This window comes from Paramormyrops kingsleyae, chromosome 6 (genome assembly GCF_048594095.1).
Source record: "Paramormyrops kingsleyae isolate MSU_618 chromosome 6, PKINGS_0.4, whole genome shotgun sequence".
NCBI lineage: Eukaryota > Metazoa > Chordata > Actinopteri > Osteoglossiformes > Mormyridae > Paramormyrops > Paramormyrops kingsleyae.
The window spans coordinates 41,299,371-41,371,459 of record NC_132802.1 but is presented as its reverse complement, the minus strand read 5'-3'; the positions used below and the strand labels follow the sequence as shown (position 1 = coordinate 41,371,459).

The window sequence follows — 72,089 nt, the reverse complement described above, 5'->3', positions numbered from 1 at the left end:
AGAAATTATATTGTCACAACTATTGTAAAACTATGACATATTGTAATAGTATCACATAGAGTTGACTCCACCTGAGGGCACAGGTGTAAAACAATTTGATCACGTTGGGCACCAGACCTGGAAAAAGGCAGTCATGATACTACCAGCTTGTCAGACTGAAAGGCTTATATGCATATGGGTCAGAACAATGCATCAGAGTGATAAATATTACAGCATCAACTTTGTAAGGTGTATCAATCCCCACTAGGGTTGTAACGGTATACCGGTATGGCGGTTTATTGTGATATTGACATGTACGATTATCATATCATGCACATTTGCCTATCCGCGGTTTGGAAAAAAAAAAAAGAAACCAGATCTCACCTGCGCTGCTGTGTATATGCAACTTCTTTCCGCTTTACTGCTTAGACTCCACCCATAAATGCACAGCGGCGAAAATGTCCGATAGTGGCTGCAAATTCTAATCTCTATTTCCTGCCGAAAAAAAAATTAAAATCTGCAGTATGGGAATATTTTGGGTATCCGAAAAATGATCGTGGGGTGGATATCCAGTTTGCAAGAAATGTGGACGAACAGTGGCCGCAAAAGGAGGAAATACGTCGAACATGTTCTCCCATATTCGCGAACACCATCCCTCCGTGAAGATAAAGGTAAGTTCCATTTATAACTTAAAGCCGTATTATTTCTGTGATGCAGAGGGAATCCCGGAATCCAGTCATGTAATTGGAGTCAATTACAGTATAATTCAGATGCCACGTAAAATGTCCGATTTGATAGATAGATGGATGAATAAATCAAAATATAGCTGTGCAGCAAATTAAATCGCGATGTGCGTCTGTGAATATACAGCGCAAAAAGGCTGCCGCTTGCTCATTAACCAACTACCCCCCCCCCCCCCCCCCACACACACACACACACACACACACACACACACACACACACACACACAGCGGCACAGATGATTATTTTGTCCTCCAGGTTCGTGTGCCGCCCCCCATAGAATCCCTCCCGGCGCCCTCCCAACTTCATCCCTTATCGTCTCCGCTCGCCCATCCTCTAGAAAAACGCTTTATTTAGATTATTTTTGTTTTCCTCCAAGTTCGTGTGCCGCCCCCCACGTGACATGAAAAAGTGCCGCCCCGGGCGGCTGCCCCGTTCGCCCATGCCTAAAACCGCCACTGCATGATGGTCATGGTTTTTAAAGCGTCTGCTGTCTCATTCACTATGTGAAGACGTGAACACATGAACATATCCAGAGCTACTCTCAAGAGAACACTTAATGATCACTTTATAATTTTATTTAAAAGAATAATCATCAAATACACTAACTGAAAACTCATAGGTGTTTAGTACAAGTGGACACATTCTCTCACCTCAGCGGTCAAGATTGAGCCCTGAAAATCTCAACATGCTTACATTTCTTCATCATAATCTGACCTGAAAAAAAGCAAAGAAATGCATGCTGCTATGATAATCTCAGGAAAATATTAACAAACATGACCCTGCACATATTGCTCTCCCATATATGCTGTTAAAGAGGAAGGACAGTTTGATTTATTCTTGTCTAATATAAAGAGAAATAACTTATTCCTTATTTTGTTCAAATGGGAGATGCGCAGCTTTATTTTATTTATTTTTCCCCCAAAAGTTAGACTCATACTTCCATAAGTTTTTTTTATTTTCATTAAAAAAAAGTTTGTTACAATAAACCATGTTCATCCAAAAACCATATCTCTTTTTATTCATTTAAGGGTCATTGTAGCTGATGATTATACTAATAATAATGATAGTTTAATACCGTATACCACGAAACCGTGATATTTTCTGAGACGATTATCATACCGTGAAAATCTCATACCGTTACAACCCTAATCCCCACCTTCAGATCAGATCACTAAGACCAATTAATCTGACTCCATTAAATTATGCTGCTGTTTGTAATAGGGTCAGTGGTGGCCTAATGGATAGGGAAGTGCACTTGTAATCGAAAGGTGCCACTGAAGTACCCTGAGCAAGGTACCACCCCCAAGCACTGCTCTCCTCTGCAATGTCATGGTGTCATATAGGTTAAATGCAGAGTACACATTTTGTTGTTGTGCACTGTGTGCTGTGGTGTGTCAATGACAACTAATCACTTCACTTATATGCCATGCACTACGAGGCATCACAGAAAATATTTAAAAAGTATGACACAAAAGGAATTGTATTACTGATTAATGAATAGTTTGTTTCCAAGTTATAAATAATATAATAACCGATACATTAGATGTTAAAAGTTATAACACCCATAAACAATGACAACTGTATTACATGAAATGGTTGCCAATTGTTAAATGGTTTCCAAATTTGCGACTAAGAGAGCCCATGCGGCAATCAATCAAATGAGTCAATCAATATATAAACAAACAAACAAATACGGAGGAACAAAACATAAAACATGCACCTCTGAGTCTCTGATTTCCGATCGGGCACTTGTGTGCTCCAGATGTGGTAGTCCCCAGCAGTCATCACTGCACACTGGTAGATCTCCTGTCATACATATCAGACCATGCATGAAAATATTAACCAAATAAGTGTTTCACCACATTTCTGTGATACTGAGCCATCTTATGAAGCATATAACACTTTCTTAGGGTGGCTGAAGGTTGGTATACATTTAGCTGCAGATCAAGTACCCACTGCAAACATACATAAGTATACATATTCTAAAAAACATGGATGTGTTAAGGTTTTTATTAAGTTGTACAACCAGGCCCTCAAAAAATATATATTGTCTTCATACCAGGGGATGCTGCAGTTGTCATACCATGAGCTGGTGCTGCTGTTGTTGTTTGTGCTTGTTCGGCTGGTGCTTCAGCTGGTGCTGCAAAAAAGCACATTTTAAACCAAATGATTTAGAATGAGTTAAATCGGTTGTACTGCATGCATTTCTCATCAACGCTATGCTGTCTAGCATTTCTGACAGATTTGTAAGTTATAGCTTTATGATCTTTCAAATTGCAAAATAAACATGAGGAATCACCTACAATTAAAAGACAAATATAACTTCACGGCACCGGACAGCAAAATTACATAAACATGACATAAACATGACATTACCACTAATAATTTAGAATGAGGGTGGAATACATACCCAAAACTGTCTGACCATTGGAATTTAACTGTATGTCCACTCCTTTGCCCAATCTCTTCTTCATGCTTTCTATGGTTCTTGAATTTCTAGCATTGTTGTAGTGACACAAAATATTTCGCATCAAAAAGACATGCGATGAGGGAGTCATCATGTTGAGAAAATGATTGTTTTTCCTCATTCCAGCAAAGAGCTGTTCAGCACACGGGCTGTTGATCCAACCACGTAACTCTGGGACCAGTTCCACCTTTCGCAAGACATCCCTGGCATCTTTTGAGTTTGCCTCATGAAATCTATCATAAAGAGCATAATGCTCAGACGATCCAGTTATAGGGTGGCCATTTTCATCAGGAACTGGCTTCTTGGTGACTAGCCATGGCAAGCTCACTTTTATCTGTCCAGTAGTGGCACATCTGATGTTATCTTCAGTAGGCTCAAGTAACCTACCCCCATGAGGTTTGAAGGGTAATGATTCTGGATCTCTTAGGTTGGTATGTGTTGCCAACCCTCTCGCAAAATCATATAATACAATGTTTGGAAAATGTTTCATCGACAATAAAAGGTCAGCAAAGTCCCGGGGGCTCTCAGCCCTTATGTTGAACTTAACACCATACACCACAGCACAAGGACAGGTGACCACAGCCCATCCACCTGTTTAAGGAAACTGTAAATCAGAGTGCAACCATTCCAAGTAATGAAACTAAGAACTGTCTGTAAAAACGGTCTCTCAGTAATAGAACACAACTTACCAGAAGCTCCCCAGATCTGTGAAAACACCTTATCATAACTCGCTCTGTTCTTCATTTCTTGTTGAAGTCTCGTTACCAGGTCCATCCGTGAGCCTTTGGGGTCTATGCCACACTGTCGGCACAGAGCACGCACAGCTTCCATCTATAATGAACATTAGTATAGTTGGTCTGGCGTGGTTCAAAAACACACATCTTTGACAAAACTGACAAAAATTGACTTAAGTTCAGTACCTTGAGCTTAAGAAGTTCATCAGTCAGTCGGTCCTCTGTGAGGTTAAACTCAGATTCCTCCTTTGCACTACAAGCAGAATACACTTCTTTGTATTCAGTGTTGAGTACAACATCCCTATCTCTTGTGTGAGGACCAATCCACGGAGCCCAACTATGGTAACTGGGATGGACGACAAATGGGTTTGACTTGTTGCCTTTAAATGATGTTAGAAAATATTATTAACATAACAGTACATTATTCCACGATAAACAAAGTAAATGCTAGAATACTGTCATCCCACCTAGAACATTGTGCGGACTGTACTTACTTGGGACCAACCCACGGCTGATCATTTCAAGGGAAACCATCTCCCAGAAATTTTCAACACTTACCTTTCCATCAAAAGTCTGAGATGGTTCCTCAATGCTGCTCACTAAGGAAAGCAAGACTTAAGTAAGCATGTTCCAAACAGTCATAGCTGGATATGTGGTGCTTGAAACAATGTAAGACTAAGAAAATGAATAAATGTGTTCACTTACCAGGCATGCTAAAAACGCCCTTCTCATGAAGGTCCATCACAACAGATACTGGATGATAACCACACGATACACAAGCATATGTGTAACCGAGGTCTGACAGTGCTTCAAAGCTTAAATAAGCCTGCAGGACCCTTTCCCTGGATGGATAGGTTTTACCAGAGGTCTTCTCCAACACATCCATGGCACTCCCTACTGCCTGATGAGTCTGTGAAATTGATGTATGACATTTAAAGGCTTTACAATATATTATTTTGATAAAGTATTCGTAATTGTTTTAAATGATTAAAACAACAGAACATGGTTCCTACCTGAAGTGTATTGCGTAGAAAATGGCACATGTATATGGACAGAAGTGTGTGGTCATCGAAATTGTGGACACCATCAGTCCACTCCTGGTATCGATATGCCATACCACACCTGTAGCACCATTTTCTGTACACTGAAATTCCTAATGGACACAAGCACCAGTAAATGTTACACATTTATCTTTCACCATTTTACACTGTGACATGTCTCTATACTTTGCACAGTACTAAAAGCCAGTGTATGAAATTATCTCAGTAAGCATACAAGTGTGAATTGCTGGGAAGGAGGCTAAGCTGCTGATAGTGGAAGTCATGGCTACACTGACATTTACAGTACATGTAGTGAGTAATGAAATGTTAAAATATCGATAATAAATATTTAAATAAAGAGAGAACATACCTTCTATGACATCAGTGATTGTTAGGATTTTAGCCTTAGATGTAATCAGCACAGGTTCGCTTAGAGGAGTGGGCTCTAAACATTCTGAGCAAAAGGTTTCTGATGGTATGAAGTGCACAGGGAAATGAATGGTCTTGACCACGTCTGAGGGGAAAATCGCAGGCAGTTTCTTCTTATGAAAAATGTATTGAACCATCCGCGACAGATTTTTGCCTTCAGGTGAGTATGGAGCTCCTTCTTCTAGGTCAAAACTTTCCATGTCAATTGGAAAATGTTCTGTGATGTTCTCCTCCACACTTCTGGTTTTTCTGAAGAGTGCCTGGTCTGTTTCAAATAAATGCCACTTGGCAACATATTTAGGTATGCATGACTGCCTTGGGTTCGCGCAAGGACAATGCCATGAAATGATTTTAGAATTGTACCTTACCACCACTCTGCCAAGCCGGCTGTAATAGGAGATAGTTGACTCGTATACAGAAATGTGCTTTTTGTAGGGGGGTCCACACACAGTCACCAGACAGGACAACGGGACTCCTGCATCATTTGCTTCTCTCTGACGTACCAAACACCTTTCCTTTTTGTCTTCCCCAAACCACTTGTCATGTACCATCACCTGCAAAACATCCTCTGTAAGTGATGGAGTGTCCATTCTGGCTGGAGGGCAGTACACGAGGGACTGAATGTGGTGGCACTCAAATGGACGAAGGTTTGACCTCTCTGCAAACTCTGCATTAATTCTGCAGATATCCAGCTCACACATTGTTTTTTGTTCAGGACCCCATGTCCTTTTAATGACACGTACTGGTGTGCTGGGTGCTATAAAAGACTTTGCTACTGCAAACACTCCATTTGTGTAATCAACACACTGAGCACTGAGGTGGTTCTGTGCCGTAATGTCCATTTTGATGGGAGTGTGACGTCTTCGAAGATGTATCCGTAGGTTCCGTCTATTAAGGATTAGGCCACAGCTAGTACACTTCACTGTTTTCTGCTTTCTTTGGGTGAGAGGGTGGTAGTGCTGGTGCTGCTGAGGAGCCAGGATCAGAGGAACATGAAGAAAGTGAGGGGTGGAGGATGGGGACTGGGGGAGGGGGACATGCAGCTTCAGAAGCAGTAAAGGAGGGAGCAGGAGAGGCGGGAGGTGACTGATGCGCTTCCGTTGTGGTTGGCTTGGTTTCACTGATGCATTGGGATACATGATGTTTAAACTGGTCTTTGCGTATTATTGTTTGGCTGCAATAAAGACAATGAAAGTGTCCTGTGGGTCTGCAATAATTGTTGCATTTGCTGATGAAGAAACCTGCAAGACGGCAACATGAAGACCAAAGCTATCAACAGAAAAGAAAGGTATACACAGAACGGGACTGGGGGAGTGAGGTCAGGAGTAGCTGATCAGAAAGTTACAGTGTCAAACAAAACACAAACATAGGTAAATTAGCTTACCAATATTCACATGACTTCAGGGACTCCCACTAAGGAACTCCACATCATTTTGTCTATCTTGATTGTAAGAAGTGCATTCTACATTTAAGCATGTGTATGTTTTAAAACCACCAAAATCAATAGACCAATAAACATCATTAGGAATTACCTCTATGCTGTACTGCATGTCTCACGTGGCTCTGAATGTGTGTTGTAAATTTGAATTGTTGGTCAGTTGCATAAGTGCAGCATGGGCATCTGAACACACCGTCTAGGCAAAACCTTGTTGCATCAGGACTGGCCTGTAAATGCGTTGGATGCTTTAAAACATAAACAATAAAACATTGTGTAAACTTACTGTTACTCTGAGGTGCACGCTCATTCTAACAACATAACATGCATGCAGAAGTAATGCAGCTTGTAAGGTTATCAGGCTGTGATATCGATAAAATATCTTATAGAGCATTCATATCATCAGCATTAACTTGAGTATCCTGAGCATCATAATATAGCCTAAACATCTGCATAATTAACAATCATAATATACTATTTTTACATAAATACCATTGAGGTTGTTGGTGTAATTTAATAATATATCGGTCACATACTCCATAACTCTTAATAAAACAATTCGGTCATCATAATCAGAAAAACTCAAAAGCACCTGTCGTAGTCTGTTTTCTACATATGCATTTGTGATAAATATTTTGCAATATTGTCATATAATTTTTAGGACATAAGGCCCAGACCTGCGGTCCCTGAAACAAAAGAGAAACAACCTAGCAGCAAAACGTACCGTCTGCGTTTTCTAGTGTTACGCCCTAAAACAAAACATATATACATGATTTATTTATTCAAATTTCATTTTAGTCTATTCAATGTGTTACCCTTCTCATGTTCTGAATCTAAGGGCATTTCAAGTCCGGAAATTTTAACTAGAGACACAATATTTAAGTAGAGGCATACCCAAGCGAAACAAGAGAAAGTGTGAAACAAGCACAACTACTTTAGCCCAAGTTTTTAAAAATGAGAAAAAGCCGTAATCAGTTTAACAGTTTTATTTCAATGTCAAAGAGAAAAAAAAACACTTCACCAAAGGCGAAGATCCATCCATAGCGGCTCTGGGTCCCGTCAGTGTAGCACAAAGCTAGCGTGATCTAGGCTGCCATTATCCAAGGAGCAGGGCCAGGCGCGTGCCACCCGTTTGAACAATGCGGGCGAAATAACTGCCTTATGGGATGCGAAGCTTGCGCATGCGCAGTGACGCAGACGCGCCTTTCAAAATGGCGGCGGCAGCAACACACGCGAAAGATCGATCTCCTGTATTTTCTTAGTTTTATTCTAAACAAGATGCCCCGATTTCATTTAAATACATTTAATAGCTGTAGGAACTAGTGAGCGGTATTTAGCAACATGCTATGTTAGAATAATGCCATCAAACGTGTCTGTTAAGCATATCACAGCGGACATACACGGAGGAAACATGGGGTAGAATCAAACAGGCCACAGGCTTTGAGATAGGCTGGCTCCCCAAGCTATTGCCCCCATTTAGCCCGAATGTCATAGACCTCCCCCCCCCCCACATCCTGACAAAGATGTATTTAGTTGTATTTTGTTATCAGGGTGATCGTCCGTTCGCAGGCCACTTTGGCCATGTGGTGTAGTCATAAACCGTCGCGGATGTTTACCCGAAACCGGGGCATCAAACAAAGAATAAGGATTCCTTAGACAACCCATTTCAAAATATGGCAGCAACAAACGGAGTGCCCAGTTATTTCAAATAAACCATGACCTTTTTTTTAAAGTATTGAAGCACTTTTCTACCAATGTGAATAATAAACATTTTAGACAAAAAAATCAACGAATAACGCTGGTAATTCGTTGTCAAAATGAGCGTACGGCATTAGCCCAGAAGAGGGGTGGCAATTTGCATATGTGAAAGCCTATGTGAATGAGACACAGGTCCAAAACTTTTAACTAGAGACACAATATTTAAGTAGAGGCATACCCAAGCGAAACAAGAGAAAGTGTGAAACAAGCACAACTAATTTAGCCCCAGTTTTTAAAAATGAGAAAAAGCCGTAATCAGTTTAACAGTTTTATTTCAATGTCAAAGAGAAAAAAAAACACTTCACCAAAGGCGAAGATCCATCCATAGCGGCTCTGGGTCCCGTCAGCGTAGCACAAAGCTAGCGTGATCTAGGCTGCCATTATCCAAGGAGCAGGGCCAGGCGCGTGCCACCCGTTTGAACAATGCGGGCGAAATAACTGCCTTATGGGATGCGAAGCTTGCGCATGCGCAGTGACGCAGACGCGCCTTTCAAAATGGCGGCGGCAGCAACACACGCGAAAGATCGATCTCCTGTATTTTCTTAGTTTTATTCTAAACAAGATGCCCCGATTTCATTTAAATACATTTAATAGCTGTAGGAACTAGTGAGCGGTATTTAGCAACATGCTATGTTAGAATAATGCCATCAAACGTGTCTGTTAAGCATATCACAGCGGACATACACGGAGGAAACATGGGGTAGAATCAAACAGGCCACAGGCTTTGAGATAGGCTGGCTCCCCAAGCTATTGCCCCCATTTAGCCCGAATGTCATAGACCTCTCCCCCCCCCCCACATCCTGACAAAGATGTATTTAGTTGTATTTTGTTATCAGGGTGATCGTCCGTTCGCAGGCCACTTTGGCCATGTGGTGTAGTCATAAACCGTCGCGGATGTTTACCCGAAACCGGGCCATCAAACAAAGAATAAGGATTCCTTAGACAACCCATTTCAAAATATGGCAGCAACAAACGGAGTGCCCAGTTATTTCAAATAAACCATGACCTTTTTTTTAAAGTATTGAAGCACTTTTCTACCAATGTGAATAATAAACATTTTAGACAAAAAAAATCAACGAATAACGCTGGTAATTCGTTGTCAAAATGAGCGTACGGCATTAGCCCAGAAGAGGGGTGGCAATTTGCATATGTGAAAGCCTATGTGAATGAGACACAGGTCCAAAACTTTTAACTAGAGACACAACATTTAAGTAGAGGCATACCCAAGCGAAACAAGAGAAAGTGTGAAACAAGCACAACTACTTTAGCCCAAGTTTTTAAAAATGAGAAAAAGCCGTAATCAGTTTAACAGTTTTATTTCAATGTCAAAGAGAAAAAAAAACACTTCACCAAAGGCGAAGATCCATCCATAGCGGCTCTGGGTCCCGTCAGCGTAGCACAAAGCTAGCGTGATCTAGGCTGCCATTATCCAAGGAGCAGGGCCAGGCGCGTGCCACCCGTTTGAACAATGCGGGCGAAATAACTGCCTTATGGGATGCGAAGCTTGCGCATGCGCAGTGACGCAGACGCGCCTTTCAAAATGGCGGCGGCAGCAACACACGCGAAAGATCGATCTCCTGTATTTTCTTAGTTTTATTCTAAACAAGATGCCCCGATTTCATTTAAATACATTTAATAGCTGTAGGAACTAGTGAGCGGTATTTAGCAACATGCTATGTTAGAATAATGCCATCAAACGTGTCTGTTAAGCATATCACAGCGGACATACACGGAGGAAACATGGGGTAGAATCAAACAGGCCACAGGCTTTGAGATAGGCTGGCTCCCCAAGCTATTGCCCCCATTTAGCCCGAATGTCATAGACCTCTCCCCCCCCCCCCCCACATCCTGACAAAGATGTATTTAGTTGTATTTTGTTATCAGGGTGATCGTCCGTTCGCAGGCCACTTTGGCCATGTGGTGTAGTCATAAACCGTCGCGGATGTTTACCCGAAACCGGGGCATCAAACAAAGAATAAGGATTCCTTAGACAACCCATTTCAAAATATGGCAGCAACAAACGGAGTGCCCAGTTATTTCAAATAAACCATGACCTTTTTTTAAAAGTATTGAAGCACTTTTCTACCAATGTGAATAATAAACATTTTAGACAAAAAAAATCAACGAATAACGCTGGTAATTCGTTGTCAAAATGAGCGTACGGCATTAGCCCAGAAGAGGGGTGGCAATTTGCATATGTGAAAGCCTATGTGAATGAGACACAGGTCCAAAACTTTTAACTAGAGACACAATATTTAAGTAGAGGCATACCCAAGCGAAACAAGAGAAAGTGTGAAACAAGCACAACTACTTTAGCCCAAGTTTTTAAAAATGAGAAAAAGCCGTAATCAGTTTAACAGTTTTATTTCAATGTCAAAGAGAAAAAAAAACACTTCACCAAAGGCGAAGATCCATCCATAGCGGCTCTGGGTCCCGTCAGCGTAGCACAAAGCTAGCGTGATCTAGGCTGCCATTATCCAAGGAGCAGGGCCAGGCGCGTGCCACCCGTTTGAACAATGCGGGCGAAATAACTGCCTTATGGGATGCGAAGCTTGCGCATGCGCAGTGACGCAGACGCGCCTTTCAAAATGGCGGCGGCAGCAACACACGCGAAAGATCGATCTCCTGTATTTTCTTAGTTTTATTCTAAACAAGATGCCCCGATTTCATTTAAATACATTTAATAGCTGTAGGAACTAGTGAGCGGTATTTAGCAACATGCTATGTTAGAATAATGCCATCAAACGTGTCTGTTAAGCATATCACAGCGGACATACACGGAGGAAACATGGGGTAGAATCAAACAGGCCACAGGCTTTGAGATAGGCTGGCTCCCCAAGCTATTGCCCCCATTTAGCCCGAATGTCATAGACCTCTCCCCCCCCCCACATCCTGACAAAGATGTATTTAGTTGTATTTTGTTATCAGGGTGATCGTCCGTTCGCAGGCCACTTTGGCCATGTGGTGTAGTCATAAACCGTCGCGGATGTTTACCCGAAACCGGGGCATCAAACAAAGAATAAGGATTCCTTAGACAACCCATTTCAAAATATGGCAGCAACAAACGGAGTGCCCAGTTATTTCAAATAAACCATGACCTTTTTTTTAAAGTATTGAAGCACTTTTCTACCAATGTGAATAATAAACATTTTAGACAAAAAAAATCAACGAATAACGCTGGTAATTCGTTGTCAAAATGAGCGTACGGCATTAGCCCAGAAGAGGGGTGGCAATTTGCATATGTGAAAGCCTATGTGAATGAGACACAGGTCCAAAACTTTTAACTAGAGACACAATATTTAAGTAGAGGCATACCCAAGCGAAACAAGAGAAAGTGTGAAACAAGCACAACTACTTTAGCCCAAGTTTTTAAAAATGAGAAAAAGCCGTAATCAGTTTAACAGTTTTATTTCAATGTCAAAGAGAAAAAAAAACACTTCACCAAAGGCGAAGATCCATCCATAGCGGCTCTGGGTCCAGTCAGCGTAGCACAAAGCTAGCGTGATCTAGGCTGCCATTATCCAAGGAGCAGGGCCAGGCGCGAGCCACCCGTTTGAACAATGCGGGCGAAATAACTGCCTTATGGGATGCGAAGCTTGCGCATGCGCAGTGACGCAGACGCGCCTTTCAAAATGGCGGCGGCAGCAACACACGCGAAAGATCGATCTCCTGTATTTTCTTAGTTTTATTCTAAACAAGATGCCCCGATTTCATTTAAATACATTTAATAGCTGTAGGAACTAGTGAGCGGTATTTAGCAACATGCTATGTTAGAATAATGCCATCAAACGTGTCTGTTAAGCATATCACAGCGGACATACACGGAGGAAACATGGGGTAGAATCAAACAGGCCACAGGCTTTGAGATAGGCTGGCTCCCCAAGCTATTGCCCCCATTTAGCCCGAATGTCATAGACCTCCCCCCCCCCCCACATCCTGACAAAGATGTATTTAGTTGTATTTTGTTATCAGGGTGATCGTCCGTTCGCAGGCCACTTTGGCCATGTGGTGTAGTCATAAACCGTCGCGGATGTTTACCCGAAACCGGGGCATCAAACAAAGAATAAGGATTCCTTAGACAACCCATTTCAAAATATGGCAGCAACAAACGGAGTGCCCAGTTATTTCAAATAAACCATGACCTTTTTTTAAAGTATTGAAGCACTTTTCTACCAATGTGAATAATAAACATTTTAGACAAAAAAAATCAACGAATAACGCTGGTAATTCGTTGTCAAAATGAGCGTACGGCATTAGCCCAGAAGAGGGGTGGCAATTTGCATATGTGAAAGCCTATGTGAATGAGACACAGGTCCAAAACTTTTAACTAGAGACACAATATTTAAGTAGAGGCATACCCAAGCGAAACAAGAGAAAGTGTGAAACAAGCACAACTACTTTAGCCCAAGTTTTTAAAAATGAGAAAAAGCCGTAATCAGTTTAACAGTTTTATTTCAATGTCAAAGAGAAAAAAAAACACTTCACCAAAGGCGAAGATCCATCCATAGCGGCTCTGGGTCCCGTCAGTGTAGCACAAAGCTAGCGTGATCTAGGCTGCCATTATCCAAGGAGCAGGGCCAGGCGCGTGCCACCCGTTTGAACAATGCGGGCGAAATAACTGCCTTATGGGATGCGAAGCTTGCGCATGCGCAGTGACGCAGACGCGCCGTTCAAAATGGCGGCGGCAGCAACACACGCGAAAGATCGATCTCCTGTATTTTCTTAGTTTTATTCTAAACAAGATGCCCCGATTTCATTTAAATACATTTAATAGCTGTAGGAACTAGTGAGCGGTATTTAGCAACATGCTATGTTAGAATAATGCCATCAAACGTGTCTGTTAAGCATATCACAGCGGACATACACGGAGGAAACATGGGGTAGAATCAAACAGGCCACAGGCTTTGAGATAGGCTGGCTCCCCAAGCTATTGCCCCCATTTAGCCCGAATGTCATAGACCTCTCCCCCCCCCCCCACATCCTGACAAAGATGTATTTAGTTGTATTTTGTTATCAGGGTGATCGTCCGTTCGCAGGCCACTTTGGCCATGTGGTGTAGTCATAAACCGTCGCGGATGTTTACCCGAAACCGGGGCATCAAACAAAGAATAAGGATTCCTTAGACAACCCATTTCAAAATATGGCAGCAACAAACGGAGTGCCCAGTTATTTCAAATAAACCATGACCTTTTTTTTAAAGTATTGAAGCACTTTTCTACCAATGTGAATAATAAACATTTTAGACAAAAAAAATCAACGAATAACGCTGGTAATTCGTTGTCAAAATGAGCGTACGGCATTAGCCCAGAAGAGGGGTGGCAATTTGCATATGTGAAAGCCTATGTGAATGAGACACAGGTCCAAAACTTTTAACTAGAGACACAATATTTAAGTAGAGGCATACCCAAGCGAAACAAGAGAAAGTGTGAAACAAGCACAACTACTTTAGCCCAAGTTTTTAAAAATGAGAAAAAGCCGTAATCAGTTTAACAGTTTTATTTCAATGTCAAAGAGAAAAAAAAACACTTCACCAAAGGCGAAGATCCATCCATAGCGGCTCTGGGTCCCGTCAGCGTAGCACAAAGCTAGCGTGATCTAGGCTGCCATTATCCAAGGAGCAGGGCCAGGCGCGTGCCACCCGTTTGAACAATGCGGGCGAAATAACTGCCTTATGGGATGCGAAGCTTGCGCATGCGCAGTGACGCAGACGCGCCTTTCAAAATGGCGGCGGCAGCAACACACGCGAAAGATCGATCTCCTGTATTTTCTTAGTTTTATTCTAAACAAGATGCCCCGATTTCATTTAAATACATTTAATAGCTGTAGGAACTAGTGAGCGGTATTTAGCAACATGCTATGTTAGAATAATGCCATCAAACGTGTCTGTTAAGCATATCACAGCGGACATACACGGAGGAAACATGGGGTAGAATCAAACAGGCCACAGGCTTTGAGATAGGCTGGCTCCCCAAGCTATTGCCCCCATTTAGCCCGAATGTCATAGACCTCTCCCCCCCCCCACATCCTGACAAAGATGTATTTAGTTGTATTTTGTTATCAGGGTGATCGTCCGTTCGCAGGCCACTTTGGCCATGTGGTGTAGTCATAAACCGTCGCGGATGTTTACCCGAAACCGGGGCATCAAACAAAGAATAAGGATTCCTTAGACAACCCATTTCAAAATATGGCAGCAACAAACGGAGTGCCCAGTTATTTCAAATAAACCATGACCTTTTTTTAAAGTATTGAAGCACTTTTCTACCAATGTGAATAATAAACATTTTAGACAAAAAAAATCAACGAATAACGCTGGCAATTCGTTGTCAAAATGAGCGTACGGCATTAGCCCAGAAGAGGGGTGGCAATTTGCATATGTGAAAGCCTATGTGAATGAGACACAGGTCCCAAACTTTTAACTAGAGACACAATATTTAAGTAGAGGCATACCCAAGCGAAACAAGAGAAAGTGTGAAACAAGCACAACTATTTTAGCGGTGAGGGTAAAATGCGGACCGTTTACAAACAGCGGATTCCATGTTTAATAGTGTTGAGGCAATGTTTTCTAGCCATTTAAGAAAGGCAGCAAAGGTTTTTTTTTTATACCTTTAAACATTAACAAAAACCGCTAATGTCTTTTCTTTAAAATTTTCAAGTCTATTTCTGTCTGGTTTTTCGCGATAAGTTGCGTGAACGCCTGAGTTAGTGTGTTTTTGGGGCTTGGATACACATCGAGGTCCTGACAGAAATAATTATGTCTGCTTTCACAAACCTAAAGTTAAACTTTAAAGCCCATCGGCGTGTGTGTGTGTGTGTGTGTGTGTGCTTGTGCACATGAGCACAAGCACATGGTTCAATGTAACTGTAGCAGCTTATTCCATTCATTCATTGTGCACATACACACATACACTCACCTAAAGGATTATTAGGAACACCATACTAATATGGTGTTTGACCCCCTTTCGCCTTCAGAACTGCCTTAATTCTACGTGGCATTGATTCAACAAGGTGCTGAAAGCATTCTTTAGAAATGTTGGCCCATATTGATAGGATAGCATCTTGCAGTTGATGGAGATTTGTGGGATGCACATCCAGGGCACGAAGCTCCCGTTCCAACACATCCCGAAGATGCTCTATTGGGTTGAGATCTGGTGACTGTTGGGGCCATTGTAGTACAGTGAACTCACTGTCATGTTCAAGAAATCAATTTGAAATGATTCGAGCTTTGTGACATGGTGCATTATCCTGCTGGAAGTAGCCATCAGAGGATGGGTACATGGTGGTCATAAAGGGATGGACATGGTCAGAAACAATGCTCAGGTAGGCCGTGGCATTTAAACGATGCCCAATTGGCACTAAGGGGCCTAAAGTGTGCCAAGAAAACATCCCCCACACCATTACACCACCACCAGCAGCCTGCACAGTGGTAACAAGGCATGATGGATCCATGTTCTCATTCTGTTTACGCCAAATTCTGACTCTACCATTTGAATGTCTCAACAGAAATCGAGACTCATCAGACCAGGCAACATTTTTCCAGTCTTCAACTGTCCAATTTTGGTGAGCTCGTGCAAATTGTAGCCTCTTTTTCCTATTTGTAGTGGAGATGAGTGGTACCCGGTGGGGTCTTCTGCTGTTGTAGCCCATCCGCCTCAAGGTTGTGCGTGTTGTGGCTTCACAAATGCTTTGCTGCATACCTCGGTTGTAACGAGTGGTTATTTCAGCCAACCACTCAGTTGGTTTTTGGACTTTCAGTTGCTCTTCTATCAGCTTGAATCAGTCGGACCATTCTCCTCTGACCTCTAGCATCAACAAGGCATTTTCGCCCAACGGGACTGCCGCATACTGGATGTTTTTCCCTTTGCACACCATTCTTTGTAAACCCTAGAAATGGTTGTGCGTGAAAATCCCAGTAACTGAGCAGATTGTGAAATACTCAGACCGGCCCGTCTGGCACCAACAACTATGCCACGCTCAAAATTGCTTAAATCACCTTTCTTTCCCATTCTGACATTCAGTTTGGAGTTCAGGAGATTGTCTTGACCAGGACCACACCCCTAAATGCATTGAAGCAACTGCCATGTGATTGGTTGATTAGATAATTGCATTAATGAGAAATTGAACAGGTGTTCCTAATAATCCTTTAGGTGAGCATATATGCTATGTCTAGATCTCCTGGGGAAATCAAGAGTGTTGCCCACAAACATTGTTCAGCTTTTGGCCTAACATGGTCCTTGCGTGTTTTAAAGTTGCGTGAAGTGGAGTGAGGAGCATTCTGAACATCAAACTATTTTAAGATAAATTGTCTGTAACAGGAAATTTAGTTTCTCAATTTATTTCTTATATATTATTTTGTTAATTATTGAGTTCAAAGTTTTGTAGTAAATGGTGATATTGTCATCAATTTGGTGATAATGCGAGCCAAACATTTCTCGAAAATGACATTTGCATACAGTAAGTAAAACATTCTGAAATCATATTTCTATTTTATTCTGCTGCTGCTTACATGTTTACATCTCTGTCTCTCTCGCTCTCTCTCTCCAGGACAGTGAAAGTAGGACTATTTACCCTTGTTTATGTAGCTGTAGGATGGCCATAATATAGTTTCAATCCGATATCGATGTAATGCTTGTCTGTGATGATTGGTTAACATATTGATTGGTGTATTAATATAGCCGGAAAGTAATAAAACCCATTGCAATCAAGTATACAGTGCCTTATAAAAGTATTCGGTTATCATAATTTTACTCAATTACAAAGGATAGTTAAACGTTTTCCAAATGAGCATTTTATTGCATTTCCAAAGGCACTGTAACTTATTTCTGTGCCAACATTAAAATTAAATAAACTTATGATTTAATGTCGATATGAGATGACAAATTATTCACAAATGATACAGAGGTGCCACTCATTTCCACATACAGTAACTCATCACAATTGGGTGCCACTGTGCTTTTTAATGAAAAGCTGATAAAACTTAAAATGTGGTTCGGTCATGTGTGTAGTCTGTGTGTAGACAAGGAAACAGAGGCATAGTAGCTGTTATTTTTTTATTCCAAAGTCATCCAATTTGCTATTTTCCTTACATACCCACCCATTCACTCACTCACTCACTGACCCACCCACCCATTCACACACCCAAGTCTTCCGTAAGGTGTTTGCAGAACTCGCTGCAGAACCCAGGCTGTGTGAAGTTCCCCTCGTCTTCCACGCCCAATGTAGCCTATGGGACAATAAATAATAAGCAAGCATACTTAGTATCAAAACAGAGCAACAATGTTTTTCATTGCATACTTTCAAGAAAATATTCAGGACCTGACACACAATAAATTGTTCTGGTGACTTTCTTTTTGCAACCACTGACTTCAGCAACAATTGTCAACATTCTTACACAGTATGCATACCTGGTAAGCTGTTCTTATAAGTCTCTAGACAGTGCTGGCAGCATTCCAGGCGATACAATCGTCGGAATTGTGCTTGATAGGCCGCACTGTACAGTTTCCATGGGACTACACCTGTAGGTTTCAAATTTAAGAATGATTCATTAGAGTAAAATCCCTTGTTAATGGGAATACAAACATCCTAACTCAAAGGGTATTCAAATATCATAATATGTTTTATACCTACTGTCAAGCCACTGAAAATGCGCTCGGGCACGGAATGTTTCCCTTCCGACTAAGTCCCAAAAAAAGGTGACAAACAAGTGACAGCTTTAAAAAAGCTTTGTCACCCTCGAACAGGACTACTTCTAAAAGGATATCCTCCAGGACGTCGAGGGGGATCTGTGAAAGAAATCATACAAGCATGCAAATATTATTTTACAATAGTTCTGTAATATAACAAAAACAGACAAAAATAGCATGACTTCTACATTCCAACTCCAACTGCTTAAAATGAAGCTCATTGTTTTCACATTTTTGTAGGGTACAGCACAGTAAGCACAGAGAAAAAAAGAGAAAAACAGCAGGTTCAGCTGTAAGATCAGCTACATAAATACCTGTTCAATGGAGATGGAACCCATTCCTCCTCCTCTACCATCTGTGCTTTCAACACATTGAATTTTCCTAAAAGAAATTATATTGTCACAACTATTGTAAAACTATGACATATTGTAATGGTATCACATAGAGTTGACTCCACCTGAGGGCACAGGTGTAAAACAATTTGATCACGTTGGGCACCAGACCTGGAAAAAGGCAGTCATGATACTACCAGCTTGTCAGACTGAAAGGCTTATATGCATATGGGTCAGAACAATGCATCAGTGTGATAAATATTACAGCATCAACTTTGTAAGGTGTATCAATCCCCACTAGGGTTGTAACGGTATACCGGTATGGTGGTTTATTGTGATATTGACATGTACGATTATCATATCATGCACATTTGCCTATCCGCGGTTTGGAAAAAAAAAAAAGAAACCAGATCTCACCTGCGCTGCTGTGTATATGCAACTTCTTTCCGCTTTACTGCTTAGACTCCACCCATAAATGCACAGCGGCGAAAATGTCCGATAGTGGCTGCAAATTCTAATCTCTATTTCCTGCCGAAAAAAAAATTAAAATCTGCAGTATGGGAATATTTTGGGTATCCGAAAAATGATCGTGGGGTGGATATCCAGTTTGCAAGAAATGTGGACGAACAGTGGCCGCAAAAGGAGGAAATACGTCGAACATGTTCTCCCATATTCGCGAACACCATCCCTCCGTGAAGATAAAGGTAAGTTCCATTTATAACTTAAAGCCGTATTATTTCTGTGATGCAGAGGGAATCCCGGAATCCAGTCATGTAATTGGAGTCAATTACAGTATAATTCAGATGCCACGTAAAATGTCCGATTTGATAGATAGATGGATGAATAAATCAAAATATAGCTGTGCAGCAAATTAAATCGCGATGTGCGTCTGTGAATATACAGCGCAAAAAGGCTGCCGCTTGCTCATTAACCAACTACACACACACACACACACACACACACACACAGCGGCACAGATGATTATTTTGTCCTCCAGGTTCGTGTGCCGCCCCCCATAGAATCCCTCCCGGCGCCCTCCCAACTTCATCCCTTATCGTCTCCGCTCGCCCATCCTCTAGAAAAACGCTTTATTTAGATTATTTTTGTTTTCCTCCAAGTTCGTGTGCCGCCCCCCACGTGACATGAAAAAGTGCCGCCCCAGGCGGCTGCCCCGTTCGCCCATGCCTAAAACCGCCACTGCATGATGGTCATGGTTTTTAAAGCGTCTGCTGTCTCATTCACTATGTGAAGACGTGAACACATGAACATATCCAGAGCTACTCTCAAGAGAACACTTAATGATCATTTTATAATTTTATTTAAAAGAATAATCATCAAATACACTAACTGAAAACTCATAGGTGTTTAGTACAAGTGGACACATTCTCTCACCTCAGCGGTCAAGATTGAGCCCTGAAAATCTCAACATGCTTACATTTCTTCATCATAATCTGACCTGAAAAAAAGCAAAGAAATGCATGCTGCTATGATAATCTCAGGAAAATATTAACAAACATGACCCTGCACATATTGCTCTCCCATATATGCTGTTAAAGAGGAAGGACAGTTTGATTTATTCTTGTCTAATATAAAGAGAAATAACTTATTCCTTATTTTGTTCAAATGGGAGATGCGCAGCTTTATTTTATTTATTTTTCCCCCAAAAGTTAGACTCATACTTCCATAAGTTTTTTTTATTTTCATTAAAAAAAAGTTTGTTACAATAAACCATGTTCATCCAAAAACCATATCTCTTTTTATTCATTTAAGGGTCATTGTAGCTGATGATTATACTAATAATAATGATAGTTTAATACCGTATACCACGAAACCGTGATATTTTCTGAGACGATTATCATACCGTGAAAATCTCATACCGTTACAACCCTAATCCCCACCTTCAGATCAGATCACTAAGACCAATTAATCTGACTCCATTAAATTATGCTGCTGTTTGTAATAGGGTCAGTGGTGGCCTAATGGATAGGGAAGTGCACTTGTAATCGAAAGGTGCCACTGAAGTACCCTGAGCAAGGTACCACCCCCAAGCACTGCTCTCCTCTGCAATGTCATGGTGTCATATAGGTTAAATGCAGAGTACACATTTTGTTGTTGTGCACTGTGTGCTGTGGTGTGTCAATGACAACTAATCACTTCACTTATATGCCATGCACTACGAGGCATCACAGAAAATATTTAAAAAGTATGACACAAAAGGAATTGTATTACTGATTAATGAATAGTTTGTTTCCAAGTTATAAATAATATAATAACCGATACATTAGATGTTAAAAGTTATAACACCCATAAACAATGACAACTGTATTACATGAAATGGTTGCCAATTGTTAAATGGTTTCCAAATTTGCGACTAAGAGAGCCCATGCGGCAATCAATCAAATGAGTCAATCAATATATAAACAAACAAACAAATACGGAGGAACAAAACATAAAACATGCACCTCTGAGTCTCTGATTTCCGATCGGGCACTTGTGTGCTCCAGATGTGGTAGTCCCCAGCAGTCATCACTGCACACTGGTAGATCTCCTGTCATACATATCAGACCATGCATGAAAATATTAACCAAATAAGTGTTTCACCACATTTCTGTGATACTGAGCCATCTTATGAAGCATATAACACTTTCTTAGGGTGGCTGAAGGTTGGTATACATTTAGCTGCAGATCAAGTACCCACTGCAAACATACATAAGTATACATATTCTAAAAAACATGGATGTGTTAAGGTTTTTATTAAGTTGTACAACCAGGCCCTCAAAAAATATATATTGTCTTCATACCAGGGGATGCTGCAGTTGTCATACCATGAGCTGGTGCTGCTGTTGTTGTTTGTGCTTGTTCGGCTGGTGCTTCAGCTGGTGCTGCAAAAAAGCACATTTTAAACCAAATGATTTAGAATGAATTAAATCGGTTGTACTGCATGCATTTCTCATCAACGCTATGCTGTCTAGCATTTCTGACAGATTTGTAAGTTATAGCTTTATGATCTTTCAAATTGCAAAATAAACATGAGGAATCACCTACAATTAAAAGACAAATATAACTTCACGGCACCGGACAGCAAAATTACATAAACATGACATAAACATGACATTACCACTAATAATTTAGAATGAGGGTGGAATACATACCCAAAACTGTCTGACCATTGGAATTTAACTGTATGTCCACTCCTTTGCCCAATCTCTTCTTCATGCTTTCTATGGTTCTTGAATTTCTAGCATTGTTGTAGTGACACAAAATATTTCGCATCAAAAAGACATGCGATGAGGGAGTCATCATGTTGAGAAAATGATTGTTTTTCCTCATTCCAGCAAAGAGCTGTTCAGCACACGGGCTGTTGATCCAACCACGTAACTCTGGGACCAGTTCCACCTTTCGCAAGACATCCCTGGCATCTTTTGAGTTTGCCTCATGAAATCTATCATAAAGAGCATAATGCTCAGACGATCCAGTTATAGGGTGGCCATTTTCATCAGGAACTGGCTTCTTGGTGACTAGCCATGGCAAGCTCACTTTTATCTGTCCAGTAGTGGCACATCTGATGTTATCTTCAGTAGGCTCAAGTAACCTACCCCCATGAGGTTTGAAGGGTAATGATTCTGGATCTCTTAGGTTGGTATGTGTTGCCAACCCTCTCGCAAAATCATATAATACAATGTTTGGAAAATGTTTCATCGACAATAAAAGGTCAGCAAAGTCCCGGGGGCTCTCAGCCCTTATGTTGAACTTAACACCATACACCACAGCACAAGGACAGGTGACCACAGCCCATCCACCTGTTTAAGGAAACTGTAAATCAGAGTGCAACCATTCCAAGTAATGAAACTAAGAACTGTCTGTAAAAACGGTCTCTCAGTAATAGAACACAACTTACCAGAAGCTCCCCAGATCTGTGAAAACACCTTATCATAACTCGCTCTGTTCTTCATTTCTTGTTGAAGTCTCGTTACCAGGTCCATCCGTGAGCCTTTGGGGTCTATGCCACACTGTCGGCACAGAGCACGCACAGCTTCCATCTATAATGAACATTAGTATAGTTGGTCTGGCGTGGTTCAAAAACACACATCTTTGACAAAACTGACAAAAATTGACTTAAGTTCAGTACCTTGAGCTTAAGAAGTTCATCAGTCAGTCGGTCCTCTGTGAGGTTAAACTCAGATTCCTCCTTTGCACTACAAGCAGAATACACTTCTTTGTATTCAGTGTTGAGTACAACATCCCTATCTCTTGTGTGAGGACCAATCCACGGAGCCCAACTATGGTAACTGGGATGGACGACAAATGGGTTTGACTTGTTGCCTTTAAATGATGTTAGAAAATATTATTAACATAACAGTACATTATTCCACGATAAACAAAGTAAATGCTAGAATACTGTCATCCCACCTAGAACATTGTGCGGACTGTACTTACTTGGGACCAACCCACGGCTGATCATTTCAAGGGAAACCATCTCCCAGAAATTTTCAACACTTACCTTTCCATCAAAAGTCTGAGATGGTTCCTCAATGCTGCTCACTAAGGAAAGCAAGACTTAAGTAAGCATGTTCCAAACAGTCATAGCTGGATATGTGGTGCTTGAAACAATGTAAGACTATGAAAATGAATAAATGTGTTCACTTACCAGGCATGCTAAAAACGCCCTTCTCATGAAGGTCCATCACAACAGATACTGGATGATAACCACACGATACACAAGCATATGTGTAACCGAGGTCTGACAGTGCTTCAAAGCTTAAATAAGCCTGCAGGACCCTTTCCCTGGATGGATAGGTTTTACCAGAGGTCTTCTCCAACACATCCATGGCACTCCCTACTGCCTGATGAGTCTGTGAAATTGATGTATGACATTTAAAGGCTTTACAATATATTATTTTGATAAAGTATTCGTAATTGTTTTAAATGATTAAAACAACAGAACATGGTTCCTACCTGAAGTGTATTGCGTAGAAAATGGCACATGTATATGGACAGAAGTGTGTGGTCATCGAAATTGTGGACACCATCAGTCCACTCCTGGTATCGATATGCCATACCACACCTGTAGCACCATTTTCTGTACACTGAAATTCCTAATGGACACAAGCACCAGTAAATGTTACACATTTATCTTTCACCATTTTACACTGTGACATGTCTCTATACTTTGCACAGTACTAAAAGCCAGTGTATGAAATTATCTCAGTAAGCATACAAGTGTGAATTGCTGGGAAGGAGGCTAAGCTGCTGATAGTGGAAGTCATGGCTACACTGACATTTACAGTACATGTAGTGAGTAATGAAATGTTAAAATATCGATAATAAATATTTAAATAAAGAGAGAACATACCTTCTATGACATCAGTGATTGTTAGGATTTTAGCCTTAGATGTAATCAGCACAGGTTCGCTTAGAGGAGTGGGCTCTAAACATTCTGAGCAAAAGGTTTCTGATGGTATGAAGTGCACAGGGAAATGAATGGTCTTGACCACGTCTGAGGGGAAAATCGCAGGCAGTTTCTTCTTATGAAAAATGTATTGAACCATCCGCGACAGATTTTTGCCTTCAGGTGAGTATGGAGCTCCTTCTTCTAGGTCAAAACTTTCCATGTCAATTGGAAAATGTTCTGTGATGTTCTCCTCCACACTTCTGGTTTTTCTGAAGAGTGCCTGGTCTGTTTCAAATAAATGCCACTTGGCAACATATTTAGGTATGCATGACTGCCTTGGGTTCGCGCAAGGACAATGCCATGAAATGATTTTAGAATTGTACCTTACCACCACTCTGCCAAGCCGGCTGTAATAGGAGATAGTTGACTCGTATACAGAAATGTGCTTTTTGTAGGGGGGTCCACACACAGTCACCAGACAGGACAACGGGACTCCTGCATCATTTGCTTCTCTCTGACGTACCAAACACCTTTCCTTTTTGTCTTCCCCAAACCACTTGTCATGTACCATCACCTGCAAAACATCCTCTGTAAGTGATGGAGTGTCCATTCTGGCTGGAGGGCAGTACACGAGGGACTGAATGTGGTGGCACTCAAATGGACGAAGGTTTGACCTCTCTGCAAACTCTGCATTAATTCTGCAGATATCCAGCTCACACATTGTTTTTTGTTCAGGACCCCATGTCCTTTTAATGACACGTACTGGTGTGCTGGGTGCTATAAAAGACTTTGCTACTGCAAACACTCCATTTGTGTAATCAACACACTGAGCACTGAGGTGGTTCTGTGCCGTAATGTCCATTTTGATGGGAGTGTGACGTCTTCGAAGATGTATCCGTAGGTTCCGTCTATTAAGGATTAGGCCACAGCTAGTACACTTCACTGTTTTCTGCTTTCTTTGGGTGAGAGGGTGGTAGTGCTGGTGCTGCTGAGGAGCCAGGATCAGAGGAACATGAAGAAAGTGAGGGGTGGAGGATGGGGACTGGGGGAGGGGGACATGCAGCTTCAGAAGCAGTAAAGGAGGGAGCAGGAGAGGCGGGAGGTGACTGATGCGCTTCCGTTGTGGTTGGCTTGGTTTCACTGATGCATTGGGATACATGATGTTTAAACTGGTCTTTGCGTATTATTGTTTGGCTGCAATAAAGACAATGAAAGTGTCCTGTGGGTCTGCAATAATTGTTGCATTTGCTGATGAAGAAACCTGCAAGACGGCAACATGAAGACCAAAGCTATCAACAGAAAAGAAAGGTATACACAGAACGGGACTGGGGGAGTGAGGTCAGGAGTAGCTGATCAGAAAGTTACAGTGTCAAACAAAACACAAACATAGGTAAATTAGCTTACCAATATTCACATGACTTCAGGGACTCCCACTAAGGAACTCCACATCATTTTGTCTATCTTGATTGTAAGAAGTGCATTCTACATTTAAGCATGTGTATGTTTTAAAACCACCAAAATCAATAGACCAATAAACATCATTAGGAATTACCTCTATGCTGTACTGCATGTCTCACGTGGCTCTGAATGTGTGTTGTAAATTTGAATTGTTGGTCAGTTGCATAAGTGCAGCATGGGCATCTGAACACCGTCTAGGCAAAACCTTGTTGCATCAGGACTGGCCTGTAAATGCGTTGGATGCTTTAAAACATAAACAATAAAACATTGTGTAAACTTACTGTTACTCTGAGGTGCACGCTCATTCTAACAACATAACATGCATGCAGAAGTAATGCAGCTTGTAAGGTTATCAGGCTGTGATATCGATAAAATATCTTATAGAGCATTCATATCATCAGCATTAACTTGAGTATCCTGAGCATCATAATATAGCCTAAACATCTGCATAATTAACAATCATAATATACTATTTTTACATAAATACCATTGAGGTTGTTGGTGTAATTTAATAATATATCGGTCACATACTCCATAACTCTTAATAAAACAATTCGGTCATCATAATCAGAAAAACTCAAAAGCACCTGTCGTAGTCTGTTTTCTACATATGCATTTGTGATAAATATTTTGCAATATTGTCATATAATTTTTAGGACATAAGGCCCAGACCTGCGGTCCCTGAAACAAAAGAGAAACAACCTAGCAGCAAAACGTACCGTCTGCGTTTTCTAGTGTTACGCCCTAAAACAAAACATATATACATGATTTATTTATTCAAATTTCATTTTAGTCTATTCAATGTATTACCCTTCTCATGATCTGAATCTAAGGGCATTTCAAGTCCGGAAATTTTAACTAGAGACACAATATTTAAGTAGAGGCATACCCAAGCGAAACAAGAGAAAGTGTGAAACAAGCACAACTACTTTAGCCCAAGTTTTTAAAAATGAGAAAAAGCCGTAATCAGTTTAACAGTTTTATTTCAATGTCAAAGAGGAAAAAAAACACTTCACCAAAGGCGAAGATCCATCCATAGCGGCTCTGGGTCCCGTAAGTGTAGCACAAAGCTAGCGTGATCTAGGCTGCCATTATCCAAGGAGCAGGGCCAGGCGCGTGCCACCCGTTTGAACAATGCGGGCGAAATAACTGCCTTATGGGATGCGAAGCTTGCGCATGCGCACTGACGCCGACGCGCATTTCAAAATGGCGGCGGCAGCAACACACGCGAAAGATCGATCTCCTGTATTTTCTTAGTTTTATTCTAAACAAGATGCCCCGATTTCATTTAAATACATTTAATAGCTGTAGGAACTAGTGAGCGGTATTTAGCAACATGCTATGTTAGAATAATGCCATCAAACGTGTCTGTTAAGCATATCACAGCGGACATACACGGAGGAAACATGGGATAGAATCAAACAGGCCACAGGCTTTGAGATAGGCTGGCTCCCCAAGCTATTGCCCCCATTTAGCCCGAATGTCATAGACCTGCCCCGCCCCACATCCTGACAAAGATGTATTTAGTTGTATTTTGTTATCAGGGTGATCGTCCGTTCGCAGGCCACTTTGGCCATGTGGTGTAGTCATAAACCGTCGCGGATGTTTACCCGAAACCGGGGCATCAAACAAAGAATAAGGATTCCTTAGACAACCCATTTCAAAATATGGCAGCAACAAACGGAGTGCCCAGTTATTTCAAATAAACCATGACCTTTTTTTAAAGTATTAAAGCACTTTTCTACCAATGTGAATAATAAACATTTTAGACAAAAAAAATCAACAAATAACGCTGGTAATTCGTTGTCAAAATGAGCGTACGGCATTAGCCCAGAAGAGGGGTGGCAATTTGCATACAGGTATGTGAAAGCCTATGTGAATGAGACACAGGTCCGAAACTTTTAACTAGAGACACAATATTTAAGTAGAGGCATACCCAAGCGAAACAAGAGAAAGTGTGAAACAAGCACAACTACTTTAGCCCAAGTTTTTAAAAATGAGAAAAAGCCGTAATCAGTTTAACAGTTTTATTTCAATGTCAAAGAGAAAAAAAACACTTCACCAAAGGCGAAGATCCATCGATAGCGGCTCTGGGTCCCGTCAGTGTAGCACAAAGCTAGCGTGATCTAGGCTGCCATTATCCAAGGAGCAGGGCCAGGCGCGCGCCACCGGTTTGAACAATGCGGGCCAAATAACTGCCTTATGGGATGCGAAGCTTCCGCATGCGCACTGACGCAGACGCGCATTTCAAAATGGCGGCGGCAGCAACAAACGCGAAAGATCTATCTACCTGTATTTTCTTAGTTTTATTCTAAACAAGATGCCCCGATTTCATTTAAATACATTTAATAGCTGTAGGAACTAGTGAGCGGTATTTAGCAACATGCTATGTTAGAATAATGCCATCAAACGTGTCTGTTAAGCATATCACAGCGGACATACACGGAGGAAACATGGGATAGACTCAAACAGGCCACAGGCTTTGAGATAGGCTGGCTTCCCAAGCTATTGCCTCCACTTAGCCCGAATGTCATAGACCCCCCCACATCCTGACAGAAAGATGTATTTAGTTGTATTTTGTTATCAGGGTGATCGTCCGTTCGCAGGCCACTTTGGCCATATGGTGTAGTCAAACCGTCGCGGATGTTTACCCGAAACCGGGGCATCAAACAAAGAATAAGGATTCCTTGGACAACCCATTTCAAAATATGGCAGCAACAAACGGAGTGCCCAGTTATTTCAAATAAACCATGACGTTTTTTTAAAGTATTGAAGCACTTTTCTACCAATGTGAATAATAAAGTAAACATTTTAGACCAAAAAAAATCAACGAATAACGCTGGTAATTCGTTGTCAAAATGACCGTACGGCATTAGCCCAGAAGAGGGGTGGCAATTTGCATATGTGAAAGCCTATGTGAATGAGACACAGGTGCCAAACTTTTAATTAGAGTAGGGTGACCAGATAATCCATGTCAGGGAGGACACTCTGAGCTAGGACAGGAATTGTAAATTACCATTTCAATTAAACGGACCTGGATTTCACTTGAGCACTGAGTTCTTGCTGTGTGCTGATTGGTCAGTCTCCTATAATCATGCATGTGTCACTAATGTTAATGTGAAACAGCTGGATGAGTCTTTCAGTCAAGGAAATAAACCAGTCAAAGCACAAGAAGAGCTGAACTAATTAGCCGAGCACAGGAGCCTTTCAATTTGAAAGTAGTTTGTAAAACCTGAAGTAGCTCAAAGTGTCCTCCCTGACATGGATTATCTGGTCACCCTAAATTAGAGACACAATATTTAAGTAGAGGCATACCCAAGCGAAACAAGAGAAAATGTGAAACAAGCACAACTATTTTAGGGGTGAGGGTAAAATGCGGACCGTTTACAAACAGCGGATTCCGTGTTTAATGGTGTTGAGCCAATGTTTTCTAGCCATTTAAGAAAGGCAGCAAAAGTTTTTTTATACCTTTAAACATTAACAAAAACCGCTAATGTCTTTTCTTTAAAATTTTCAAGTCTATTTCTGTCTGGTTTTTCGCGATAAGTTGCGTGAACGCCTCAGTTAGTGTGTTTTGGGGGCTTGGATACACATCGAGGTCCTGACAGAAATAATTATGTCTGCTTTCACAGACTTAAAGTTAAACTCTAAAGCCCATCGGCGTCTGTGTGTGTGTGTGTGTGTGTGTGCTTGTGCACATGAGCACAAGCACATGGTTCAATGTAACTGTAGCAGCTTATTCCATTTATTCATTGTGCACATACACACATACACTCACCTAAAGGATTATTAGGAACACCATACTAATATGGTGTTTGACCCCCTTTCGCCTTCAGAACTGCCTTAATTCTACGTGGCATTGATTCAACAAGGTGCTGAAAGCATTCTTTAGAAATGTTGGCCCATATTGATAGGATAGCATCTTGCAGTTGATGGAGATTTGTGGGATGCACATCCAGGGCACGAAGCTCCCGTTCCACCACATCCCGAAGATGCTCTATTAGGTTGAGATCTGGTGACTGTTGGGGCCATTGTAGTACAGTGAACTCATTGTCATGTTCAAGAAACCAATTTGAAATGATTCGAGCTTTGTGACATGGTGCATTATCCTCCTGGAAGTAGCCATCAGAGGTTGGGTACATGGTGGTCATAAAGGGATGGACATGGTCAGAAACAATGCTCAGGTAGGCCGTGGCATTTAAACGATGCCCAATTGGCACTAAGGGGCCCAAAGTGTGCCAAGAAAACATCCCCCACACCATTACACCACCAGCAGCAGCCTGCACAGTGGTAACAAGGCATGATGGATCCATGTTCTCATTCTGTTTACGCCAAATTCTGACTCTACCATTTGAATGTCTCAACAGAAATCGAGACTCATCAGACCAGGCAACATTTTTCCAGTCTTCAACTGTCCAATTTTGGTGAGCTCGTGCAAATTGTAGCCTCTTTTTCCTATTTGTAGTGGAGATGAGTGGTACCCGGTGGGGTCTTCTGCTGTTGTAGCCCATCCACCTCAAGGTTGTGCGTGTTGTGGCTTCACAAGTGCTTTGCTGGATACCTCGGTTGTAACGAGTGGTTATTTCAGCCAAAGTTGCTCTTCTATCAGCTTGAATCAGTCGGACCATTCTCCTCTGACCTCTAGCATCAACAAGGCATTTTCGCCCACAGGACTGCCGCATACTGGATGTTTTTCCCTTTGCACACCATTCTTTGTAAACCCTAGAAATGGTTGTGCGTGAAAATCCCAGTAACTGAGCAGATTGTGAAATACTCAGACCGGCCCGTCTGGCACCAACAACCATGCCATTGTGCTTTTTCAGCGTTTCAATTCTAAATGTATTAGAACCAGTCACAAATGCACTACTGCCGGCCATGGTCTTCCCACACTCTTTACAGTAAATACAGTGCATTATATTATCGGCTTTACTGTATCTTAGCCAGGGAAACTGGTCAAGCCACTCTTTTCGAAATGTATACACTTTACCCCTTTTAATTTCAGTGGGCTCGGACTCGATCGTATGTGGCTCATTATCTAATGCCGTCTCCGGACCAGGGCTTGCTATAACTTGGGAGGTTGATGGCTCCGTGTCAGAGCATTGGTTATGATTTTCGGACGGATCAGGCCCTAACTTAACATTCTTAACGAAAAAGCTGTCAATCGTTCTTTTCATCTTCTCTCATAATCCGCGGCTACATCCACTGTTTACCTGATGGGATACTCACCTCTCTCTGTCTGACTACATCACATGCATTTTCAAACGTACACACACGTACAGGAATATCTGGACCACGGCCAATCAGAGGGGGGGCGGGATCCGCCCTTCACTATCTCTGATTGGTTTAGACCACGATATGGGCCTAATGTGTGTCTGTTGTTGAACAACAGGGAGACTTTAAGAGTCACGGAGTTTCGTTTTTTTTCCCCCTCGAATGGCTGGTCGCACCGGTGCAACCTTTGATTTTTTTTGTCACACCATTGAGAAATTAGGTCGCACTCTAGAGCCCTGTGATTAGATAATTGCATTAATGAGAAATTGAACAGGTGTTCCTAATAATCCTTTAGGTGAGTGTATATGCTATGTCGAGATCTCCTGGGGAAATCAAGAGTGTTGCCCACAAACATTGTTCAGCTTTTGGCCTAACATGGTCCTTACGTGTTTTAAAGTTGCGTGAAGTGGAGTGAGGAGCATTCTGAACATCAAACTATTTTAAGATAAATTGTCTATAACAGGAAATTTAGTTTCTCAATTTATTTCTTATATATTATTTTGTTAATTATTGAGTTCAAAGTTTTGTAGTAAATGGTGATATTGCCATCAATTTGGTGATAATGTGAGCCAAACATTTCTCGAAAATGACATTTGCATAAGTAAAACATTCTGAAATTATATTTCTATTTTATTCTGCTGCTGCTTAGATGTTAACATCTCTCTCTCTCTCTCTCTCACTCTCACTCTCTCCAGGACAGTGAAAGTATAGCTTACAAGCCGCTGTATCCTGGTGTACCTCTTTCAAAAGGAGAAAATACAGTATATTGATGTCCAGTCTGTTACGACATATTTTAACCAGTGAATCCCTGATTCACTTATTAGAAATGTTTAACATAATGTTGCCTGATCTTATCCCATCTTCACATTACCTTTTCCACGAAGAATTTGCAAGTTCATCAAAATGTAAAGTTCACTTTTATTGTGAAATCTGTCTAAAATACCTTGGCATTAGACTGTGGGCGCATCCGTTGTTCTGATTGGTCGAGGGATTTTTGGCCAATTGGTATCAAAGATGCTTATGCCACGTGTTGCCAAGTATACCTGGCTGCAGCCAGCAGGAGGGCCTACCCTACGTCACCCCACGAGTCTACCTGAGTGCTGCTGCTGACCGTGTCCATCCCTTTATGACCAGTCTACCTGAGTGCTGCCGCTGACCATGTCCATCACATTATGACCGCAGCCTACCTGAGTGCTGCTGCTGACCGTGTCCATCCCTTTATGACCACAGTCTACCTGAGTGCTGCCGCTGACCATGTCCATCACATTATGACCGCAGCCTACCTGAGTGCTGCTGCTGACCGTGTCCATCACATTATGACCGCAGCCTACCTGAGTTCTGCCGCTGACCGTGTCCATCCCTTTATGACCACAGTCTACCTGAGTGCTGCCGCTGACCATGTCCATCACATTATGACCGCAGCCTACCTGAGTTCTGCCGCTGACCGTGTCCATCCCTTTATGACCACAGTCTACCTGAGTGCTGCCGCTGACCATGTCCATCACATTATGACCGCAGCCTACCTGAGTTCTGCCGCTGACCGTGTCCATCCCTTTATGACCACAGTCTACCTTAGTGCTGCCGCTGACCGTGTCCATCCCTTTATGACCAGTCTACCTGAGTGCTGCCGCTGACCGTGTCCATCCCTTTATGACCACAGTCTACCTGAGTGCTGCCGCTGACCATGTCCATCACATTATGACCGCAGCCTACCTGAGTGCTGCTGCTGACCGTGTCCATCACATTATGACCGCAGCCTACCTGAGTTCTGCCGCTGACCGTGTCCATCCCTTTATGACCACAGTCTACCTGAGTGCTGCCGCTGACCATGTCCATCACATTATGACCGCAGCCTACCTGAGTTCTGCCGCTGACCGTGTCCATCCCTTTATGACCACAGTCTACCTTAGTGCTGCCGCTGACCGTGTCCATCCCTTTATGACCAGTCTACCTGAGTGCTGCCGCTGACCGTGTCCATCCCTTTATGACCACAGTCTACCTGAGTGCTGCTGCTGACCATGTCCATCCCTTTATGACCACAGTCTACCTGAGTTCTGCCGCTGACCGTGTCCATCCCTTTATGACCACAGTCTACCTTAGTGCTGCCGCTGACCGTGTCCATCCCTTTATGACCAGTCTACCTGAGTGCTGCCGCTGACCGTGTCCATCCCTTTATGACCACAGTCTACCTGAGTGCTGCCGCTGACCGTGTCCATCACATTATGACCGCAGCCTACCTGAGTGCTGCTGCTGACCATGTCCATCACATTATGACCGCAGCCTACCTGAGTTCTGCCACTGACCGTGTCCATCCCTTTATGACCACAGCCTACCTGAGTTCTGCCACTGACCGTGTCCATCCCTTTATGACCACAGTCTACCTGAGTGCTGCCGCTGACCGTGTCCATCACATTATGACCGCAGCCTACCTGAGTTCTGCCGCTGACCGTGTCCATCCCTTTATGACCACAGTCTACCTGAGTTCTGCCACTGACCGTGTCCATCCCTTTATGACCACAGTCTACCTGAGTGCTGCCGCTGACCGTGTCCATCACATTATGACCGCAGCCTACCTGAGTTCTGCCACTGACCGTGTCCATCCCTTTATGACCACAGTCTACCTGAGTGCTGCCGCTGACCGTGTCCATCACATTATGACCGCAGCCTACCTGAGTTCTGCCGCTGACCGTGTCCATCCCTTTATGACCACAGTCTACCTGAGTTCTGCCACTGACCGTGTCCATCCCTTTATGACCACAGTCTACCTGAGTGCTGCCGCTGACCGTGTCCATCACATTATGACCGCAGCCTACCTGAGTTCTGCCACTGACCGTGTCCATCCCTTTATGACCACAGTCTACCTGAGTTCTGCCACTGACCGTGTCCATCCCTTTATGACCGCAGTCTACCTGAGTGCTGCCGCTGACCGTATCCATCCCTTTATGACCGCAGCGTACCTGATTTCTGCCGCTGACCGTGTCCATCCCTTTATGACCGCAGCCTACCTGAGTGCTGCCGCTGACCGTGTCCATCCCTTTATGACCGCAGCCTACCTGAGTGCTGCCGCTGACCGTGTCCATCCCTTTATGACCGCAGCCTACCTGAATGCTGCCGCTGACCGTGTCCATCTCTTTTTCACCACAGTCTACCTGAGTTCTGCCGCTGACCGTGTCCATCCCTTTATGACCACAGCCTACCTGAGTGCGGCCGCTGACCGTGTCCATCCCTTTATGACCGCAGCCTACCTGTGTGCTGCCGCTGACCGTGTCCATCCCTTTATGACCGCAGCCTACCTGAGTGCTGCCGCTGACCGTGTCCATCCCATTATGACCGCAGCCTACCTGAGTGCTGCCGCTGACCGTATCCATCTCTTTATGACCACAGCCTGCCTGAGTTCTGCCGCTGACCGTGTCCATCCCTTTATGACCACAGCCTGCCTGAGTTCTGCCGCTGACCGTGTCCATCCCTTTATGACCGCAGCCTACCTGAGTGCTGCCACTGACCGTGTCCATCCCTTTATGACCGCAGCCTGCATGAGTGCTGCCGCTGACCGTGTCCATCCCTTTATGACCGCAGTCTACCTGAGTGCTGCCGCTGACCGTGTCAATCTCTTTATGACCATAGTCTACCTGGCTGCTGCCGCTGACCGTGTCCATCCCTTTATGACCGCAGCCTACCTGAGTGCTGCCGCTGACCGTGTCCATCCCTTTATGACCGCAGCCTACCTGTGTGCTGCCGCTGACCGTGTCCATCCCTTTATGACCGCAGCCTACCTGAGTGCTGCCGCTAACCGTGTCCATCCCTTTATGACCGCAGCCTACCTGAGTGCTGCTGCTGACCGTATCCATCTCTTTATGACCACAGTCTACCTGAGTGCTGCCGCTGACCGTGTCCATCCCTTTATGACCGCAGTCTACCTGAGTGCTGCCGCTAACCGTGTCCATCCCTTTATGACCGCAGCCTACCTGAGTGCTGCTGCTGACCGTATCCATCTCTTTATGACCACAGTCTACCTGAGTGCTGCCGCTGACCGTGTCCATCCCTTTATGACCGCAGTCTACCTGAGTGCTGCCGCTGACCGTGTCCATCCCTTTATGACCACAGCCTGCCTGAGTTCTGCCGCTGACCGTGTCCATCCCTTTATGACCGCAGCCTACCTGAGTGCTGCCGCTGACCGTGTCGATCCCTTTATGACCGCAGTCTACCTGAGTGCTGCCGCTGACCGTGTCAATCTCTTTATGACCACAGTCTACCTGAGTGCTGCCGCTGACCGTGTCAATCTCTTTATGACCACAGTCTACCTGGCTGCTGCCGCTGACCGTGTCCATCCCTTTATGACAGCAGCCTACCTGAGTGCTGCTGCTGACCGTATCCATCTCTTTATGACCGCAGTCTACCTGAGTGCTGCCGCTGACCGTGTCAATCTCTTTATGACCACAGTCTACCTGGCTGCTGCCGCTGACCGTGTCCATCCCTTTATGACCACAGCCTACCTGAGTGCTGCTGCTGACCGTGTCCATCACATTATGACCGCAGCCTACCTGAGTTCTGCCGCTGACCGTGTCCATCCCTTTATGACCGCAGCCTACCTGAGTGCTGCCGCTGACCGTGTCCATCCCTTTATGACAGCAGCCTATCTGAGTGCTGCTGCTGACCGTATCCATCTCTTTATGACCACAGTCTACCTGAGTGCTGCCGCTGACCGTGTCCATCCCATTATGACCGCAGCCTACCTGAGTGCTGCCGCTGACCGTATCCATCTCTTTATGACCACAGCCTGCCTGAGTTCTGCCGCTGACCGTGTCCATCCCTTTATGACCACAGCCTGCCTGAGTTCTGCCGCTGACCGTGTCCATCCCTTTATGACCACAGCCTGCCTGAGTTCTGCCGCTGACCGTGTCCATCCCTTTATGACCGCAGCCTACCTGAGTGCTGCCACTGACCGTGTCCATCCCTTTATGACCGCAGCCTGCATGAGTGCTGCCGCTGACCGTGTCCATCCCTTTATGACCGCAGTCTACCTGAGTGCTGCCGCTGACCGTGTCAATCTCTTTATGACCATAGTCTACCTGGCTGCTGCCGCTGACCGTGTCCATCCCTTTATGACCGCAGCCTACCTGAGTGCTGCCGCTGACCGTGTCCATCCCTTTATGACCGCAGCCTACCTGTGTGCTGCCGCTGACCGTGTCCATCCCTTTATGACCGCAGCCTACCTGAGTGCTGCCGCTGACCGTGTCCATCCCTTTATGACCGCAGCCTACCTGTGTGCTGCCGCTGACCGTGTCCATCCCTTTATGACCGCAGCCTACCTGAGTGCTGCCGCTAACCGTGTCCATCCCTTTATGACCGCAGCCTACCTGAGTGCTGCTGCTGACCGTATCCATCTCTTTATGACCACAGTCTACCTGAGTGCTGCCGCTGACCGTGTCCATCCCTTTATGACCGCAGTCTACCTGAGTGCTGCCGCTAACCGTGTCCATCCCTTTATGACCGCAGCCTACCTCAGTGCTGCTGCTGACCGTATCCATCTCTTTATGACCACAGTCTACCTGAGTGCTGCCGCTGACCGTGTCCATCCCTTTATGACCGCAGTCTACCTGAGTGCTGCCGCTGACCGTGTCCATCCCTTTATGACCACAGCCTGCCTGAGTTCTGCCGCTGACCGTGTCCATCCCTTTATGACCGCAGCCTACCTGAGTGCTGCCGCTGACCGTGTCCATCCCTTTATGACCGCAGCCTACCTGAGTGCTCCCGCTGACCGTGTCCATCCCTTTATGACCGCAGCCTACCTGAGTGCTGCCACTGACCGTGTCCATCCCTTTATGACCGCAGCCTACCTGAGTGCTGCCGCTGACCGTGTCCATCCCTTTATGACCGCAGTCTACCTGAGTGCTGCCGCTGACCGTGTCAATCTCTTTATGACCACAGTCTACCTGGCTGCTGCCGCTGACCGTGTCCATCCCTTTATGACAGCAGCCTACCTGAGTGCTGCTGCTGACCGTATCCATCTCTTTATGACCGCAGTCTACCTGAGTGCTGCCGCTGACCGTGTCAATCTCTTTATGACCACAGTCTACCTGGCTGCTGCCGCTGACCGTGTCCATCCCTTTATGACCACAGCCTACCTGAGTGCTGCTGCTGACCGTGTCCATCACATTATGACCGCAGCCTACCTGAGTTCTGCCGCTGACCGTGTCCATCCCTTTATGACCGCAGCCTACCTGAGTGCTGCCGCTGACCGTGTCCATCCCTTTATGACAGCAGCCTATCTGAGTGCTGCTGCTGACCGTATCCATCTCTTTATGACCACAGTCTACCTGAGTGCTGCCGCTGACCGTGTCAATCTCTTTATGACCACAGTCTACCTGGCTGCTGCCGCTGACCGTGTCCATCCCTTTATGACCACAGCCTACCTGAGTGCTGCTGCTGACCGTGTCCATCACATTATGACCGCAGCCTACCTGAGTTCTGCCGCTGACCGTGTCCATCCCTTTATGACCACAGTCTACCTGAGTGCTGCCGCTGACCGTGTCCATCCCTTTATGACCGCAGTCTACCTGAGTGCTGCCGCTGACCGTGTCAATCTCTTTATGACCACAGTCTACCTGAGTGCTGCCGCTGACCGTGTCAATCTCTTTATGACCACAGTCTACCTGGCTGCTGCCGCTGACCGTGTCCATCCCTTTATGACCGCAGCCTACCTGAGTGCTGCCGCTGACCGTATCCATCTCTTTATGACCACAGCCTGCCTGAGTTCTGCCGCTGACCGTGTCCATCCCTTTATGACCACAGCCTGCCTGAGTTCTGCCGCTGACCGTGTCCATCCCTTTATGACCGCAGCCTACCTGAGTGCTGCCACTGACCGTGTCCATCCCTTTATGACCGCAGCCTACATGAGTGCTGCCGCTGACCGTGTCCATCCCTTTATGACCGCAGTCTACCTGAGTGCTGCCGCTGACCGTGTCAATCTCTTTATGACCATAGTCTACCTGGCTGCTGCCGCTGACCGTGTCCATCCCTTTATGACCGCAGCCTACCTGAGTGCTGCCGCTGACCGTGTCCATCCCTTTATGACCGCAGCCTACCTGTGTGCTGCCGCTGACCGTGTCCATCCCTTTATGACCGCAGCCTACCTGAGTGCTGCTGCTGACCGTATCCATCTCTTTATGACCACAGTCTACCTGAGTGCTGCCGCTGACCGTGTCCATCCCTTTATGACCGCAGTCTACCTGAGTGCTGCCGCTGACCGTGTCCATCCCTTTATGACCACAGCCTGCCTGAGTTCTGCTGCTGACCATGTCCATCCCTTTATGACCACAGCCTACATGAGTGCTGCCGCTGACCGTGTCCATCCCTTTATGACCAGTCTACCTTAGTGCTGCCGCTGACCGTGTCCATCCATTTATGACCGCAGCCTACCTGAGTTCTGCTGCTGACTGTGTCCATCCCTTTATGACCACAGCCTGCCTGAGTTCTGCCGCTGACCGTGTCCATCCCTTTATGACCGCAGCCTACCTGAGTGCTGCCACTGACCGTGTCCATCCCTTTATGACCGCAGCCTGCATGAGTGCTGCCGCTGACCGTGTCCATCCCTTTATGACCGCAGTCTACCTGAGTGCTGCCGCTGACCGTGTCAATCTCTTTATGACCATAGTCTACCTGGCTGCTGCCGCTGACCGTGTCCATCCCTTTATGACCGCAGCCTACCTGAGTGCTGCCGCTGACCGTGTCCATCCCTTTATGACCGCAGCCTACCTGTGTGCTGCCGCTGACCGTGTCCATCCCTTTATGACCGCAGCCTACCTGAGTGCTGCCGCTAACCGTGTCCATCCCTTTATGACCGCAGCCTACCTGAGTGCTGCTGCTGACCGTATCCATCTCTTTATGACCACAGTCTACCTGAGTGCTGCCGCTGACCGTGTCCATCCCTTTATGACCGCAGTCTACCTGAGTGCTGCCGCTAACCGTGTCCATCCCTTTATGACCGCAGCCTACCTGAGTGCTGCTGCTGACCGTATCCATCTCTTTATGACCACAGTCTACCTGAGTGCTGCCGCTGACCGTGTCCATCCCTTTATGACCGCAGTCTACCTGAGTGCTGCCGCTGACCGTGTCCATCCCTTTATGACCACAGCCTGCCTGAGTTCTGCCGCTGACCGTGTCCATCCCTTTATGACCGCAGCCTACCTGAGTGCTGCCGCTGACCGTGTCCATCCCTTTATGACCGCAGCCTACCTGAGTGCTCCCGCTGACCGTGTCCATCCCTTTATGACCGCAGCCTACCTGAGTGCTGCCACTGACCGTGTCCATCCCTTTATGACCGCAGCCTACCTGAGTGCTGCCGCTGACCGTGTCCATCCCTTTATGACCGCAGTCTACCTGAGTGCTGCCGCTGACCGTGTCAATCTCTTTATGACCACAGTCTACCTGAGTGCTGCCGCTGACCGTGTCAATCTCTTTATGACCACAGTCTACCTGGCTGCTGCCGCTGACCGTGTCCATCCCTTTATGACAGCAGCCTACCTGAGTGCTGCTGCTGACCGTATCCATCTCTTTATGACCGCAGTCTACCTGAGTGCTGCCGCTGACCGTGTCAATCTCTTTATGACCACAGTCTACCTGGCTGCTACCGCTGACCGTGTCCATCCCTTTATGACCACAGCCTACCTTAGTGCTGCTGCTGACCGTGTCCATCACATTATGACCGCAGCCTACCTGAGTTCTGCCGCTGACCGTGTCCATCCCTTTATGACCGCAGCCTACCTGAGTGCTGCCGCTGACCGTGTCCATCCCTTTATGACAGCAGCCTATCTGAGTGCTGCTGCTGACCGTATCCATCTCTTTATGACCACAGTCTACCTGAGTGCTGCCGCTGACCGTGTCAATCTCTTTATGACCACAGTCTACCTGGCTGCTGCCGCTGACCGTGTCCATCCCTTTATGACCACAGCCTACCTGAGTGCTGCTGCTGACCGTGTCCATCACATTATGACCGCAGCCTACCTGAGTTCTGCCGCTGACCGTGTCCATCCCTTTATGACCACAGTCTACCTGAGTGCTGCCGCTGACCGTGTCCATCCCTTTATGACCGCAGTCTACCTGAGTGCTGCCGCTGACCGTGTCAATCTCTTTATGACCACAGTCTACCTGAGTGCTGCCGCTGACCGTGTCAATCTCTTTATGACCACAGTCTACCTGGCTGCTGCCGCTGACCGTGTCCATCCCTTTATGACCGCAGCCTACCTGAGTGCTGCCGCTGACCGTATCCATCTCTTTATGACCACAGCCTGCCTGAGTTCTGCCGCTGACCGTGTCCATCCCTTTATGACCACAGCCTGCCTGAGTTCTGCCGCTGACCGTGTCCATCCCTTTATGACCGCAGCCTACCTGAGTGCTGCCACTGACCGTGTCCATCCCTTTATGACCGCAGCCTACCTGAGTGCTGCCGCTGACCGTGTCCATCCCTTTATGACAGCAGCCTATCTGAGTGCTGCTGCTGACCGTATCCATCTCTTTATGACCACAGTCTACCTGAGTGCTGCCGCTGACCGTGTCCATCCCATTATGACCGCAGCCTACCTGAGTGCTGCCGCTGACCGTATCCATCTCTTTATGACCACAGCCTGCCTGAGTTCTGCCGCTGACCGTGTCCATCCCTTTATGACCACAGCCTGCCTGAGTTCTGCCGCTGACCGTGTCCATCCCTTTATGACCACAGCCTGCCTGAGTTCTGCCGCTGACCGTGTCCATCCCTTTATGACCGCAGCCTACCTGAGTGCTGCCACTGACCGTGTCCATCCCTTTATGACCGCAGCCTGCATGAGTGCTGCCGCTGACCGTGTCCATCCCTTTATGACCGCAGTCTACCTGAGTGCTGCCGCTGACCGTGTCAATCTCTTTATGACCATAGTCTACCTGGCTGCTGCCGCTGACCGTGTCCATCCCTTTATGACCGCAGCCTACCTGAGTGCTGCCGCTGACCGTGTCCATCCCTTTATGACCGCAGCCTACCTGTGTGCTGCCGCTGACCGTGTCCATCCCTTTATGACCGCAGCCTACCTGAGTGCTGCCGCTGACCGTGTCCATCCCTTTATGACCGCAGCCTACCTGTGTGCTGCCGCTGACCGTGTCCATCCCTTTATGACCGCAGCCTACCTGAGTGCTGCCGCTAACCGTGTCCATCCCTTTATGACCGCAGCCTACCTGAGTGCTGCTGCTGACCGTATCCATCTCTTTATGACCACAGTCTACCTGAGTGCTGCCGCTGACCGTGTCCATCCCTTTATGACCGCAGTCTACCTGAGTGCTGCCGCTAACCGTGTCCATCCCTTTATGACCGCAGCCTACCTCAGTGCTGCTGCTGACCGTATCCATCTCTTTATGACCACAGTCTACCTGAGTGCTGCCGCTGACCGTGTCCATCCCTTTATGACCGCAGTCTACCTGAGTGCTGCCGCTGACCGTGTCCATCCCTTTATGACCACAGCCTGCCTGAGTTCTGCCGCTGACCGTGTCCATCCCTTTATGACCGCAGCCTACCTGAGTGCTGCCGCTGACCGTGTCCATCCCTTTATGACCGCAGCCTACCTGAGTGCTCCCGCTGACCGTGTCCATCCCTTTATGACCGCAGCCTACCTGAGTGCTGCCACTGACCGTGTCCATCCCTTTATGACCGCAGCCTACCTGAGTGCTGCCGCTGACCGTGTCCATCCCTTTATGACCGCAGTCTACCTGAGTGCTGCCGCTGACCGTGTCAATCTCTTTATGACCACAGTCTACCTGGCTGCTGCCGCTGACCGTGTCCATCCCTTTATGACAGCAGCCTACCTGAGTGCTGCTGCTGACCGTATCCATCTCTTTATGACCGCAGTCTACCTGAGTGCTGCCGCTGACCGTGTCAATCTCTTTATGACCACAGTCTACCTGGCTGCTGCCGCTGACCGTGTCCATCCCTTTATGACCACAGCCTACCTGAGTGCTGCTGCTGACCGTGTCCATCACATTATGACCGCAGCCTACCTGAGTTCTGCCGCTGACCGTGTCCATCCCTTTATGACCGCAGCCTACCTGAGTGCTGCCGCTGACCGTGTCCATCCCTTTATGACAGCAGCCTATCTGAGTGCTGCTGCTGACCGTATCCATCTCTTTATGACCACAGTCTACCTGAGTGCTGCCGCTGACCGTGTCAATCTCTTTATGACCACAGTCTACCTGGCTGCTGCCGCTGACCGTGTCCATCCCTTTATGACCACAGCCTACCTGAGTGCTGCTGCTGACCGTGTCCATCACATTATGACCGCAGCCTACCTGAGTTCTGCCGCTGACCGTGTCCATCCCTTTATGACCACAGTCTACCTGAGTGCTGCCGCTGACCGTGTCCATCCCTTTATGACCGCAGTCTACCTGAGTGCTGCCGCTGACCGTGTCAATCTCTTTATGACCACAGTCTACCTGAGTGCTGCCGCTGACCGTGTCAATCTCTTTATGACCACAGTCTACCTGGCTGCTGCCGCTGACCGTGTCCATCCCTTTATGACCGCAGCCTACCTGAGTGCTGCCGCTGACCGTATCCATCTCTTTATGACCACAGCCTGCCTGAGTTCTGCCGCTGACCGTGTCCATCCCTTTATGACCACAGCCTGCCTGAGTTCTGCCGCTGACCGTGTCCATCCCTTTATGACCGCAGCCTACCTGAGTGCTGCCACTGACCGTGTCCATCCCTTTATGACCGCAGCCTACATGAGTGCTGCCGCTGACCGTGTCCATCCCTTTATGACCGCAGTCTACCTGAGTGCTGCCGCTGACCGTGTCAATCTCTTTATGACCATAGTCTACCTGGCTGCTGCCGCTGACCGTGTCCATCCCTTTATGACCGCAGCCTACCTGAGTGCTGCCGCTGACCGTGTCCATCCCTTTATGACCGCAGCCTACCTGTGTGCTGCCGCTGACCGTGTCCATCCCTTTTTGACCGCAGCCTACCTGAGTGCTGCCGCTAACCGTGTCCATCCCTTTATGACCGCAGCCTACCTGAGTGCTGCTGCTGACCGTATCCATCTCTTTATGACCACAGTCTACCTGAGTGCTGCCGCTGACCGTGTCCATCCCTTTATGACCGCAGTCTACCTGAGTGCTGCCGCTGACCGTGTCCATCCCTTTATGACCACAGCCTGCCTGAGTTCTGCTGCTGACCATGTCCATCCCTTTATGACCACAGCCTACATGAGTGCTGCCGCTGACCGTGTCCATCCCTTTATGACCAGTCTACCTTAGTGCTGCCGCTGACCGTGTCCATCCATTTATGACCGCAGCCTACCTGAGTTCTGCTGCTGACTGTGTCCATCCCTTTATGACCACAGCCTGCCTGAGTTCTGCCGCTGACCGTGTCCATCCCTTTATGACCGCAGCCTACCTGAGTGCTGCCACTGACCGTGTCCATCCCTTTATGACCGCAGCCTGCATGAGTGCTGCCGCTGACCGTGTCCATCCCTTTATGACCGCAGTCTACCTGAGTGCTGCCGCTGACCGTGTCAATCTCTTTATGACCATAGTCTACCTGGCTGCTGCCGCTGACCGTGTCCATCCCTTTATGACCGCAGCCTACCTGAGTGCTGCCGCTGACCGTGTCCATCCCTTTATGACCGCAGCCTACCTGTGTGCTGCCGCTGACCGTGTCCATCCCTTTATGACCGCAGCCTACCTGAGTGCTGCCGCTAACCGTGTCCATCCCTTTATGACCGCAGCCTACCTGAGTGCTGCTGCTGACCGTATCCATCTCTTTATGACCACAGTCTACCTGAGTGCTGCCGCTGACCGTGTCCATCCCTTTATGACCGCAGTCTACCTGAGTGCTGCCGCTAACCGTGTCCATCCCTTTATGACCGCAGCCTACCTGAGTGCTGCTGCTGACCGTATCCATCTCTTTATGACCACAGTCTACCTGAGTGCTGCCGCTGACCGTGTCCATCCCTTTATGACCGCAGTCTACCTGAGTGCTGCCGCTGACCGTGTCCATCCCTTTATGACCACAGCCTGCCTGAGTTCTGCCGCTGACCGTGTCCATCCCTTTATGACCGCAGCCTACCTGAGTGCTGCCGCTGACCGTGTCCATCCCTTTATGACCGCAGCCTACCTGAGTGCTCCCGCTGACCGTGTCCATCCCTTTATGACCGCAGCCTACCTGAGTGCTGCCACTGACCGTGTCCATCCCTTTATGACCGCAGCCTACCTGAGTGCTGCCGCTGACCGTGTCCATCCCTTTATGACCGCAGTCTACCTGAGTGCTGCCGCTGACCGTGTCAATCTCTTTATGACCACAGTCTACCTGAGTGCTGCCGCTGACCGTGTCAATCTCTTTATGACCACAGTCTACCTGGCTGCTGCCGCTGACCGTGTCCATCCCTTTATGACAGCAGCCTACCTGAGTGCTGCTGCTGACCGTATCCATCTCTTTATGACCGCAGTCTACCTGAGTGCTGCCGCTGACCGTGTCAATCTCTTTATGACCACAGTCTACCTGGCTGCTACCGCTGACCGTGTCCATCCCTTTATGACCACAGCCTACCTTAGTGCTGCTGCTGACCGTGTCCATCACATTATGACCGCAGCCTACCTGAGTTCTGCCGCTGACCGTGTCCATCCCTTTATGACCGCAGCCTACCTGAGTGCTGCCGCTGACCGTGTCCATCCCTTTATGACAGCAGCCTATCTGAGTGCTGCTGCTGACCGTATCCATCTCTTTATGACCACAGTCTACCTGAGTGCTGCCGCTGACCGTGTCAATCTCTTTATGACCACAGTCTACCTGGCTGCTGCCGCTGACCGTGTCCATCCCTTTATGACCACAGCCTACCTGAGTGCTGCTGCTGACCGTGTCCATCACATTATGACCGCAGCCTACCTGAGTTCTGCCGCTGACCGTGTCCATCCCTTTATGACCACAGTCTACCTGAGTGCTGCCGCTGACCGTGTCCATCCCTTTATGACCGCAGTCTACCTGAGTGCTGCCGCTGACCGTGTCAATCTCTTTATGACCACAGTCTACCTGAGTGCTGCCGCTGACCGTGTCAATCTCTTTATGACCACAGTCTACCTGGCTGCTGCCGCTGACCGTGTCCATCCCTTTATGACCGCAGCCTACCTGAGTGCTGCCGCTGACCGTATCCATCTCTTTATGACCACAGCCTGCCTGAGTTCTGCCGCTGACCGTGTCCATCCCTTTATGACCACAGCCTGCCTGAGTTCTGCCGCTGACCGTGTCCATCCCTTTATGACCGCAGCCTACCTGAGTGCTGCCACTGACCGTGTCCATCCCTTTATGACCGCAGCCTACATGAGTGCTGCCGCTGACCGTGTCCATCCCTTTATGACCGCAGTCTACCTGAGTGCTGCCGCTGACCGTGTCAATCTCTTTATGACCATAGTCTACCTGGCTGCTGCCGCTGACCGTGTCCATCCCTTTATGACCGCAGCCTACCTGAGTGCTGCCGCTGACCGTGTCCATCCCTTTATGACCGCAGCCTACCTGTGTGCTGCCGCTGACCGTGTCCATCCCTTTATGACCGCAGCCTACCTGAGTGCTGCCGCTAACCGTGTCCATCCCTTTATGACCGCAGCCTACCTGAGTGCTGCTGCTGACCGTATCCATCTCTTTATGACCACAGTCTACCTGAGTGCTGCCGCTGACCGTGTCCATCCCTTTATGACCGCAGTCTACCTGAGTGCTGCCGCTGACCGTGTCCATCCCTTTATGACCACAGCCTGCCTGAGTTCTGCCGCTGACCGTGTCCATCCCTTTATGACCGCAGCCTACCTGAGTGCTGCCGCTGACCGTGTCCATCCCTTTATGACCGCAGCCTACCTGAGTGCTCCCGCTGACCGTGTCCATCCCTTTATGACCGCAGCCTACCTGAGTGCTGCCACTGACCGTGTCCATCCCTTTATGACCGCAGCCTACCTGAGTGCTGCCGCTGACCGTGTCCATCCCTTTATGACCGCAGTCTACCTGAGTGCTGCCGCTGACCGTGTCAATCTCTTTATGACCACAGTCTACCTGAGTGCTGCCGCTGACCGTGTCAATCTCTTTATGACCACAGTCTACCTGGCTGCTGCCGCTGACCGTGTCCATCCCTTTATGACAGCAGCCTACCTGAGTGCTGCTGCTGACCGTATCCATCTCTTTATGACCGCAGTCTACCTGAGTGCTGCCGCTGACCGTGTCAATCTCTTTATGACCACAGTCTACCTGGCTGCTGCCGCTGACCGTGTCCATCCCTTTATGACCACAGCCTACCTGAGTGCTGCTGCTGACCGTGTCCATCACATTATGACCGCAGCCTACCTGAGTTCTGCCGCTGACCGTGTCCATCCCTTTATGACCGCAGCCTACCTGAGTGCTGCCGCTGACCGTGTCCATCCCTTTATGACAGCAGCCTATCTGAGTGCTGCTGCTGACCGTATCCATCTCTTTATGACCACAGTCTACCTGAGTGCTGCCGCTGACCGTGTCAATCTCTTTATGACCACAGTCTACCTGGCTGCTGCCGCTGACCGTGTCCATCCCTTTATGACCACAGCCTACCTGAGTGCTGCTGCTGACCGTGTCCATCACATTATGACCGCAGCCTACCTGAGTTCTGCCGCTGACCGTGTCCATCCCTTTATGACCACAGTCTACCTGAGTGCTGCCGCTGACCGTGTCCATCCCTTTATGACCGCAGTCTACCTGAGTGCTGCCGCTGACCGTGTCAATCTCTTTATGACCACAGTCTACCTGAGTGCTGCCGCTGACCGTGTCAATCTCTTTATGACCACAGTCTACCTGGCTGCTGCCGCTGACCGTGTCCATCCCTTTATGACCGCAGCCTACCTGAGTGCTGCCGCTGACCGTGTCCATCCTTTTATGAGCGCAGCCTACCTGTGTGCTGCCGCTGACCGTGTCCATCCCTTTATGACAGCAGCCTACCTGAGTGCTGCTGCTGACCGTATCCATCTCTTTATGACCGCAGCCTACCTGTGTGCTGCCGCTGACCGTGTCCATCCCTTTATGACCAGTCTACCTTAGTGCTGCCGCTGACCGTGACCATCCCTTTATGACCAGTCTACCTGAGTGCTGCCGCTGACCGTGTCCATCCCTTTATGACCACAGCCTACCTGAGTGCTGCTGCTGACCGTGTCCATCCCATTATGACCACAGTCTGCCTGAGTTCTGCTGCTGACCATGTCCATCTCTTTATGACCACAGTCTACCTGAGTGCTGCCGCTGACCGTGTCCATCCCTTTATGACCAGTCTACCTGAGTGCTGCCGCTGACTGTGTCCATCCCTTTATGACCAGTCTACCTGTGTTCTGCTGCTGACCGTGTCCATCCCTTTATGACCAGTCTACCTGAGTGCTGCTGCTGACCGTGACCATCACATTATGACCCCAGCCTACCTGAGTGCTGCTGCTGACCGTGACCATCCCTTTATGACCAGTCTACCTGAGTGCTGCCGCTGACCGTGTCCATCCCTTTATGACCAGTCTACCTGAGTGCTGCTGCTGACCATGTCCATCTCTTTATGACCACACCTGAGTGCTTGTCAAGTTGTCCCTTTTCCTTTTGTGCAATTTCCCCAACTTGAAAGGAATAACAACATCCACTTGGAGGTATAACTGGATTCCACTCGACAGACTAAGCAAACCCACTATTTCTTTTATCCTTATTTTCCTTTTATTTGGATCTCAGCAAGGTAACCAATGTTGCCACCAGATAACGTAGTCAGGTAGAAAACCTTTAAGCAAAAAAGAAAAGAAATAGACCCCAAACTATTACATACATGTTAAGTCGCGGGCAGTGGAGGAGCCCCTTAAGGCCACACATGACCGATTACAACAAGAGTTTGCTGGGAACAATCCAGTCCTCTATCTGACTCAGGCTGATGAGTCCAATCACTGAGGTTTCACTACAGTTCATTTGCTAGTAGGCGTGAATAGTACAGGTGAGGGATGGGTTTGTTTGGCCCAGGTAATGATCACATGGGCTGCTGATAGAGCATGGGAGGCTGAGGACCCTGACCGCTACGGGGCGCGGGTGCAAGAACTGACTGTAACTGCTCTGCAGTGTCGACGAAGCCCTGATAACTGTACTTATTCTGCTGTGTCCTGTCCATCGGACACACATGTGAGGGCGAAGGGGAAGACCCTGCCTGAGGATGGCTTGGCTGTCATCCCTGTGAATGAGACTGTGTGTTTCCGTCTGTTTAATTCGGCCCAGTCGCTATCCCCTTCCTCCCCACCTCTGCACTGTAGGGCTTATGTCAACTTCTCTGTCCTTGGTGATGTCTTGCTAGTGGCACCACCACGTTCTGCTTTTATCTGTGGCCACACAGACTCTCTTAAGGGTTACATTGGTTTGTCTCTTTCGGCGGCGGAGGTTGATTGGTATTGTTATCTGGCTTATCTTGTTCCTCCTATTCGCGTAGTGCCCAAGGAGCAGATATCTTTGGCTGTGCGTGCATATTCGCGCAGCAAGCGGTCGCTAAGTTGGACTGAACAATGGTTTGGGGTGTTTATTCCATCCCATGGAGTGTCAGACCTTCAGACTGAGGTGGCTGCCCTGCAGACTGCAGTGGAGAAACTGGCCAATCAGACACTTGATACTGTAAAGGCCGTTCAGGGTGAATTATCCGCGGTTAAGCAGGTGGCTCTGCAAAACCGTATGGCATTGCATATTCTATTGGCTGAGAAAGGCGGTGTTTGTGCTATAGTGGGGAGAGAATGTTGCACGTACATCCCTGATTCCTCTGAGGTTGTGCAAGATCTGGAGGACGTGGTGCACAAACGGATGTCTGCGATACATAAGGAGCATGGCCTGTTTGAGTACAGCTGGGACAATTGGTTCTCCTCACTGATTCCGGGTTTATCCGGGGTGTTTAAACCTTTAGTTTTTAGTATATTGATTTTGCTTGTAGTGTTGCTACTAATGACTCGTGGTCCATCCAACCGCTGCCAGCGCCCATCGCCCCACTGCGCTTTTGTCCGCAGTATTACTTTGCTGTGAACTCTGATTCTGTGTGAACAGCGTGGATTTTGCGTGTTCAAAAGGGGGGAGTGTGGAAGTAAAATTGGACATTAGTAGGCCCGGGAGGGGAGGCATATTGGGTCTGTTATGTTTTATGCCTTAGGCAAGAAGAGATTGTTTTGAATACTGTGTGAAGCTCGGACCTTGGAGAGGCAGACAGTGGAGCAAAGGGGGGGAGAAACCACTTGCAGGAAGAGACTCGAAGCCGCCCCAACTGCTGCACAAAAAGTTATAGCTTAATAAAGTAGTTGTTGTTACGCAATTTATGGCATAAGTAATCATGTTAATCATACTAATCATATGTTAACCAAGTATTTTCAGTGATTCAGGGACAATACGTCAATGTGTTATCAGAGAGGTTGATTTATACCACACTTTAATTAAAGTAAGTGAATTAAAGTTTAAGTAGAATCACTGTTGGTGTCCTCAATCCTTTAAATAAATATTTGACAGGGAGTCTTTTCAGTGTCAGCTCTGTGGTTAGCATGATCATGTCACTGCCTCCTGGAACTGGCCTGATTTGTGAATACCTCCTGTGATTGGTGTGCTCAGGTGACTGCCTGTTGTGATTGGCATGATCATGTGACTGCCTCCTGTGATCATATGACTGCCTCCTGTGAATGGCATGATTGCACAACTGCCTCCTGTGTTTGGCGCGATCATGTGACTCCCTGTTGTGATTGGCATGATCATGTAACTGCCTCCTGTGATCATATGACTGCCTCCTGTGAATGGCATGATTGCACAACTGCCTCCTGTGTTTGGCGCCATCATGTGACTCCCTGTTGTGATTGGCATGATCATGTAACTGCCTCCTGTGATCATATGACTGCCTCCTTTGAATGGAATGATTGCACAACTGCCTCCTGTGTTTGGTGCGATCATATGACTGCTTCCAATGACCATGTGACTGCCTCCAGAGAGTGGTGTGATCATGTGACTGGCTCGATTGTGTAACTGCCTCCTTTGGTATGATCACATTACTGCCTCCTATGACTGACATGATCATGTGACTGCCTCCTATGATTGCCATGATCACTGCCCCTGGCTTTTGTAAGAATCGTTTTATTTCATAAGACAGGAGTATTATATGTGGGGGGGGCTGGGCTTCATTTCCACTTTGCACAGCTGCACTCATAACAGCGGGGACGCCACTGCAGCAGCCTCATGCGGCACCTACACCTTCATACGCAGCAAGCAGGTGGCCATGATAATGACTGGCATCAAGTTACTGCTGCAGTCCGACACCAAAATTCATACAGATACAACATACACTCACCTAAAGGATTATTAGGAACACCATACTAATACGGTGTTTGACCCCCTTTCGCCTTCAGAACTGCCTTAATTCTACGTGGCATTGATTCAACAAGGTGCTGAAAGCATTCTTTAGAAATGTTGGCCCATATTGATAGGATAGCATCTTGCAGTTGATGGAGATTTGTGGGATGCACATCCAGGGCACAAAGCTCCCGTTCCACACAGCAAATTTCCATTATCAGAATTAACACTATTAGAGTTAAATCTAACACTTTCCAAGTGTACATATGGGAACCACCACAAAAGTGTTGATTTAACACTTTCCAAAGTGCTGTCCTATATAACACCCATAAAGTATAACATTTTTACACTGCTTAAGGTGCTGCTTTAGTCCTCCTTAGTGTTACTAGTTAACTGAAGTTAAGATCATATATGTATAATATATATATATATATATATATATATATATATGTTAGTGCTATAAACACAGATACATTGAACTAATGACTTAATAAACACAATAAATTGTAACAAAAGCCCTTTATTCAGACTTTCACAAAATTATCAGTGCAACAAATCCATATCATCCACATCTGCATGTATACCTGGACTTAAAAAATACAACAGTCAGTGACGATATAAAAAAAGTTGTCACTGCCATATGCCATTTGAAAGTCAAAAGGTTAAAAATGCCTCAATTCTACCTGTTTGACTATAGAGAGCTGCAGGTCTTGTTCAGTTATACAATATGCATGAAGGTGCTCAGTAAATGTTGCTTCCATCTTTGACACAACAAAATATACATCACTTCTCAAAAGTATATGAACAACTTTACAGAACACTGGCATCTCATCTACTACATCAGTGCAAACAATAAGACCAGTGCGAAACTCAGTGCCAACACATTTGACCCAATTTGTTTGACTTATTTCAGTGGACATATCCAACTGAAAATACTCTGAAATCAATGGACCGTTTTCTGTCTCATTCAGCGTTTGTGTTTTAACCGGTCCAGATTCAATGCCTTTGATAGCCAATGATTCCCAGTGATAAGCAATGGCTACTTGGTGTTTTCGTGCAAGGGACTTTGTCAGATTCTTGAAGTTTTTTACACTGGATTTAAAAAATTTATGCTTGGCTTCATATCTCATAGTCCATGCGTGAACCAAAGGACCAATCTGGCGAATACATTCTGGGTAATGAATCATGAAGTGGTGTTTTGGAATGAGATTATTTTGAGGGTATAGCTTTGTGAATAAAGAATGGTGCTCTGCTATAAGATGCTTTAAATAGACAGTCATTCCATCTGTAATTGCAGGAGAAAACACAATATTAATTATGTTTGACAGGAGTAACAACAAATGCCAGTGTCTGTTTCCTTCTGGGACAACATCACCAAATATGAGTGGAATGTTCTTAATAAGGCACATTGTTTGACTGGCACTGAGTCCCACACTATTGCCATGAAGAGTTATCTTAGTTGGTCTGTTTTTTTTGTCCAAATAGCCATAGTTGAATGCATAAACACGTAAAAGAATGTTTTCCATTGAAATGAAGTTTTGGCCCAAATACTCAAAAAGCAGTTTGATTTGATATTGTCCCACCCCCTCCAAGATATCATGCATAATGTTAAAAAACGAAATTATCTGCCACATTGAAATAAGTCAAACTATTGAGAATGCTGCTTCGTTTGATTCCATAGCATGAACCTTCTCCAGCATTCTGATTAAGGATGCTATAATGCTGTTCATTTGTTTCTTGGGTCCGCAAAATAACACGTGGATCATCCGAACTAAACACTGTCTGAGCAGTGACTTTGTCTGTAAGACACCTTCTGCAGTAATAGCTAGCACTGAATGATTCCACATAGCCAAGAATACCATTTAACCCCAAATTGTCTCCTGTAATCTGTGAAATAGTGCCATAAATAGGTTGCTCAGAGAATGACACTTTCATTCCATCGCTTTCCAACATTTTTATATCTTTAATAAAGGGGCTTAATATTGCGTCGATCGTATACTTTTTCACATCTTGTGAGTGAAACAAGGAAATGAGATGAATATTCATCAAAGAAGAATTCAGGTTTGGTGGGAGGTTTCTGAGTGTAAAATATAAACATCCAAGTTTATGAATCCCTAGTTTAGATCCCAAAGGATTTCCCATTTCAAAATCATCATAATAAAGTTGAATTTGCAGCGCATTCTTATATCGAGAATATAGTGGGTGCTTTTTGTAGTAGTTTCCATCACAAAAATCATGGTAGCAATCTCTCTCACTGGATGACACAATGTGATTGCAAACATCCTCATTCTTAAAAATGAACTCTAAAGTCTTCATTAGTGGTATATAAATGAAAGTGTCATTGACTGGTACCTGTTCATACATTCCAGAAACTCTGTCTTTTCTTGAATCATATCTCACACCTAAATTAATTTCAATGGGTTCCACAACGCCCCACTTCTCACCAAAGTATTTCCTCCACTTAGAATCTGTATTTAGGTCACAGAAAGGATTATAAAGATTTCCAAAAACATCTTCTACAGCCTTTCTGCTGGGACTTTCAGAGGGGACCACCTGCAATACCTGGTTTTTAATAGATGTGTGAACATCATTAACTAATTCTTCCATGCTTTCCACTACAGACAAAATTACACTGTTGGCAACCCCACTACCCTGTAGTTTGGCAAATACGGAAGCACACATTTCCTTAGCTGGCTGTTGATATGTTTTAAGCTGGAGCACCTCGTTTCCTGCATTTAAAGCCAAGCTATCAGACTGCTGGGGGCTGTTATTATTGTCTAAGGTGGCATCAACAGAATCCCTATCACCTAATGTGGCACAGACAGTGCCTGGTTTATGAACAACTTTCAAGTGCTTCCTGAAACCAGCAAAACTTTTGAACTGTAAAAAACAACCATCCTGAGCACATACCAAATTAAACTTCTTCCCAGGATACAGACCATGCAACAGCTTAAGATGTCGAACCAAAGTGCCAGGCATATCATGCAATGAATGGCAAATGTAACATTTATACATTGTTCATAAATTTTGCTCTCAATTCTTTAACTTTTGGGCTCTCTTTTGTAACACCGACATCAATATTGTACACAGTTGTCTGGAGGAAAGTGTACAAACTGCTGAGCGACTCATCATATTTTACACCAAAAACAAAATGAACCTTGAAAAGTTCATCAAAGGCCGCCAATGTGGTCCTTCCCTCACAAGGTACAAGCTTCTTGTCCACAACGATGTAGAAGTTGCTAATTGCCCGTTTGTTGGTTCCTGAAGCAAGCAGATATGGCTGACGAGGTCCTTCCATCCTCAGGTGTTCATCCAAACTTCTGCAGGACTGTAGGTAAAAGTAAGAAACTAATCAATCTGTTGATCTAGACTTGTCTAAAAAGACAGGCACTGTAAATTAGTGATGTTTCCACCAATAAAAGCCATATATGAAAGCTTAGGGAAGATATGCCACATACTTTGTGAAACATCACCACATGGTCCACAGCTTGGCATGCACTGATCCTCTGCATTTTCTTCCTCCCATGAGATGGGGGTGGTGCAACAAGATGGGGGAGATGTGCAACAAGAGAAGGAGTGATGCCATGTCACTATCCCACTCTAAGAAATAGGATAAAAAACAGACAATTCTTAGCTTGCAAGCTCATAATGAACTTCAATGTTTAAAATTAATTCAGCTACTTCAAGTACCTGCAGAATAATCGACTGTTTGCTCTCCTTGCTGGTCCTTGGCTGATCTCAGTAGCCGTTGTATGAGGGGGGTGCATGTAAGGGTCTCTGCTTCTTTAATCACCTTTGCCTTGAATGAAGTATGCCATTTCTCCAGGAGTCTGACTGCTATTTTATCACCAAAGAGAAGACTGAAGTCTTGAAGTATCTGAGATACAAATCAAGTAAATTTGATTGTACAAACAAATTCACTAAACATCAACATTCAAGGCTACATTACACAAGACATACCAACAATTTAGCTTTAACATTTAACTTACCAATCCCTGTGTATCTAACAGCCGAGGGAACACTGAGAGTACTGTACCAGATGTCTCAGGATTATGGACAAGCCGCTGCCTATATTCAAACGTCTCGCGCATTTTCAGCAATATAGTCTCTCTGTCACTGATGTGGTTCATTAATGCTATTGCCTCCTGGAAGGACTCTTCTGACGACTGAAGGTGGTGGATGTTCCTATCAAGAGTGGCGCCTCCAGTTGTTTCAACTGGTGGTTGAGATGACTTCACAGGAAGCTTCGTCTTTCGCTGAATGGTTTTTATGCGCCACGCCAAGAAGCCAGATCCACTTTGACTGTCATAGAAATGCTCCTGACAGAGAAAAGTCTGCCTGAATATCAAAATTGCCAAAAAGTAGCTAAACCCTATAGAAATATTAACTCTAAGATTTTAATACAGCTGTTGAGCAGAAATAAAACATGGATAAAGCAACAAACTTTAACTTACATATCCTTTTTTTGAAAAAGGATCTTTAAGTGCTAGAAACAAAGTGATTATTCCAAGAGCATATTTTTCCTTTGTAATTCGCTGTGGAATCCTCCTAAGAAAAAAATATCTAAATTATATACTCCACTTACATATTAGACCATGCATGATAATACATAAGCACAGATAATACATGATAATACATAAGCACGTACCCTTCTGATTCTGTCATTTGTGCAGCAAGGATGTTCACCATTTGCCTTCTTGAGCTGTCACAAATTGTTCCTGTCTCCTCATATTCTGTAAGCACTGCTATCCCTCCAGGTTTTGAGAGGAGAATCTTGTACACCATCTAAACATAAGTAAAAGACGAGTTATAGACCAAAAACTAGGTTATGGTGCCTTAGATATTAACAAAATTACTATCACATTAGATTTGCAACAGTACCAATACCATATCATCATCAGTACTGGCTTTGCCTGTTTTAAGCTATCCATGCTGTCCTGACAGTGTGTCTAAAATGCAAAGCCAAGAACAAGTTTGTCATATCTTGATGTTTAACAAAGAGTATGCCATTTTTGTTGTAAAACTAAAAATAAACAAAAAAAGCATGCATTACATTTAATCAAAATACTTGGGTCAGACGATCTGTTTTAACTTTTTAAAATGAAAAACTTTCTAACCAACAGTTTACTCACGGTTTATAATTTCTCTCAATTTATGGTAAATGTACTTAATGTACTGTACAAATGTACTCTAAAGCTCTGCAAAAAGAACATATTGCTATGCACTATGTCAGATAACTTGAAAAATAGTGATAATGACATTTTTAATTGTTTTATTCTAAAAAATTCTCCTACATTTATCATTGGTATCAAAATGGTAAAGTATTTCCTTAAGTATTGTGATGGCTCTAGTACAGACAAAGTGCATCAATCTGATAGGTGCAAAACATGATCTTACGTCTTTGGCTGCTGAACACTGCAACACCTCCTCCTCTCTTCTTACCCGTTTCTGTGGGTTACAACTTTCACTGTCACTCTCTCTGCTTGAGGAGGACAAGGACGTTGTGTCTGTCAAGGTGGTTGAGGAATTGCTAGTGGAAATACCTGAATACATAAACGCACGTTTAGCTGAATTGCCTAATACAGTAGAGCATATGTGACCTCTGTTCACACAACTATTTAAATAAATACACAACTAATTTTACAAGCCTGTGCAACACAAAGATAAATTGGTTACCATCACTGTCATCCAAGATGACAAAGCATATGTCCTTTGACGTCAGAAGATCAGCAAATACATCTTCATCAACTTCTGTCCCAGTGTCATCAGTAACTTTTACCACTTTGTTAGATGGTATAGTGAATTTTACTTTGACTAAAAAAGAAAATGATTACATATTTAAGTATTATTTACTTCACATTTACATTTCAAAATTACTTTGCAAAAAAAAATACCTTCTGTGATAAAGTCCTCAAAGGAAGCTTTGGGGATTTTGATGTATTTTCTGATCGTCTGGTATTGCACTTTTACAATCATTATAAGCTGTAAAGGCAAAACAACTGCCGTGGACACTGCTCCCTAGAAAAAAGAATCACAGTATACAACACAAAATATTAACTTCGTAGCTCCTGTTTCAAGTGAATGTATACACTCTCATGACCTGCCTTCGGTCAGATGTGCCATATTGCGTTTACTGTACATAGCATCTGACGGACCGAATATGCCCTATGATATAATGATTGCTAGTGTTTTGGCAAAAGAAAACGCAGAATAGCGACAGCTGCTTTTTGACGCTTTAAACATGGTTGAATGCATGATTACTGGTCAACACACAAAACTACAATCTGGAAACTACGATATGGGCTGCAGGTTGGCCTTGAACAGAGGGAAAAGAACGTCAGCCAGGCACCACTACAAAACGCAAATAAAATGCATAGGTCGCTCAGAGTGATTTCATTTATCCTAGACTCAAACGCCCGCGTGGACAGGACCTTTAGCCATATTGTGAATCAGGCGCTAGGAGCAATTCAAGCGTGGCCAAAAATGGCCCATGTCATTAAAGCCAAGCTAAAATATGTACCTTAATCTTAAACGTAATATCTACCTTAATGTTAAAAGTAACTGTATGCACCAGTAAAAAGGTAAAACCTTCGTAATTTAAATAGTAAATTCCCTTACTTTTAAACGTTTTAAGCTATGCAAGTGAACGCTGCGGAGAAAACCCGCCAATCAAGAAAAAAACTTACTGTATAAGGCAAATTGCAGAGGCTAAACAGATATCGCACAACAGTATAGATAACGGGAATCTAACCGTAGTTTGGAAAAAAAAAACAACTGAAACACTGTAAAATCGCATAGTCTACTAAAATATTCGAGTCTATTAACATTGCCTCATGTGCCAGAGACGAACAGGCTAACCGCTTACTCGGCTACGTTTTCTAATATATTAGTTGGTAAAAAAAAAAAAAAAGCAAAAACCCGTCAACCATATGTATTTTGATAGCCTATATGAGTATAATAAACATACTGTATATGACGAAATGGCAAGCTAAATACCAAAAGATGAACTATTTAAGTAAGTAATACTCACCAATTTCGCTACGCTTCGCTTCACGACATATGAACTTGGCGCCTTCAAACTGAAAAGCCGAGTAAGCGGGAAAAATTCCCGGATGTAGAGACTGACGACGTAGTGTGTCAGAAACCGGGATCACCGGAATAGAACGCCGTGTTTAACAGTGTAGTAACACTATGTGACGTTAGTGCAGCCACATTTAACTCTGAAACCTGAACACTGTAACTCTAAAAGCTCTAACACCATGATTTCAACACTTTTGAATTTGCTGTGCACCACATCCCAAAGATGCTCTATTGGGTTGAGATCTGGTGACTGTGGGGGCCATTTTAGTACAGTGAACTCATTGTCATGTTCAAGAAACCAATTTGAAATGATTCGAGCTTTGTGACATGGTGCGTTATCCTGCTGGAAGTAGCCATCAGAGGATGGGTACATGGTGGTCATAAAGGGATGGACATGGTCAGAAACAATGCTCAGGTAGGCCGTGGCATTTAAACGATGCCCAATTGGCACTAAGGGGCCTAAAGTGTGCCAAGAAAACATCCCCCACACCATTACACCACCACCACCAGCCTGCACAGTGGTAACAAGGCATGATGGATTCTCATTCTGTTTACGCCAAATTCTGACTCTACCATTTGAATGTCTCAACAGAAATTGAGACTCATCAGACCAGGCAACATTTTTCCAGTCTTCAACTGTCCAATTTTGGTGAGCTCGTGCAAATTGTAGCCTCTTTTTCCTATTTGTAGTGGAGATGAGTGGTACCCGGTGGGGTCTTCTGCTGTTGTAGCCCATCCGCCTCAAGGTTGTGCGTGTTGTGGCTTCACAAATGCTTTGCTGCATACCTCGGTTGTAACGAGTGGTTATTTCAGCCAAAGTTGCTCTTCTATCAGCTTGAATCAGTCGGCCCATTCTCCTCTGACCTCTAGCATCAACAAGGCATTTTCGCCCACAGGACTGCCGCATACTGGATGTTTTTCCCTTTGCACACCATTCTTTGTAAACCCTAGAAATGGTTGTGCGTGAAAATCCCAGTAACTGAGCAGATTGTGAAATACTAAGGTAAGGTAGCCTGGGCTAAATGTAAGTTGATGAAAATAAGGTCTATTTAGCTCAGACTACCTTAAATCTGGCAAGTTATCCGGCTAAGCAAGTAATCCTGCTTTGTGAAACAGACCGCAGGAGATTGTCTTGACCAGGACCACACCCCTAAATGCATTGAAGCAACTGCCATGTGATTGGTTGATTAGATAATTGCATTAATGAGAAATTGAACAGGTGTTCCTAATAATCCTTTAGGTGAGTGTATATCCAAATGCTGAATGATCTGGTGAAGTTTGTCTCCAGTGGCTACCTATACTTATGCACCACTAGTGACGGTACAGCACATCAGAACACTAAGTGAGGACCCAAAGTGACTTGTGGCCAGATTTTCTGGAGAGCAAACTTAAAACTCGTGTCTTACGCTTGTGTCCCCAGCCTGAAATATGAAAACACTTCATTTGTTTTTCGTCACAGTTAAGTTCAAATACATGCTTGATTTATGCAGTCTTCAGAAAGCACCTGGATCACCTTAAATGAAGCATTAAAATGTAAATAATATAGAGATACAGAAATCTTGTCAACTTCTGGAAGGAACATTAATGAAGTAACAACTACAGTAAGCTTGGATATCACACTCTGGATGATACCTCAGAGATCACTCCCTGGGAACACCTCAGAGATCTTTCTCTGAACAATACCTTGAACAGCACTTGGGCTGCTCTTATGAGAGCTAAAAGCAGAGATTAATATTACTCTGCTTATCTGCTATTGCGCTAAGACTCAATGGTAGTTTCAAATGGAAAGCAGAAAATCATGTCATCAGCATTTTCTTAAAACACCTTAGAGGCATGTGACCTCAAGACACACATAATATTACACCCTCACCCAGTCTGCCCTTGTAGACTTGAAAAGTGCAAGACTGGGTCAACATACAAATGTGGCAACACAAAGAACAAATCCTATGTTCAGAAGCCAAAAGCATGCAGGCCTTCTCTGCATTGGTACATTTATAAAAGAATTTGAGCTTTTTTTTTAAGTCTGAAGTGTGCATCAAAGTGAAAATAAAGAAATCAAATGAGCTAGAGGCTACATTTTCCTTCAGTCTGAGAGCTGGAGGTGCCATGAAATGAAACAAGCATGGGCACTGACACCCTCAGTACATTTTTTACATAAAGAACCCTCTGGGATGTTATTTACAGATGAGGCTGTCATGCTCTCTTAATGGGTCATTTAAAAGCTATTATTACACTAATAATACACCGAGAAGGCTCTCTTCTTATTACTACCATTTCTGCGAGCAACAGTCACAAAAGAAGTGTCCGAACAGTTTCTTTGGAGATGGACGAGGGTTTCCATGGAAGTGACAGGACGTGTTGGGGCCACAGGGATGCAGCAGCAGCAGAGCTACCCATCCAAGCGCGTCTAGAGACTTCCACAAGTACAGTGTGAAAGTAGGAGGCCTGGGGGTGGGGGGCAGTCATTTGGCCACATGCCGGCGCAGGCTGGGGTTCTGCTCTGCTGGTTGCAGCTCCGCGTCGAGGAGAATGTGAGGCTGCAGCCCGGAACCTTGCGGCGCTGCATCTGGTGCAGATGTACCGTCTTGAAGCGAGTGCCCTTGCAGCTGTATGGTTTGTGGCACAGCATGCACAGGACAGCACTCGGGTCGACCCCCTGGCCCGGCAGCTCTGGGAACCCCTCCCTGGCACCACCCCTCACCCAGTCTGCCCTGTTTGAGCCACCCTCCCCTTCGCTGGCCCCCTCCACCTCTTGCTGGTAGTCCGAGCTTCATCCTGCTCCAGCTGGAGAATGCTCCTCAGTGCCAGCCCAGGGCTCACCTCATCCCGGCTGGGAGATGCTTGGCTGCTGCCCCCACTGTGGTTGCTGTTGTTGTAAAGGTGGGAATGTGGATGGTGGCATCCCTGGGTGCTAGTCATTCCATTCAGGACCCTGACCCCTTCCTCATCCTCCTCCTCCTCCTCTTTGTCGTCGAACACATCAGCCACGCTGATGACCTCCTTCTCAATTTTCACTGGCATGCTGGATTTGCGGGGCTTCTTCTTGGGTGTGGGGTCAACAAAATGTTCCTGGATGCCAGTACCAGGCAGCTTGTGGCTGACAAGCCCTGCCTCGGCCACTAGAGGATTGCGGGAGCCAGAGGCCGAGGCCTGCTGCTCCATGAGAGACATGTTGTTAGAGGCCGGAGGGAGTATGGAGCTGGTGGGCAGGGAGACCGATGAACTGACAAGATCCCCAGGGGACAACAGCGCACAATAGAATGGGGGTATCGGTTGTACTGGCTGGACTGATTTCAAGGATGGGAAGATCAGAGAACTTTGCAGGGGAGACTGCAGCATGGGCTCGAGCGGTGGGGTAGTGAAGCCAAGAGGTGGCCGTCCCAGGCTGGTCAGAGTCAAACTGCTTTTGGTGCTGGAGATGACAGATGTGCCAGAGCCAACGCTGGAGCGGATGAGGTCCTTGTCACGGTTGTTCCTCAGCATGGGCATGTGTAGTCGGGGGTTAGGGTTGGCGCTGTGCCGGTTGAGGCTGCGCAGGGAGCTGAACACCATGTTGCAGCCCTCGATAGTGCAGCGGTGCTTGATCTTCAGGTGCACAGCATTGTAGTGGATCCTCTGGGTGCCCTTGTCATAGAAGGTCTTGCCGCATGCGTTGCAGCACACTCGGCCCTTGCGTGAGATAGAACCCATGCGCCGCATGCGATGCATCTTGGAGGAGAAGGACGAGGTAACGATGCTCTTGGCTTGCTCACTCTTAACAAATGCATGTTGCTCACTCAGTCCAGCCAGCTGCTGCTGCTGCATTGGTGCTTGCTGCTGTTGAGGCTGCTGGGAGGTGGGGGTCGGGGAGATGGTTGTTACGCTAGCAGGCTCAGGCTTAGGCTCGATCGCCACGGTGACACCGGTGCCCCCCAGGCCTGGGCTTTGCCCATAGCGGAACGGTGAGAGAGACACCTCCGACTCACTGCTCTCGTTGGGGTCACTCAGGTTTGGCAGACTGGACTCCCGTGGCCTGTGACCTGGCTGCTCCAGCATGAGCCCATTTTGGGGCAGACCCAGCATGGGGGCAGACACTGGGTTGATGTACTGGAAAGGAAGCAGGAAGGCCAGGCTGTTGGGGATGTTCTGAAAGTGGTGTATAGTGGAGAGACTGCTGTTCTCGAGGTGCGTCAGCAGGCTGGGGCTACGAGAGCAGTTGTTGCTCTCGATGAAAGTCCTGATGTCAGAGTCAGTCTTTGATGAGGGCACTGCGATGGCCTGGCCTTCTTTCTCCTAGATGGACAGATCTCCTCCTCCCGGGACATGATAGTCCAGTGGTCCAGAACCTTGCCTGCAGCATCCTGAAGGCCATATCAAGGGGAACAAAGGACACCACAATAAGTCATTGATTCTGCATAATTGGCACAGCTGATTAAAGGTAAATAGCTGCCTGCCTGCAATGTCCAGGCCTCCTGGAGCAAAGACCTCGTAGATCTTAACAGAGCGACACCGCACACACCCTCCTTCTCCTAGCTTCCCTTTCAGTCTTCTTCTCCTGTGTCACCATGCAGGAAGTCATTACATTCATGGATAGAGAACAGGAACGTTTTCAATCTTGTCAACCGTAAAAACAACCTAGGGCTTTGGGGCACTGCTATTAGTCAGTCCCTGTGATACACCTCAAAGTCTATTGTTTCTCAGCTGATCCATAGAAATGCCTCACAGAAATACAAATACAATGACTGCCACAACAGAGGAGGAAGACTGACCTCTAACCGGTGTGTTATGGTTTTGCAACGGTCCTGTTACACTTCTGTGATAGTTACCTACCTGCATTATGCTACCCTAGCTGAACCTCACCCCCGTATTGGTCCACACTCAAGCCCCAGCCACCTGTGGAAGCATTTCTCAGGTTGCAGAAGCTTTAAGTAATGCCTGGTAATTGCAATACTTACATTCGGCCAGGAGATGGCAGCAAGAAAATAGAACAATAATTTCCCCACGGTTATTATAATTCACAAGGTAAATTTATTGTGTATGTCTGTGTATGTGTGTGTTTTACTGCACTTTGGGGACAATTTTATCAAATGCGACCTATGCAAACCCACACACACACACAGTGCCCAGTTACAGCACAGACACAGAGTCCCCGGTTAGAGCTCACACACACTCAGGGCACTGTTACAGTGCACACACACACACACACACACACAGCGCCTACTTACGGCACGCACACACACACACACACACAGCGCCTACTTACGGCACGCACACACACACACACACACACACAGCGCCTACTTACGGCACACACACACACACACACACACAGCGCCTACTTACGGCACGCACACACACACACACACACACACAGCGCCTACTTACGGCACGCACACACACACAGTGCCCAGTTACAGCACACACACACACACACACACACACAGAGCCCCCGGTCAGAGCTCACACACATTCACACAGTTCCCTGTTACAGCACACACACACACACACACACACACACACAGCCCCCGGCTAGAGCTCACACACACAGACACAGTGCCCTGTTACTGCACACACACATTTTATGCTGCCGTCTGGTGGCCAAAATTGAGTACTACCATTTAAAAACATTAAAAATGATCATTTCTGGTAATTGCAATACTTGCATTCGGCCAGGAGATGGCAGCAAGAAAATAGAAAAATAATTTTCCCACGGTTATTACGATAATTCACAAGGTACATTTATTGTGTGTGTGTGTATGTGTGTGTTTTACTGCACTTTGGGGACAATTTTATCAAATGTGATCTATGCAAACCCACACACACACACAGTGCCCAGTTACAGCGCACACACACACAACGCCTACTTAGAGCACACACACACACACACACACACACATACACACAGAGCCCCCGGTCAGAGCTCACACACATTCACACAGTTCCCTGTTACAGCACACACACACACAGAGCCCCCGGTCAGAGCTGACACACATTCACACAGTTCCCTGTTACAGCACACACAGCCCCCGGCTAGAGCTCACACACACAGTCACAGTGCCCTGTTACTGCACACACACATTTTATGCTGCCGTCTGGTGGTCAAAATTGAGTACTACCATTTAAAAACATTAAAAATGATCATTTCTGGTAATTGCAATACTTGCATTCGACCAGGAGATGGCAGCAAGAAAATAGAAAAATAATTTTCCCACGGTTATTACGATAATTCACAAGGTACATTTATTGTGTGTGTGTGTATGTGTGTGTTTTACTGCACTTTGGGGACAATTTTATCAAATGTGATCTATGCAAACCCACACACACACACAGTGCCCAGTTACAGCGCACACACACACAACGCCTACTTAGAGCACACACACACACACACACACACACACACACACACAGAGCCCCCGGTCAGAGCTCACACACATTCACACAGTTCCCTGTTACAGCACACACACACACACACACAGCGCCTACTTACGGCACGCACACACACACAGTGCCCTGTTACAGCACACACACACACACACACACACACAGAGCCCCCGGTCAGAGCTCACACACATTCACACAGTTCCCTGTTACAGCACACACACACACACACACACACACACACACAGCCCCCGGCTAGAGCTCACACACACAGACACAGTGCCCTGTTACTGCACACACACATTTTATGCTGCCGTCTGGTGGCCAAAATTGAGTACTACCATTTAAAAACATTAAAAATGATCATTTCTGGTAATTGCAATACTTGCATTCGGCCAGGAGATGGCAGCAAGAAAATAGAAAAATAATTTTCCCACGGTTATTACGATAATTCACAAGGTACATTTATTGTGTGTGTGTGTATGTGTGTGTTTTACTGCACTTTGGGGACAATTTTATCAAATGTGATCTATGCAAACCCACACACACACACAGTGCCCAGTTACAGCGCACACACACACAACGCCTACTTAGAGCACACACACACACACACACATACACACAGAGCCCCCGGTCAGAGCTCACACACATTCACACAGTGCCCTGTTACAGCACACACAGCCCCCGGCTAGAGCTCACACACACACACACACACAAACACACACACACACACACACACACAGACAATGCCCAGTTACAGGGAACACACACATACACACATACAGGACTCAGTTACAGCACACACACTGACACACTGTGTGCTGATACAGCCCACACACACACACACACAGACACAGTGCCCTGTTACAGCACACACACACGCACACACACACAGCGCCCAGTTAGAGCACACACACACACACACACACAGAGCCCCCGGTCAGCGCTCACACACATTCACACAGTTCCCTGTTACAGCACACACACACACACACACACAGCCCCCGGCTAGAGCTCACACACACAGACACAGTGCCCTGTTACTGCACACACACATATTATGCTGCCGTCTGGTGGCCAAAATTGAGTACTACCATTTAAAAACATTAAAATGATATTTTCTGGTAATTGCAATACTTGCATTCGGCCAGGAGATGGCAGCAAGAAAATAGAAAAATAATTTTCCCACGGTTATTATGATAATTCACAAGGCACATTTATTGTGTATGTGTGTGTGTTTATGTGTGTGTTTTACTGCACATAGTGGACAATTTTATCAAATGTGATCTATGCAAACCCACACACACACACAGTGCCCAGTTACAGCACACACACACACAACGCCCACTTAGAGCACACACACACACACACACACACAGAGCCCCCGGTCAGAGCTCACACACATTCACACAGTGCCCTGTTACAGCACACACACACACACACAAACACACACACACACACACACAGTGCCCAGTTACAGCGCACACACACAAACTGTGCACTGTTACAGCCCACACACACAGACACAGAGGCCTGTTACAGCACACACATGCACGCACACACACACACACAAACAAACAGAACGCCCCCGGTCACAGCTCACGCGCACACACACACACACTGTGCCAAGTTACAGCGCACACACACACACACACTGTGCCAAGTTACAGCGCACACACACACACTGTGCACTGTTACAGCCCACACACACAGACACAGAGGCCTGTTACAGCACACACATGCACGCACACACACACAAACAAACAGAACGCCCCCGGTCACAGCTCACGCGCACACACACACACACACACAGTGCCCTGTTACAGCACACACACACATACAGGACTCAGTTACAGCACACACACAGTGCCCAGTTACACACACAGTCCCCGGTCAGAGCTCACACACATTCACACAGTGCCCTGTTACAGCACACACACACACACACACACACACAGAGCCCCCAGCTAGCGCACGCACGCACGCACGCACACACAGTGCCCTGTTATAGTGCATACACACAGACACAGTGCCCTGTTACAGCACAGGCACATTTTATGCTGCCGTCTGGTGGCCAAAATTGAGTACTACCATTTAAAAACATCAAAATGATATTTTCTGGTAATTGCAATACTTATATTCGGCCAGGATAATTCACAAGGTAAATTTATTGTGTATTTGTTTGTCTGTGTGTATGTGTGTGTTTCACTACACTTTGGGGACAATTTTATCAAATGCGACCTATGCAAACCCACACACACACAGAGTGCCCAGTTACAGCGCGTGCACACACACACAGTCCCCACATGTAGTACACACACACACACAGTGCCCTGTTACAGAGCGTGCACACATACACACACAGTGCCCTGTTACAGCACACACAAACACACACTACCCACATAGAGCCCTGTTACAGCACATACATGCACACAGCGCCCACTTAGAACACGAACACACACACACACACACACACACACACACAGCGCCCACTTAGAGCACACACACATACACAGAGCCCCCGGTCAGAGCTCACACACACTGACACAGAGCCCCATTACAGCATACACACACAAACACACAGAGCCCCCGGTTAGAGCTCACGCACACTAACACAGTGCCCCATTACAGCACACACACACCCAGTGCCCAGTTACAGCGCGCACACACACACACACAAACACACACACTGTATTAATGAAAGAGAACTGCCTGTATCTACCATTGCCAAAAACTGCTGCCCCCTGATGGTGATTGGTAATGTGAGTGCTTTGAAAGTAATGGACACCCTTCCTTGCATCTGTAAGGTGTTTGTATGGCTAACCTTACTCGAAGTTTGTTTATGTTGTTGGTCAGCTCTTGGGTGGTTGAACTGATTAAGATAGCATTTGACTTCCTGCCAATCCTGTTCAATCAGTGTTCCCACTCTCACTAACTCTTCCACAGTTTTAGCAGTACCTCTCAGTAGGCTTGCCAGACAGGGATTATAATTACGCAGAATAGCATGTACCACATCCTTCTCTGTCATGTCATTCTTCCATCGCAGACACAGTGCCCTGTACTGGAAAGCAAAGTTATGGATGGTCTCTTGGGGTCCTTGTTTCCTCTCATGGATTCTTCTCTCTGCTTCTGCTTCATAATCCTCAGAAAGAAAAGATCTTAGGAAAGCATCCTTAAATTGACTCCATGTTCCAATGGCTCTTCTCTCTGCCAACCACCAATCTTTAGCAGTACCTGACAGAACAGATGACATTGTAGCTAGTACTTCCACATCGCTCATTGGTCTAACAGCTAAGAATTCTTCACACCTCTTAATATATGCCACTGGATCTTCATCTGATTCCTGGCCAAAATGTGGAAACTCAATCTTAATGGCCGTTTTAAAATGACGCCCTTGGCAGCCAGATGGATGGGAATGACAAAAAGATGGGTAAACCTGGACAGGTGTAGAAGATGGCAGAACACGTGTCTGTATTAAAGCCTTCAATTGTCCATCTCTCCTCTGCAAACAATCCATAGACTGACTGACCTAGCTCTTGCATCTGTAAGTCCACAAGTTGTTTTATTCTATCTACCTCTGTACTCAATCTCTACTGAAATCTTTCTTCCATTGCCTTTGCCTTGTCCTCCACTCCTTGTACATATACCTGGCAAGTGTCTAGAGAAGTTTGAAAAGTGCTGAAGTCAGAGTTGATTTTCTCCACCAACGATTCCACTACCTGCAAACGGGTTAACATCTCCTGTAACTGCTCTGGAGAAAAAGGAGCAAGAGGTGCTTTTCCCTTAGGAGGCACTTGTGCATGCTCCTCTGCAAAGGTTCTCGTCGAGTCACAAATGGACCAGCTGTGAAGTCTGAGTCATGGAACTGATCCCGTGTCTCTAACACAGATAAACAGAATGTTGGGTTATATATCTAGGTGTGTGGAGTTTAAGTCAAGGAAGGTGATGTCACATTTATATAATTCCTTGGTAAGACCCCACCTAGAATATTGTGTGCAGGTTTGGTCACCATACCTTAAGAAGGACATTGCTGCCTTAGAAAAGGTGCAATGGAGGGCTACGGGAATGATTCCTGGTCTTAGAGGAATGTCTTATGAGGAGAGGTTAGCTGAGCTGAATCTGTTTAGCCTTGAGCAAAGGAGACTAAGGGGGGGACATGATCCAGGTCTATAAGATTCTAACGGGTCTGGATGCTGTTCAGCCGAATGGCTACTTCAATATTTGTTTAAATACTAGAACTCGTGGCCATAAGTGGAAATTAGCGGGAGAACATTTTAAATTAAATTTGAGGAAGCACTTCTTTACACTAGGGCTGTCGCGGTTAGGAAATTTCCCTTGCGGTTTTTATGGGTGGCTCAATAGCGCGGTATGCGGTATTACCGCCGTTTAAAAATAAATAAAAATCTTGATTTTACTGCATACAAAGCTCTATTGCTGAGTTATGTAGCATATATTGTTGCTTTTTAACTGACAGAGAGACAAAACATTTTTTGTTTATTTTTTTAATGCCAAACAGCAATAAGAACATGCCTTTTCCAATTTAAAAAACGAAATCAAATCATTCTATAGTAGGCTAACAATAAACAAACAATAAGAAATTATTTTTTCCAATTTGAAAAACGAAAAAAGGTTTCTCCACTGTATTGAATGGAACCATCTCCTCAACTAGATACTGTGTAACAGCGGCTGTAAGACATTTATACCGGTTACTTTCACGGTTGTATTTGACCGATTTCGCAAAGGCTTCAGCTACTCCTAACTGTCGGCTAGTACCGGCCTCAGCTGTTCTTTTTGATGTTGCTCCGCGACCTGATGCTGGAAGAGGCAGCTGCGCTTCAATGGCTGGATGACAGTTAGCGAGATGACACCGCAAATTAGATGTATTGCCGCGTGTCACAGGGACCTTTTTGCCACAAATTTTGCAAATCGGTTCATCTAAATTTGCCGGCTCACCCTTTTCATTGGGTTGAAAGCCGAAATGTTCCCAAACTGGCGACGTGACATTAGGTTTTGGGATGAGAGCGCCTGCCATCGTTTCAATATTCAAAATCAACGAAACCCCGGATATTAACAGTTCGCGGGAAAATGACACTCGTAACACTCTGGTATCATTATTAATTTATTTAACATTCAATACAGGTGATGAATTGTAAAACAATAAGGCCACAGCCTCATGAAGAAGAAGAAAAAAAAATTAACCTTGTCCCTGCGGTTGCCGCGGTTTCTGCGGTTGCTTTCCTTCCTCTGCGGTTGGCTTGTCAATAGCGCGATATTACAATATTGCGGTTATCGCGACAGCCCTACTTTACACAGCGTGTAGTTAGAGTATGTAATAGTCTTCCTGCTAGTGTAGCGGAAGCTAAAACCCCGGGCTCCTTTAAATCTGAGCTAGATAAGATTTTAATAACTCTGAGCTATTAGTTAAGTTATCCTCAAACGAGCTTGATGGACCGAATGGCCTCCTCTCGTTTGTAAATTTCTTATGTTCTTTCTTATGTTCTACTTGAGGGCTGCTGCTAGTCATGGCAACACCACTACTAATGCAAGATACAATGAATTGTTAAACCCTGGTCCCTGTTCAGGCACCACTTATGTAACACTGCTGATTCCTGCCTCAGAACCAACCTATTACACACTATACGTAGGGAGGGACATTTCAGGGTGGCGTAAAGAGAAATACACCATCAGTTCACAGACCAAAGAATATTTACTAACAAAGGTGAGCAGCAAATGTACATGTAAATAATGAATTAACAATAACTCAAGAAAACTGGTGTTGAGATGGATAACCATACAACTGAAATGAATAGCACAGTCCAAAGTGGACACCAAACGTCCTCTTCCAGGTGAGGATGGTCCAAACAATGGTAGGATGTGAAGTCGGAAAGAGAAGGTTGGCAGTTGCAAGTAAATCAGGGGGGGAAAAAAAGGCCTTTCTGAAAATAAAAAATCATACATCCCACTTTTTGCTAAACCCAACAAATACACATGTATATCATTCAAATAATTGTTACTAAATTTAACAAACAATACATCCATATCATTCAGAAAATCATCTTACATTGAGCCATGAACGCTTCCCGTTCCTCAAATAAGGACTTACTTCCTTTATTCTGAGCCTCAACAAACATGGCTGCCCTTGCCCTTATATAGGCTCTTGGTCCTTATAGTCCTCTATTAAATTATACTGACCCTTAGAGGACAGGAGTATAATTGCAGACATCTGGTAACAAACCAGTGTTTGTTACAGTGCCCAGTTTCAGCGCACACACATAGACACACACAGTGCCCAGTTTCAGCGCAAACATACACAGTTCCCAGTTACAGGCTCCCCAACATCCTGTAGCGGAAAAGCAGTAACGGAGGGTGGAGACACTGAGTGACTGTAGTCTGCCTGTCATCTTATGAATTTGTATGAATTTTTCATTTAAAAACATTTTAAAGTATCTTTAGTGGGGAGAATAAATTCTGTTAAAATGAACGTACTACCTTAATTTTTGTATCTGTTCCAGTCAATACCTACCTTTATTCCCTAAATCTTTTTTTGTTTCTTTAGATTCAGATATATCCTCTTATATATGGAGAGGAAGGCATCCCCGTTTGAATAAAGCTCATCTCCAGAAATCTAGGCGTTATGGAGGCCTGGCTTTGCCTAATTTCTGTTATTACTATTGGGCAGCTAATATACACTGTATTGCGTTTTGGTTCTATTCCCAAAACAAAGATAATTGTCCATCCTGGGTGTCATTGGAATTGAATTCAGCTAAAGAATCTTCTGTTTTGGCACTTCTTGGATCCTCACTTCCTTTAGCCCGAAACAAGTCAATTGATAATCCGGTTGTCTGGCATACTGTGAGAGTATGGGCTCAGATGAGAAAACACTTCAATTTAACTGGTTTTTCTCTTTTGAGTCCAATTTTATCAAATCATCTTTTTCAGCCCTCTTTATCCGACCCTGTATTTTATGACTGGCATAGAAAGGGAATTGTGTGTTTTAATGATTTGTTTTTCAACAATAGCTTCGCATCTTTTACTCAACTTTCTGATAAATTTGATCTCCCAAATACTCATTTTTTTTAGATATATGCAGATTAGACACTTTCTCAAATCTCTAATTCGGACTTTCCCTGAGTCACCAGTTATGAATGCAGCTGATATGTTTCTTACTTTGCAACCAACGCGCAAAGGGTTAATATCCGTTATTTATGACAAACTGGCTGGTATGAAATGTCCTTCTATTAATAGAATCAAAACTGCTCATTGAGTGAGGACACTTGGGACTCAATATTTAAGTTGGTTAATTCAACATCTTTATGTGCCCGCCATTGTCTTTTACAGTTTAAAGTTGTGCACAGAGTTCATATGTCCAAAGTCAAACTATCGCGTATTTACCCGAATCTGGATCCCCGCTGTGACAAGTGTGGAAATGAGGATGCTTCGCTTATTCACATGTACTGGCCATGTCCTAGTCTTGAAGAATACTGGAGGGGGATATTTCAAACCCTGTCCTTAGTCCTCAAACAGCCTATACACCCCGACCCTTTGATCGCGCTCTTTGGCCTCAGTGATGCTGATACATGTCTGACCCCGGTGAAACGCCGGACACTATCATTTGCTTCCCTTCTAGCCAGACGTGCAGTCTTACTCAGATGGAAAGGTGCTGCTCCACCCACCCATGCTCAATGGATGAGGGACCTTATGTCCTGTTTAAGCCTCGAAAAGATACGCTACTCGATTAGTGATACCACCAAAGAATTTCAGAAGGTATGGGGGCCCTTCCTGGAGTATTTTTCAAGTCTTCGGTCTCAGATTCCGTCTATTAGTAATACCCAGTAAGGTTCCAGAAACAATATTGTCGTCGTGTTCTTTTTAATTAATCAATCTGGCAAGAGGATGTGGTTATTATGTGGTAAGGTTTTTGGGTTTAGAGTTGCACACCTTGTTATCCTTACTGTTTTTTGAATATGTCTAAATTATCATTTTTTTCTATAATACTCTACTGCAATGTTATCTGATTTCTTCATGCAACCCTTTCAGAATTGACTTATTTAGTGAGGTCATATTTAGACTTTACCATGTAAAGCAAATATATTATAATAATTAAATGTTTTTTTTTTTTTTTAATGTGTCCTGTCCGGCAGCTTTTGCAAGCAGAATAATGGTCTGAATGCACTGCTGTGTCAGACATATTTGCTTTACCATGAGGGGCTCTATAAACTCTGTATAGGCCCTTCATGTTGGTCAATTTCTTTTTATTCGTATATTTCATTGTATCTTATTTAATACATGTAAAATATTACAGTTGCCGTGCTGCCCGGAAGGAAGTGATAGATTAGGAAAATGAGTGAAGAAAAGGGGTAGGGAGAGAAATGAAAGAGAAAGAAGGAAAGAGAGAGAGAGAGAGAGAGAGAAAAAAAACAAAAAAAAAAACATAAGGACGAACAAACACGAACAAAGGCGGAGACAACAGTGGGACAGAGAGGCTAAGAAAGACAGGAGTAACGTAAAAAGCACATAAGGCAAGAAAAAAAAGAAAGAAAAAAAAACGCATTTGAAATACAACCAAAAAAGCATAAATACAAAGACACAACCAG

At 45.3% G+C, this 72,089-nt stretch overlaps 2 protein-coding genes across 2 annotated transcripts; both read right to left on the bottom strand.

The window, feature by feature from the left end:
* Positions 1 to 53,527: 53,527 nt before the first annotated feature.
* Positions 53,528 to 57,246, bottom strand: LOC140591844 (uncharacterized). The gene is made up of 9 exons (XM_072713274.1): positions 57,089 to 57,246; positions 55,953 to 56,076; positions 55,735 to 55,872; positions 55,456 to 55,601; positions 54,707 to 54,843; positions 54,513 to 54,606; positions 54,048 to 54,377; positions 53,749 to 53,935; positions 53,528 to 53,658 (listed from the first exon to the last, which is right to left on the bottom strand). The coding sequence occupies exons 2-9, from the start codon at positions 56,032 to 56,034 to the stop codon at positions 53,528 to 53,530; spliced, it is 1,245 nt and encodes a 414-aa protein (XP_072569375.1). The 5' UTR covers positions 56,035 to 56,076; positions 57,089 to 57,246.
* Positions 57,247 to 59,545: 2,299 nt separating this feature from the next.
* Positions 59,546 to 61,953, bottom strand: LOC140591843 (zinc finger protein basonuclin-2-like). Its single transcript, XM_072713273.1, is given in 4 exon segments — positions 59,546 to 59,744; positions 59,840 to 61,421; positions 61,424 to 61,478; positions 61,948 to 61,953. Coding segments are annotated over 4 exon segments (1,842 nt in total).
* Positions 61,954 to 72,089: the final 10,136 nt, after the last annotated feature.

Coding starts and splice junctions, on each gene's coding strand:
- LOC140591844 (XM_072713274.1), bottom strand. CDS start 56,034: ATGATTGTAAAAGTGCAATACCAGACGATCAGAAAATACATCAAAATC. Junction 54,378..54,512: donor CTTTTTCAAAAAAAGGATAT/GTAAGTTAAAGT, acceptor TTTCTCTGTCAG/GAGCATTTCTATGACAGTCA. Junction 53,936..54,047: donor TGTTAGATACACAGGGATTG/GTAAGTTAAATG, acceptor TTTGTATCTCAG/ATACTTCAAGACTTCAGTCT.